The sequence below is a fragment of the Leptodactylus fuscus genome, chromosome 11, assembly GCF_031893055.1.
Source record: "Leptodactylus fuscus isolate aLepFus1 chromosome 11, aLepFus1.hap2, whole genome shotgun sequence".
NCBI lineage: Eukaryota > Metazoa > Chordata > Amphibia > Anura > Leptodactylidae > Leptodactylus > Leptodactylus fuscus.
In genome coordinates, this window is record NC_134275.1 from 26,417,889 (window position 1) to 26,489,977 (window position 72,089).

General features: G+C 44.9%; 2 protein-coding genes and 1 pseudogene across 2 annotated transcripts; 2 read left to right on the plus strand and 1 right to left on the minus strand.

Moving 5' to 3' along the window:
• Positions 1-14,932: 14,932 nt before the first annotated feature.
• On the plus strand, positions 14,933-15,982 carry SLC25A53 (solute carrier family 25 member 53). Its single transcript, XM_075258912.1, has one exon. The coding sequence runs from the start codon at positions 15,002-15,004 to the stop codon at positions 15,848-15,850; it is 849 nt and encodes a 282-aa protein (XP_075115013.1). The 5' UTR covers positions 14,933-15,001; the 3' UTR covers positions 15,851-15,982.
• A 5,536-nt stretch (positions 15,983-21,518) lies between these two features.
• On the plus strand, positions 21,519-21,592 carry LOC142185760 (U2 spliceosomal RNA; annotated as a pseudogene).
• Positions 21,593-47,206: 25,614 nt separating this feature from the next.
• RPL35 (ribosomal protein L35) lies at positions 47,207-54,335 on the minus strand. Its single transcript, XM_075259951.1, has 4 exons — positions 54,270-54,335; positions 50,475-50,611; positions 50,174-50,255; positions 47,207-47,390 (listed from the first exon to the last, which is right to left on the minus strand). The coding sequence occupies exons 1-4, from the start codon at positions 54,270-54,272 to the stop codon at positions 47,241-47,243; spliced, it is 372 nt and encodes a 123-aa protein (XP_075116052.1). The 5' UTR covers positions 54,273-54,335; the 3' UTR covers positions 47,207-47,240.
• Between the last annotated feature and the right edge of the window lie 17,754 nt (positions 54,336-72,089).

Consider the following 72,089-nt stretch of genomic DNA (forward strand, 5'->3'; position numbering starts at 1 on the left):
ATGTGTATGAGGGGGGTGCAGGGAGAATTATATTTCCCTGTCGTCCCTACCAGCGGCAAAACTGGGGTATTTTCTGCCCCTGTGTGCTGGTAGGACAGGCGGATTTTTATTTAGCCAGTATTAATTTCACATGGCTAGGATCCCTTAAAAGGACACAGCTTCCTCCCCCAAAACATGTTTTTTTTTCTGTCCTGTGTGGACCAGGACAGGTGAAGAAGACAATTGTGTCTTCCTATGGGATCAGGTCTGAACAGTTACCTGGCCCGGTGTTTGTTTCCACAGCTTCCTTGTGACATGCTTCCAGCAAAGATTATTAAGATCGTTTTCTAAAGGCTCCCAGCAGACCTACGGCAACTTACCTCGCTTTAGAGTCATGTCGGCCATTTTTGGAGCTGCCGGTTCTCCTCCCTCAGGAGCCGGCCATGCTTGTTCTCAGGCAGAACCTCATTGAGCTTCCCTGTTTCCGGCTGGTCACATTTGTGGTTGCGCACTTCTGGTGCGGCCCGCACTTCCTGCGAGGCCCTGCGACCGCAAAATGAAGTCCTCCCCGCTGCTGGTTAGGCTGCAGGGAGTAGAAGGATCAGGGGGACGGACGCTTAGTGTGTTCCTGGGAAGCCTTGAAAGTTGGGCTCCTATAATAAGGGATCTGTGGAGTCCTAAAAACTGACTGACGCTTAGCCACGCCCCTTCCTCCAAGGCACCTTAAAGGGGCATTAGTTTGTCTCCTCCTTGCCTTCCAGAATCTCTGGCAGGTTGCCTAAGTCGCCTAGTCTGGCTGCTACTGGCTCCAAGCAAGTGAATTTGCTGAACGTTATCTGCAAGCTCTTTCTAAATAGTTTAAGGTAAGACTTACTGGCCTTTTCTAACCTTCAAAGTTTTGTCTCCTTCACCCATCTTTTCTCTATAGGCCTAAAATGTCTTCTTCCACTACACCACCGTGTGACCGTGGTAGGAGGAAGAGGACTACCAAAAGAAGGCATCTGCCTTGTGTGGCTTGTGACATCCCGCTCCCTTTTCCTGGTAACTCTATGTCCGGTTTTTGTTTTCATTAAGGCTAGGCTACGATTATTCTCGTATTCCACCTCTGAAGTAGTGACATGGGTCAAGGAGTACATGGTGAGTAACCATGTTTGCGGCGCGGAACCTTGATTTCCACTGAAACTGTTATTACATTCCCTGCCATCCCTGGAGAGGCTCTAGGTGGATGATGAGGGGGCCTCTTTGTCAGGGGACTAAGCCATCCGTGGTGAAACGTGCGTTGGGCGTTCCGGTCTTTGGTAGGCATATTCATTATTATTTTTGCAATATATTGTGTTCAAAGTCTTTCATTTGTTAATTTTTGAGTCATGCCTTACTTGTAATGTCTTTTCAGCCTTGCACTGACTTCATTATTTAGCTACCATGCTTTCACTTGTGTGGCTACATGTGTGTATTCCCTTATGCACCTACACTGAGTTTTATCTCTATTAAGGGGTATTGCTAATATATATATATATATATATATATATATATATATATATATATATATATATATATATATATATATATATAAAATTTTGTGCATATATTTTTCAGCTAGCTGACACATTATTATAATATTATTGTTTTTGTTACACTTTGTTACACTTTTGCATGTTTATATTTTACTGTTTATTGTTGCCTGCCACTCACCGTATTTTGTGGTGTGTTGGTCCTCCTATATCTAACCAGTATCTTTGATAATTATATGAACTACAATTTAGTTTTTTTTAAAATATTTGATTACTAATAAATACAATATTTTTATGGTGATCGTGTCTTTTGACAATTTTTCCTTATTTTTACGTGGGCAGAAAAGAACCTGTCCCACTTATCCACTTATCACATCAAGGGCTCCCTGAACATAGTAGCGGATCAGTTGAGTCTTGGTATTACCGTATCAGGAGAATGGTCTCTCAATCAAGACGTATTTCAACTGATCGTCCAGAGATGTGGTCTCCCGGTGGTCGATCTTATGGCAACCCGACTCAACGCCAAGGTAAGGACCTTCTGCTCTCTGTACCAGGAGGACAATCCCTTGGCAGTGGATGTCCTGTCCATCCCTTGGAGGTTCAGGCTGATATACATCTTTCCTCCAATTCCCATCATACCGAGTGTATTGATGAAAATAAGACAGGACCAAGTCTTGGGAATTGCCATAATCCCGTTTTGCCCAGCTCATGTGGATGAGTCAAGGCGTGCATTGGAGGCTTCCCCCCCTTCCCAGATCTGGTGACCCAAGGACAGCTGAGATGCCAGGATCTGAGCAGACTCAACCTGACAGCCTGGAGGTTGACCATTCCCTATATGGTGGTCTCTCCCTAAGGAGTGACAATATCCCCCGAACCCATTCCCTATTAAGGAATAGAGAACTTTCCCGGAACGTCCTGAAGACCCTTGCTAGCGCCAGAGCTGAATCTACAAACCGGAGCTAACGTAGGATCAGTAACATTTTTAATGCCTGGTGTCTTGAACATGAAGTGGACTCCTCCGATTCCCCAGTGAGGGTGATCCTGGACTTTCTTCAGGATGGTCTAGACAAAGGACTGGCTGCCTCTACCCTAAAGGTACATGTTGCCGCTTTGTCCGCCTATCTGGGAAGGCGTTTGTCTCAGGATCCTTTGGTGAGTACCTTTATTAAAGGGGCAACTAGGCTGAGACCAGCAGTTACTGCTCCCATCCACCAATGGGACCTTACTTCGGTTCTTTCGGCATTGTGCATCGCTCCCTTCGAACCTCTGGAAGAGGTGGATCTAAAATTTTTGACTTACAAAGTCGCATTTCTCCTCGCAATAACATCTGCAAAGAGAGTGAGCGAGCTCCAGGCACTTTCTTCAGAACCACCCTACACCTCGTTCTTCGAGGACCAGGTGCAACTCCGGTTCCTCCCGGGGTTTAAGCCCAAATTGCCTTCAAGTACAAACATAAATCAGCTCATTTGTTTGCCTGTCTTTTACCCATCTCCCTCCTCTCCAGAAGAGAAGTTTCACACCTTAGATGTGGTCAGTTGCCTTCAAATTTATTTGCAGCGCACTCACCCCTTCAGAAGGTCTGAAAACCTTCTGATCAACTACCTTGGTAGCCGGAAAGGCCTCAAGGCATCAAAAGCGTCTATAGCACGCTGGGTAAGAAAAGCCATAAAAGCTTCATTTACAGCCCTAGGGTTACTGCCTCCTGCCCTTCTCAGGGCTCATTCAACCAGGGCTGTGGCTACTTCCTGGGCAGAGAATAGGGTGCTATCTCTGTACCAGATTTGCGCAGCTGCTTCCTGGTCCTCGGAGACCACGTTCATAAGCCACTACCATCTGAGCTCTCGCCCTACCGAATCTACTGCCTTTGGGCGAGCTGTCTTAAGCTCGGTCTGCAGTCAACTCCCGCCCTGAAGGGATTACTTGGTATCTCCCCAGTTGTGCCGCTGGTAGGGACAACAGGGAACAAGTGATTATGAAGATAATCTTGTTTCCCTTAGTCCTAACAGTGGCACAAGACTTCCCACCCTATTTTATTTTTTTTTTTTAAAAGGGGAAAACCACAAAATGTGTTATATGCTTATGCTTGATGTTGTTATATTACCTGATATTACTCTGGTATGTACATGTTTTGGGGGAGGAAGCTGTGTCCTTTTAAGGGATCCTAGCCATGTGAAATTAATACTGGCTAATTAAAAATCCATCTGTCCTACCAGCACACAGGGGCAGAAAATACCCCAGTTGTGCCGCTGTTAGGACTAAGGGAAACAAGATTATCTTCATAATCACTTGTTCCACCCCTAAATATATTCTCAGGGGTAAATAGGGTGATCACCATAAACAGCCTAAAAACATGATTTGTAATCTGCAAATTTTACAATCTGAAGGTGGTGAACCAAGGTTTGTAGGTTCAGAATCTGTTGTCCTACGTTTTTACTCCTGAGCAAATTGATGTTTCTTCTTTGACCTTTTCTCAGGAGCTGAGCAGCTGGCATAGCTGCTGGTTCTCTGCTGTTCTCTAGCCTATACATTTTCCAATATGCTACAATTAATTAGCATAACATTAGTAGCCATCATCAGATCCCCTAGAGAGTCTAAAAATAAGATTTGCTGCCCACAACCTGGAGTAACCTTATTAGAGTGCAGCCAGCAGCTTGTGAGCTCATCCTGCTCTGTGTGACCGGCGCCATCCCACACAAAGAATGCCACATACTATATAGTACTGTGTGGGGACCACTGAGGAGCATATAATACTGGGGGGGGGGGGGGCACTGTGGAGCATATAACATTGTGTAAGGATCACTGTCGAACATATAATACTGTGTGGGGTCCCACTGTGGAGCATATAATTCTGTGTGTAGGCCAATGGGGAGTGTATTATACTGTGTGTGGGCCCCCTCTGGGGACCTTATTATACTATGTGAGGGCCCACAGAGCATATAATACTGTGTGTGGGCTCCCCCCCCCCCCACTGTGGAGCATATAATACTGTGTGAGGGGCCACTGTGGAGCATATAACATTGTGTCTGGCCACTGTGGAACATATACTGTGTTAGGTCCCACTGTGGAACATATAATTCTGTGTGGAGGCCACTGGGGAGTGTATTATACTGTGTGTGGGCGCACTGTGGAGCATATAATACTGTGTGTGGGCCCACTGTTTAGCATATTATACTATGTGTTTTAATTTTTAAGACAAAAGATGTTAATGTATGAGTTGTTTTCTTTCCAAAATAAAACCTCAGTATTAAAGGGGTTTTCCCAAATCGCCCTCACACCACGGAATACAAAAGCAGATGTGAACAGGGCATTAAATGCTACAGGAACAAGAGTCAGCTTGCAATAAACTCAATTTTAGGTCTGTGTTTACATATAGAGGTAACAGACTCCCTGTCTCAGCCCTTATCAGCAAAATTCAATTAGCCGACCTGATAACTGGAAGAGGGGGAGATAAACAGCTCCCGAGCACTCAGCTCCCCCTCCCTTGCTGAAAGTGATAAATTCATAGTCGTGTTTATGACTAATTGAACAATAATCTCGGGTAACTGTCGTCGTCCTAATTAATAAGGCTGAGGGCCGGTGGTCAAGAAATCACACCACTCTGTGTTGGTATTCATTCTTTTCTTAGCTAAAATGTATACTGACGCACTTTTTATTGAGAACACAGAGTTAAAGAGGACCTTTCATCAGATTGGGCACAGGCAGTTCTATATACTGTTGGAAAGCTGACAGTGCGCTGAATTCAGCGCACTGTCAGCTTTCTCGATCTGTGCCCCGGGTAAAGCGCTATCGGTCTTGGTACCGTAGAGCTTTAGTGTCAGAAGGGCGTTTCTGACAGTTAGCCAGGGAAGCCCTTCTGCCCAGCAGCGCCTATTGCGCTGTACAGTGTGAGCGGGGAGGAACGCCCCCTCTCTCTGCTCACACAGCTCGTCCATAGACGAGTATTATCAGGAGAGGGGGGGGGGGGCGTTCCTCCCTGCTCCACAGTACAGCGCGATAGGCACTGCTGGGCAGAAGGGCGTCCCTGGCTAACTGTCAGAAACGCTCCTTCTGACTGTAAAGCACTACGGTACCAGGACCGATAGCGCTTTACCCTGGGCACAGATCAGGAAAGCCAACAGTGCGCTGAATTCAGCGCACTGTCAGCTTTCCAGCAGTATATAGAACTGCCTGTGCCCAAATCGATGAAAGGTCCTCTTTAGATAGTATCAGAGAAAAGAAGTGATACAACAACAATGTAAGTTTTCATATTCATTCCTGATTGGTATGGTACATCTCAATCGAACAGAAAAAAGTTTATGCAGTGCCATACATATATAGCCATCTGGTCCCGCTTCTCCGTGGTGACCTTGGGGCGCTGTCTTTTGGCAGCAAGCCAAGCATTTGTTTTTCTTGCACCCATTTTGGATACAGGCGCCATCTTATCATTTAACATTATAGCAGTTTCAAGCAAAAGCAACTATATCTAGCATTCAGCTTTAAAGGATAGCAATGTTTTGTCATACATTACATAATTATAACCTTCACAAAAGCAGTGAGCTACCGCACTTGTACAAGGCGGAGAGATAAAATTATCCCCAGGTCCATTATGGAGAAGCTCTGTAAACAATGAAGTGAATAATCTCAGGTAGTAGCTAAACAAAGCAGTTTTGCTGAAGCAACACATTTAGGAAAAGTCTTGAATCCACATAAGCTAGCAGTATAGATAGGATCCTTGAGATGGGATAACCACCTTAAGGTTAAATTGCCGTGTTGGCACTTTGCAATAAATTAGTGGGTTTTGGGTTGCAGTTTGGGTACTCGGTCTCCTAAACTTTCATCAGCACTGCTTAGGGTGTCTAAAAATAAAAGTAAAAAATACATTTAAAAAAGTTTAGTAAAAAATGTAATTACAAAATTACAAAATTTAAAATCACTCCCCTTACACAGACAGAAATAAAAATAAGCAAAGTAACACATTATGCATCCTCACGTCTCAATAATGCTTCAGCAGGAAAAAATAATCTAAACAGTTTTGCCTCTAAAAATTTTTTAATAAAAAGTGACCAAAATGTCAAAGTGGTATGGATAAAAAGCACATCTTGAATGCAAAAAAAAATAAAAATAAAAACAGAAACACCTAATACCCCCATATACAGAAATATAAAATATGGTGACTTTTTAAAGTGTTAGGATGAAGCCCCAAGTTGCAGAATTGTTGCTTTTTTTTGTTGCAGATTTTGCTGTGGTTTTTTGAGCCAAAGCTAAGAATGGCCACAAAAGAAATGAGGAAAATATATGAAGAACTTCTATTTCTACCTTTTGCTTAAACCTTCCGTCTTTGGCTCAAGAAATCTGCGACAAAAACATATGCAGGTACGCAAAATTAGGCTTCAGCCTTAAAACAAAATAGGGCAGGGTTCACATCTGCGCCCCAGTATCCGCTTTCAGGTTTCTGTCTTCTGCCCAAGAAACTGGACAGGAGACGGAAACCGGCAGTCACTTTTCAAACCCAATTATTTGAATGGGTTTGTAAAGTGTCCGCCCGTGAGCGCCTGTGAGTGTTTTGTGGTCTCCATGGCGAAACCGTTTTTTTTTTAACTGGACACAAAGTCGGACATGCAGGACTTTGTGTCCGGTTAAAAAAAAAACCATTTTGCCGCGAAGACCACAAATTGCTCACGGGCAGTCACGGCCTGCCGGGTTTCCGTCTCCTTTTGGCAGAAGACAGAAACCTGAAAGCGGGGCGCAGATGTGAACCCACCCATACTGGTAAAATGTCAATTTGGCCGCACAGTGAACTCCATAAAAACAAAAACCATAAGAAAGTAGCGCAAATACAGTTTTCCCTACAAATCTGAATTTTTGTTTTGTTGGAATGGTATTACGAAGTACAATTTGTCCTGCAAAACCTAAACACTTATACAGCTCTGTAAACAAAAAATAAAAATAAAAAAAGGTTATGGCTCTTGGAAGGCGGAGTAAAAACTGAACATTGAGAAATGAAAAATAGTTGCACGGGAAGAAGTTAATATACATTTCCTGATTTTAGATACACCCTACATGTTACTCTAATTTTTTGCCTGCAAATACAACTGAGTTCAAAAGTGAAAGAACATTATGCACATTTGGTCATTTACACTACAGTGAGCGGCTACTAAAAGGAACATTATACATTGAGGGCCTATTAACGTGGACATTATACCGTTGGGGCGTATTAAAGGGGCATTATACTGTGGGGGCCACAATAATGGGGGATTATGCTGTTGAAGTTACAAGGTGACCGCATGGGAGTGCAGGGGTAAAAAGGGACATTTTGCTGTGTCTGAACACGCTACAATTGCGCTCTAAGGGCGGGACCATGTGGGATAAACGTCCCTGCAAAGTGGATGGGATTCTTGTGAATCTAGAGAGTTTTCTTCTGTGGATTTTCTGCTTCAATTATACCAAAACGCCACGTAACGGGTCGCAGCAATAAAGTGCTGTGGGCAAAAGCCTCACAGCTTTACACAGAAGATGAAACAGGAAACCACTGCAGACTTTCAATGATACCTGTAGGGAAACTGGCGGCTTCTCTGTAGGTATAATTCACATGCAGCGATTTACAAAACCGCATCGGTTTTGGAAATTGCTGCATTTCGGCTGCATACATTTTTCTGCAATGTGTGCATGGGATTTGCTTGAACTTTGCAGTGACTGTAAAACGCTGTGGTTTGCGGGGCTTCAGGCTAATGCTCTATCTTGGATGTAGGGTAACTGTGGTCTGCAAACACCTCCTCAGCCCATGAAGCTTCTACATGAGGAGAATATGTGCATTACAAGCAGGTCATGTTTGCTGCCTATGGCAGCCCCTTACAGCTGCTACACGAGCAGAATGGGCACATTAAAGCAATTGAAACCAATTATGGGACATACACCGGCAGCTCGTGAGCTCATCCTGCTCATCTGTGTGACCGGGAGCCACACCACACAACAAAGGATGCCACAAAGGAAGTGAGGCTGAGCGTCTCCGCCAATCACAATGCGGCTGAGGGCGTGTCCTCCAATACCGTGGTCCAGCTCTCCGAGAGCACAGGCGGCTGCTCCGTTACATTGCAGATCAGATAAGCGGATGGGAGAGGCTGACACCGGCTCCGCGCTGTATGTCGTTCAGGTCAGGCAGGGCTCTCATGGCCATTCATGTATTTCCTCGTCTAGAGAGTGACATATGCAATGACCATGCCATTTAAAGGGGGAGACGAGCTGAGTCAGGTATGTACATGCTGTTCATGTAGTCTTATTGGTACACTGTCATTTCCTACGTGCTGGACTCTGTTTTCTGTTCAGATTACAGATACTCTCAAGTACAAGGCTGCAACATTCTGTAGTAAATCAGTCACTTGGAGTGTCCTGAAATAAAAGGACCCCTGCTTCTAAGACTTCTACCCTGGAGTTGTGTACAAATCTACAAGATCAGCATCAAGGATAGACATGTGAGCGGCCCCTGGCCAATTTGTCCTGTCACTGATGCTAGCTAGTCTCTGTTTGTTTCCTTTGTTAGGCTAAGGCCCCACGTAGCGGCCACAGCGAAAAAGCGCTGACGGAAAACGTGGCAAGAAAGGTTTTTCCCAGCTGCACTTTTCACAGAAAGTCCAAAGAGGTTTCCTTTGTGGACTTTCTTCTTCAATTATACTAATAGGAAACCACCGATGCCTCCGTAGGTATAATTGACATGTTGTGATTTCCAAATATGCAACATTTTTGGAAATCGCAGCATTTCCACTGTGCGTATTCTTCTCCCCTGGTCATTGCTTTGTTTATGTTGCAGTGCATAGGATGAAATCTGCTCAGACCTTGGCAATTATATATCCAAAAAAAAACTGCACCAGTTGGTGTTTTTCTATATGGTATGCATTCCCTAGCATTATACACATAGGTAATTTCAAACAGAGAAATTTTTCCTTCAAATTCCTCGCCAAAATCTGGCACTGTGGAACCCGTGTCAGAAAGCTGAGGTCAAGCTGAAGCTTTCCACAGGGGGTTTTCACACTCATTAGCCCATATGTACATTGCTTAATTCAGCATGAGCAGGGTGTTTCATTATTCAGCGTTGAATAGAAACTTCCGTGTCTGCCCCTATTGAAAGCAATGGGAGGCAGATTTCAGATTTCAGCGGAATTTGAGGCAAAATCTGCATTAAAATTTAGCTCCAAATTCCTCCACGTGAACCTACCCTTAGGTGAACTTACCTGTAAAGTGCCAGTCTTCACTACAATCTTCAGCTAGCCATTTATTTGGTAAATGGTATTTTGTTCACAGACACATGTAGCAAATTTTATTACTTCAGTTTTTATGTCCTTAACTGTATTTTATATCTTCAGCTTGAACTAGATTTTTGGCTTTACTCACACCAGCCTCATCATTCTTGCTCCCGGTCTACACAAACTAGGGATAATCTATACCTATAGTTTTCTAGTTATTCTGTTGGTGTAGGTCCTGTGACATTCAACATATTGCATTTCAGTTTCATTATGAGAATGTTTTGGCTTACCCACGATCAAAAATACTTTACATCCTGTGTGCCTGTCAACCTGTTGTAACACTTCATAAGGTGATTCACAAGTAGCAGAACAAAACAGAGGTAGGAGTAGCCTTTAGAAAGGTCATGACTTATATAAAAGTACACAGCTAAATATACTCAGACAGGGTCGGACTGAGGTGTCTAGGGCCCACCAGTGGAATTGTTTCTAGGGACCCACCATCAGGACCCCTCAGGCCAGCGATACCGAGACAGGGCGGCTAAAGGTAATAAATAACATGTCCGGAGCCATGCAGCTCACCTGCCATACGATGTGCAACAGCGCACTACCTAAACCTACTGTTACACTCTGTATGGAAAGTGATCAGCATGGCTCCTAGAAATGTTACCATTACCTGTAGCCACGCTGTCCTGGAAGAGCTGATCTGCAGAGGTCCTCACTGTTGTATCATCACAGATGTAATATTGACAGCCTATCCTAAGGACATACCATCAATATTACAAAGATGGATAAATCCTTTAAAGATTTGTCCAGGAATTGGATCAACCCATGTGCTGGGAGGGAGTTGTGAAATAAAAAATAAATAAATAGAAAGCGCATTCACCTGTCCCCATTACTCTGTTGTCTGCTGCCAGTGTCCATTTAGTCTCGTGCTGGCGCCTCCTTGCTAGGAGTCCTGCACCTCATATGATCACTGAGACTATTTATGTACAGGATTTCCAGAAATGAGGCTATGAGACCAAACAGACACAGGCAGGAGGATAACGGGGTGCTGGGGACAAAGGCTCAATGAAAAAGACTGCGTCTCACTATTTTGCCTAATCCTTAAAGAGGATCTTTCACCATTTGGGGTACATGCGGATTAATACACCGCTTGAAAGCCGACAGTGCGCTAAATTCAGCTTTCCCGTTCTATGCCCCCGGTGAAGAGCGATCGGTACCATTACCGTAGCTCTTCACTGTCAGAAGGGCATGTCTGACAGTCAGGAATGCCCCTTCCTCACTGTAGCGTCTATAGCGCTGTACTGTACTGCGCTGTACTTTTCACGTTGGTGATATCACTATATATATATATATATATATATATATATCTGTAATTTTAATTATTTTCAATAAAGTTTTGAGGTTTTTAACCTCACCATTTTTGCCAATAGAACCTACAGATGTAGAGATGCCAGAAGAAGGAAAGGATATTATATACAGGACTATAGAGATACAAGGAGGACAGGATGTTATATACAGGACTATAGAGATACAAGGAGGACAGGATGTTATACAGTCCTATGAAAAAGTTTGGGCACCCCTATTAATCTTAATCATTTTTAGTTCTAAATATTTTGGTATTTGCAACAGCCATTTCAGTTTGATATATCTAATAACTGATGGACACAGTAATATTTCAGGATTGAAATGAGGTTTATTGTACTAACAGAAAATGTGCAATATGCATTAAACCAAAATTTGACCGGTGCAAAAGTATGGGCACCTCAACAGAAAAGTGACATTAATATTTAGTAGATCCTCCTTTTGCAAAGATAACAGCCTCTAGTCGCTTCCTGTAGCTTTTAATCAGTTCCTGGATCCTGGATAAAGGTATTTTGGACAAACAATTCAAGTTCAGTTAAGTTAGATGGTCGCCGAGCATGGACAGCCCACTTCAAATCATCCCACAGATGTTCAATGATATTCAGGTCTGGGGACTGGGATGGCCATTCCAGAACATTGTAATTGTTCCTCTGCATGAATGCCTGAGGATTTGGAGCGGTGTTTTGGATCATTGTCTTGCTGAAATATCCATCCCCGGCGTAACTTCAACTTCTTCACTGATTCTTGAACATTATTCTCAAGAATCTGCTGATACTGAGTGGAATCCATGCGACTCTCAACTTTAACAAGATTCCCGATGCCGGCATTGGCCACACAGCCCCAAAGCATGATGGAACCTCCACCAAATTTTACAGTGGGTAGCATGTGTTTTTCTTGGAATGCTGTTTCTTTTTGGACGCCATTCATAACGCCTTTTTTTATAACCAAACAACTCAATTTTTGTTTCCAAAATGAAGCTGCCTTGTCCAAATGTGCTTTTTCATACCTCAGGCAACACTATTTGTGGCGTACGTGCAGAAACGGCTTCTTTCTCATCACTCTCCCATACAGCTTCTATTTGTGCAAAGTGCGCTGTATAGTTGACCGATGCACAGTGACACCATCTGCAGCAAGATGATGCTGCAGCTCTTTGAAGGTGGTCTGTGGATTGTCCTTGACTGTTCTCACCATTCTTCTTCTCTGCCTTTCTGATATTTTTCTTGGCCTGCCACTTCTGGGCTTAACAAGAACTGTCCCTGTGGTCTTCCATTTCCTTACTATGTTCCTCACAGTGGAAACTGACAGGTTAAATCTCTGAGACAACGTTTTGTATCCTTCCCCTGAACAACTATGTTGAACAATCTTTGTTTTCAGATCATTTGAGAGCGGGCTGTCCATGTTCGGCGACCATCAAACTTAACTGAACTTGAATTGTTTTGTAGAAAGAAATGGTCCAAAATACCTTCATCCAGGATCCAGGAACTGATTAAAAGCTACAGGAAGCGACTAGAGGCTGTTATCTTTGCAAAAGGAGGATGTACTAAATATTAATGTCACTTTTCTGTTGAGGTGCCCATATTTTTGCACCGGTCAAATTTTGGTTTAATGCATATTGCGCATTTTCTGTTAGTACAATAAACCTCATTTCAATCCTGAAATATTACTGTGTCCATCAGTTATTAGATATATCAAACTGAAATGGCTGTTGCAAACACCAAAATATTTAGAACTAAAAATGATTAAGATTAATAGGGGTGCCCAAACTTTTTCATAGGACTGTATACAGGACTATGGAGATAATAGAAGGGGGAGGGTACATTATACAGGAATACAGAGATACCAGGCCAGTATATACAGGGCTGGTACCAGGAGGAGAAGGGGATATTATATACAGGACTACAGAAATTCAAGGAAGAGGTGAGGGCATTGTATACATGAGTACATTGAATACATAGACAACACAGGAGTAGAGGACATTACCGTATTTTCGGACTATAAGGCGCACATAAAATCCTACGATTTCCTCAGAAATCGAAAGTGCGCCTTATAGTCCGGTGCGCCTTATATATGGATAGAAGCTGCGGCACGCGAGGAGTTAAGTGGCGGCCGCCGGCAAAGTCTGCGTGCCGCTTCCATACATTGCAATGGGAGCGTGCTATTCGAATAGTATTCGCTCATCTCTAACTTCAATTGTAGCTTCTTACAATTGAAGTTAGAGATGAGCGAATACTATTCGAATAGCGCGCTCCCATTGCAATGTATGGAAGCGGCACGCAGACTTTGCCGGCGGCCGCCGCTTAACTCCTCGCGTGCCGAGCGCTTCCATTCATTTCAATGGAAGCGTGCCATTGAAATGAATAGAAGCGACTGGCACGCGGGGGGTTAAGTGGCCGCCGGCAAAGTCTGCGTGCCACCGCTTTCAATCACATATAAGGCGCATCGGACAGCGCTACGCCTTATAGTCCGGTGCGCCTTATATATGAACCTAGACAGGACTATAAGGCGCTCATGGGTAACACGCCTTATAGTCCAGTGCGCCTTATAGTCCGCAAAATACGGTATATACAGGACTATGGAGATAACTGGAGGAGGGGGGATTATACAGGACTATAGAGATGCCAGGAGAGGGGAGCAGTATATTCAGAACTATAGAGATAGCAGAATGAGGAGTAAGCATTGTATTCAGGAGTATAGAGATACCAGGAGGAGGAACAGGAATTATATTCAGGACTATAAAAGTACCAGGAAGAGGGGGGCAGTATATTCAGGATTATAGATATACCAGAAGGAGTAAGGTCCATTATATTTAGGACTATGGAGTTGCAAGGAGGTGCAGATGCACATCTTGAACAATTAGTTCATTTAGCAGGGAAGGGTTAATAATCCCTTGCCCCAAATCCACCTGTAGGTGGAGAAAGAGCACAGTGTTCGTATAGTAAGGGCTAGTTCACATGGAAACAGAGGGGGCGGATTATGGCGCGGAATCCATGTCATAATCCGCACCCTCACAATGGTGGTCTATTGAGACCGTTAGCGTTCTTTTTTCTGCTAGCGGAAGCGAGCTTCCCTTTCTTCAGGTGGATTCCGCGGGCCCATTCATTTGGGCCTAATCCGTGATGGGATGCTGTGCACTGCACCAGCATCCCGTCACGGCTGCCGCGACAGAATATGCACAAGCGGATTTGCGTGTGAAATAAGCCTTAGTGTGCCACAATTTGGTGTAGTATGGCTCTATTGTATCATGTATTGTGATGTACTTGCACAATGTTGTATGCTTATGTTGCTTTAAAGGGATCATATCATACAAACCCTTTTTTTTCTGAGTAACACATCGGAATAGCCTTAAGAGAAGCTATTCTTCTCTTACATTTCATTGTCTTCTCCGCGCCGCCGTTCCATAGGAATCCCGGTTCTTGAAGTTTGACCCACCACGCGCCGGAAGAAGAAGATGAAGAGGCCGTTGCAGAAGAAGATGGAGGCGGCGCTGGAGAGAGTTCTCTCACAGCATTGGGCACGCCTCCAGTGCTGTTTGAGTGCTGAGGCCCGCCCCTAGTGCTGCGAGAAAACTCATTTGCATACTGACAAAAAACGGGATTTCGAGTGAATGGTGGCGTGGAGAAGACAACGAAAGGTAGGAGAAGAATAGCCTTTCTTAAGGCTATTCTGACATGTTAGTCATAAAAAAAAATGCGTTTGAATGATAGGATCCCTTTAAATGTATTTTACATGCTGGAAATTCCTCTTGAAAGTTTACATATTCTCACAGCAAGTATCTCTTATATTTATTTTATATGATTGTTACTCCTCCTCCTCTTATATTTATTTTACCTGTGCTTTTTGCAGCTTCCATAGGACAGAGGATGCACTACATTACATTCTAATGCTGAAGATCTTCTGGGAAAATATTCCAACTTTTTAAACGGAAATAAGATGGAAAGTAAAGATGCTCCAAGATGGGGCAGCTGGAATAGTAGTTACTTTGTTGGAGCTGCCTCAAGTTTTGTGTCCACTGTTTTGACCTTTCCCATTTATAAGACAATTTTTCGACAGCAGCTTCATACATTAACCATCCGAGCTGCCACAAGTCAGTTGAATAATGAAGGTCTTAAACATCTCTATCGCGGTCTGGCACCACCTCTCATGGCAAAAACTGTTCAAGGGACTTTGCTTTTTGGAACTCAAGGAAGCCTCCAACATTTTCTCTCTAAGGGAGGTACTACAGGAGCAAAATCTTGTGCTTTGTCTGGTTGTTTATCTGGCGCAATAGAAGCCGTCTTATTAGTACCATTTGAGAGAATTCAGAACATTTTGCAGGATGGTCGTAATAATGTAAATTTTCCAAATACACGTTCAATTGTGCAAGAGTTCCGAACCTACAATAACAGAGAATGGCTAACATGTGGAATGTACAGAGGATTCACTGTAATACTTGTCAGGAACATGATTGGTAGTGCCATCTTTCTTTCTTGCAAAGAGCCATTGAGAGACTTATTGACTTATCCAGGTCTCCCTGTGTGGGCCCCTTCTTTTGGCTCTGGAGCAGTCAATGGTGCTTTTACCTCACTGGCACTTTATCCATTGAGTGTTATAATAGCAAACATGCAGGCAGAAGTGGGAAATAATCTACCTCATGTAAAGAAAGTAGCCCTACGTGTATGGGAGAAATGTGGAGGAAGAATCTCACTGCTATATCGAGGAGCATCTCTCATTATCTTAAGATCTTGCATTACTTGGGGGTTTACAAATTCCATTCATGATACTTTGAGCAGAAAACTATAAAACAGGATTTATTGAACATGCATGTATTAAAGGGAACCTGACAGCTCTTGTTATGCTTATAAACTGCCACGATGCCTTATTACATGACCTGATCATTTTTCTGAAGATGCCCCTGTATATTTAAAGCATAGCTAATCTTTCAGACAACTTTTGATTTTCTGGCAGTATTTAGGTTATTATTAAATGGTATCATATATTAATATATTTTGCCTCCTTTCTATGAGATCCCGCATTTCTTTATTCTTTTCTTTGCTTCTGTATTTAGAGATGTTCCTGCCTCTCAATGAGTAAGGCCTCATGCACACGACTGTATGCACTGTCAGTGTGCTAGCCATGTTTTGCACACTGACCCATTTATTTCTGTGGCCCCATACACACGACTCTGTATTTTCACATTCCCGTATATGGGGCTGTAAGCAAAAATGAAGGCAGGTCCTATTCCTGTCCGCTTTGTGGACTATGCTTTCTGACCTCAATGAATAGGGCCATGGATGCACAGGCAGCACACGGATGTCATCCATGTGCCATTCAATCACAGCCTGGTGGTGACACGTACAGAATCTATATACACTAGACATATCACTAGTTGAAAACACAGTCCAATCCAAATCCCAACTGTGTTTTCAGCCAGTGATATCTCTGGAAATAATATAGGTAGCACTGCAACGGTTTATTACGTTTTATATCTCTCAAGATATGACTGTTTAAAATGACCTTCCTCCACCCTAATTTTCTGTACGTTTTACACAGAGATAACCCATTCACAGTTACTCAGTTAAAGGCAGAAACAGCTCTCAATACAGAAACGAGGGAGAATAGTAAAGAGATGTAAGATTTCACAGAAAGGAGGCGAAATCCGTAGTAGATATTGCCGAAAATCAGCATAGAGAAAAGTCCTGAACAGAGGATTTTTCTCTCCGCCAGTTTTAGTTATGAAATAGTAGACACTTAGCGGACCCATTATAGTCAATGGGGTCTGCTGCTGTTCATGTGTAACTGCTCTCTGTCATTTGAGTCCCTGTGTTGCATCTAGCGTAAATAAAGTATGTTACAAAATGTATTCTTGACACAAATACTGCCAGAAAAGTTATCTGAAAGTTTAGTCAGTTATGCTTTAATCAGATGTAGCCAAAATGCGGAAATAGCCAAAATTATCATAGAATAGTCATCTGGGCAGTGCTTTTGTCAGGAGCAGCTGTAGAGTCAGCCATCCATTCCCACCCTACTAGTTTTAAAGGGGCTCTATCGCTGGGAAAAGTCATTTTTATCTAAACACATGCTTGCATAGGCTTTAGAAAGTCTATTCCACGCCTACCTTTTGTATGTAGATTGCCTCAGTGGTCTCTGAATAAGTCAGTTTCTATTGATATGCTAATGAGCTTCCAGCCAGCTCAGGAAGTTCCCAGCAGCCTCCTCTCTCCTATTATCTTCTATGTGTGAGAAGCAAACAGGAAGCTGACTCATCAGCAGCAGCAGTCTCCCATAGAAAACAATAGGAGAGGTGTGCACGATCTATCGTGCACCAGTCTAATTAGCATATGAATTTATTGATTTTATGGACTTATTCAGAAACCACTGAGGCAATCTACATACTAAAGGTAGGTGTGAAATAGACTTTCTAAAGGCTGTGCAAAGGTGTGATTAGTTAAAAATGACTTTTCCTAGTGATAGAGCCCCTTTAATGAGGCCTTATTAGAGCGATGTCAATCAAACCAGAAGGGGTGGAGTTGGAGGGGTGGAGTTCCTGGTCTCAATACCTCCCAAGTATTAATTCTGTGGTAGTTTTTATTTAGCATCCATTTTATAAAAAAGAAGACAGTCTACATCAGCACCAGGATAATGGTGGGTGCTCAGCCCAGAGCCTCTGGTAACAGCTCCACGTAAGTATCCATGGATGCATTTTATAAAGTGATTTCTGCAATTTGGCTAGACTGGATTTACCACACTGAGGACATGTTTAGAAACATTATTAGCATATGTAATAGTATATGGCGGCAGGTGAGAAGCAAGAAAGTTCTGATAGATTCCCTTTAAGGCTAAGGCCCCATGTAGCAAGCTGCAGCCAAAAGACGCTGTAGAAAAAAACGTGGCAGAAACGCGTCATGTTTTTTTCTGCAGCGCTTTTCAAGGACATTCCGAAGAGATTTCCTCTGCATATTTTCTGCTTCTATTACACCTATACGGAAAACGCCAGCATTTCCACAGGCATAATATATAATATAATTACTATAATATATATATATATTTACAAAAAAAGCAGATTTCCACTGCAGATTTTATTTCTGCAATGTGTGAATGGGATTAGCCAGAATTCCATCCACTTTGTACGTACTGTAAATTTCAGCGGTTTTTGCCACTGTGTTTCCGCTGCGGCCAAATTGTGGCGATTGGGCCCCGACCTAAAGGGATTTTCCCATGAATGCAACCATGTTTAGATTTGTAGACTATTAAAAGTTTAATATTTTTGTAAATGACAAATTTGCAGGGTTTTATAGATTTTCTCTAACCATTTTAGTGCTGATATATTGTTATTATTATTTATTATTATTATTATTATTTTATTTACTAATTATTAGAAAATCTTTAAAACTCTGAAAAATGTAAAAATATTTATATCTGTAAAATTGTTTAACTTTTAATTGTCTATAAATTTACATCTGGTTATATTTCTAGGAAAATTTCATTAACAAATTATACAAGTGTTCTAATATACTTCCCCTAGTTAAAGTGGCCTATTTATCTAGTTTTGACAATATATTATATCTGGCAGCAAAATAATTGTGATGTATTAATTGCTTTTAGGTCTGTTTCACAAGTCTAAGTTTGAGCCAAAAAATTCAGTCAGCATTTGGGCCCTATTTACCAGCTCAAACCCAATTTATAAGAAGAAAACTCACGAGCGGAACCACGTCTGAATTACAGCCTACACCGCCCGTTATAAATTGTGTCCAAATGGAAAAGTCAGGTGCTGGGTGTACCATATACTTTCATTATTCTTGGCTATCGCCAACCAGATGGTGCTCTCTGCCTCAAAAATACAGGAATATAAATATGCAAAAAGAATAAGCAGGGCAATCACCAAGGAACTTCATTAAAAATCATAGTCCTTTATTTCATCCTTCTTAAAACAGATTGCACAGAAAAGAGGAAAAGCAACACTTCCAAGCTACGTCCATTTTGTGCACACAGCACTTCGTCAGGTTTTTTCAAGGTCCATACACTGTGCTGGAGGAAAAAAAACATTTCCTAATTCCTGAAGTGGATTGTTTACTCTCCAAAATCTTCACCAAAAAACTCTGGGTGCATTGATCCTTATTTATTATGCTTACTTATATAGCGCCATCATATTCTGCAGCGCTATACAGATCTTGTCAGTCACTGTCCCATATAGGGCTCACAATCTACAGTCCCTATCAGTATGTCTTTGGTGTGTGGGAGGAAACCAGAGAAAACCCACGCAAACACAGGGAGAACATACAAACTGCAGATGTTGCCCTTGGCAGGATTTGAACCTAGGACTCTAGCGCTGAAAGGCTACAGTGCTAGCCACTTTTCCACAGTTTCCACTTTTTGGAGGCAGTTGATGAGTCTTCTGGGACGTAGCGCTTTGGTTTCTGTAGAGCAAAACACTGACTCTAACTCCTCTATTTACTCAAGGTTCCAATTTCTGCTCTGATACCAAATCCTTCATAAATGGCTGACAGCCATGGTCAGACAGACGCTGTAAAGATCCTGTAGTTTACAAAAAAAGCTAATGATTGACTCCATATAAAAGTAAATATGCAACAAACAATGCATCTAATTCATTATACAATATTTATGAATTCAATTTTAAATAATTTTATTTTGAAGCCTGAGTTGGTAACTAGAGATGAGCGAGTACTGTTCGGATCAGCCGATCCGAACAGCACTCTCGCATAGAAAATGGACGTAGCCAGCACACGGGGGGTTAAGCGGCTGGCCGTCATCAAAGCGGAAGTACCAGGTGCATCCATTCATTTCTATGGAGCGTGCTGTTCGGAGCGGCTGATCCGAACAGTACTCGCTCATCTCTATTGGTAACTTTTTCTGACTCCAATTTCACCCAAAACTATCCCCGACACACCTCTGACTCCACAGAGTCTCATGGGGGACCATGTACTCTCCTGTTAAGCCTCATGCTGACATGGCCATTTTTGTTCAAAAAGTGATGTGGGTGCAAAATTAACCATGCACTAAAAATTGTATGCTTTTAATGCAAATTTCTGGTGTAAAGACTTTAATAAATTTTCATTGTGTGTCTATGATGAAGCAGCAATACTATTGTATGCAATACCCGTTCTTTTTATCTATGCCCCTGGAAAAAATGTCTTTATTATGTATCTAGTTCTAAGTAAATTTTGAAAATAAACAAATGGGAGAAAATATATTTCTGTTCTCTAGATCATTTATTGTAGTGATTAACCTCCTCTCCCCACCGGTGTCCGCTTACCTGCAGCTCTCTGTTCTTCTTGGTCCGGTCCAGTCTTCAGAGCGCTCCCCAAGTAGGGTGCGGGCCTGATTACGTGGCCATATCACCTGGCGTGTGGGAAGGAGGGGCGGAGCGGCATTAGCAGGCAGGGAGAGGACCTGCTCTCTGCGAAGCATGAGGGGCGGCCGCTGGAGCAGTGCTGCGTCGTCAGGGCCGCCCCAATCCACCGAGACGGTGACGCTAAGCCAGTCCAGGACAATGCTATTTTTTCTCACTAACACGTAGAAATAGCCTTAAGAAAGGCTATTCTTCTCCTACCTTTAGATGTCTTCGGTAGAAATCCCAGTTTTCTTCGGTATGCAAATACCGGGGGCGTCCCTAATGCTGCGAGAAATCTCCAGCGCCGCCTCCATCTTTGTCTGGAACGGCCTCTCTCCGCGTCTTCTCCCAGCGCTGGGTTCAAACTTCTACCCATGTGCACATGCCCACAGCCATTTTTTTGTAGCCCCCTCCCCACACAGTATTAAATGCTGAACAGTAGTTCCCCCTCCCCACACAATAAGATAGCAAAGTAAGTCTCTAATTATTCATCTATTCTTAAACGAATCCAAATGGAATAATTGTATTAATTAAAATATAATTTCTCTGTTATTGGATACAGTTATTCCTTATTTACAGAATTCACAGAAGGAGGGTCGACCAATCCACCAAAGTAATATTATGATAAAACTTCACTTTTATTAGGTTACTATTAAAAACATGAAAAAAAGTGTAAAACCATGTCCCACACCCTAAACCAACTTTAACAAAAATGGTTGTTGTGAGGAAGGGAGGTACTACTGTGGATCCTGACCCTACAGCATACTTCTTACTACCTCCCTATTACAACATAGGATGTGCGCCTAACTCAGCAGACTTAATTAAGGATAGAACCACTATACCAGGGGCTCAGTGGATTACTCCCCCACCTCTCCGAGGTTACTGGCCTAACACTACGCCAACAGAGAGGGGAGGTACCACTGGCCAGGCTCTTGTCCAAATTGTCAGCGAGTGAGCGTCACATCAATAACTATTTACATTGCCCTCACGCGTTTCTTCTCTAGAAGAAGAGATTCATCAGGGGTCTATTAACAAATCTCCCACAACTGGGCAGCACTAAAAACACTGCTATGTAGCAAAGTCAGCGGTGGGTGAACTGACCGCCGGCAGGACCGCCGCTGATCATCTCGGCCTTTTGGCTAAGATCAAGTGTAGTATCTGTTCTTACAGAAGCAGTCAGTAATCGAATCTGCCGGAGGGCTAGGACCGGGGCCCAATGGCAGGAGTGGACAGAACGCTGTGGAAGTAGGAATGGAGAACCATTTGAGGCGTGTTGCTGGGAGACTGTGGATACTGGCAACACGACCACCAGGTGCTTTGATGCCTGGGGATCATGGCTGGGGGTCGGGGAGCCGCTCGAAGGCCTCTAGTGTTGTGCCCTGGGAGTTTGAGTGGCCCCTGGGGTGCCTTAAACCACTGGGGGTGGGAGCCCACTGGTTTTCAGCACATTGCCTGGCACTATACACGCTTTTGTAGCACTACTCCTTAATGCCTGGTGTACCAGAGCTGGGGAATTTTTTATAGATCCGGCGGGTGGACCGGGCCTTGATGGCACTCCATTCACATATTTAAACGTTGTTCACTTCTTTTTTTGTCACTCTTGTCACCTTTTTTCTGTGTGCGATGAAGGGATGCTGTACCCTTTTGAGACCTTCCCGATGGTCTGTATGGGAGGTGAGGTCTGTAATGGGCTTCCCTCCCTGTGTTTTGTGACCTTTCCCCGCTTCGGCTGAGGCAGGCATGGGTCTGAGACCAGGAGTATCCCAGGTGGTGGCAGCCCAGGGAGAAAATGGGTGAAAGATCGGTTCCTAGTACCCTAGGGTGGTGGCAGCCCCAAGGGGAAAGGAACTTTGTCCTGGACTTGCTGTTTCGGCAGTAGGTCCTTTAGTGACTCCGAGTCACTCAGTGCCTTTTGGCCCAGTGGCAAGGAGCAAGTCGGGAACCCTTTTCCTTTTTGGGATAGGGTACCTAAGCAGTAAGCATCCTGGGCATGTTTTTTTTTAGTGGCACCCCACTTTTTTTGTGCACTGGGTGTGTTGTTGGCACAGTTTGGAGGCCTTAAAAAAAATTTTTGATTTGTTTCCTGCCATTTTTATGATTTTATTGAAAATCATTCAGCAAAAATCTTTAGTGCAGTCTTATATAGGATGATCCTTTGGGAAAGATTTTGAAAATTTGAAGTTCCCGTTTTTATTTTGGGCTAATGTTTGATTGACAAATAGAGTGTCCGATCAATACTGAGACTTCTCCCTAAATCTAAACCCTTCATGCTGATTGGATGGATTTTTGCATATGTAATTAAATGTGATGCCATTTTTATGGGTTTTTTCCAGTTATGTAGTAGATTTTTTAGTGCAGTCTCATACAGTATGAAATTTCTTATCCTTTTGGACAGGTTTTGAAAACTTCACTATATCTCTCCCTAAGCTTAAGTTTCCCTTTTTATTTTTTGTAAATTCTGATGTTTCATTGACAAGTAGAATGTCCAATCAATGCTGAGCATTTACACAAAAACTAAACCCTTTATAGTGATTGGTGAGATTTTTGTATATAAAATCAGATGTGTTTTCTGATATCTGTGTGGGGGTTTTGGCAGTTATTCAGCAGATATTTTTAGTTCAGTCTCATATAGGAGGAAATTTCTGATCCTTTGGGAATGATTTAGAAAATTTAAAAAAATCTTAAGTTTTTCCCTTTTTGGGTTGCTTTTTTTTTTTTTTTTTTTTTTTTTTACTAATGTTTGATTGACAAGTAGAGTGTCGAATCAATCCTGAGCATTTATGGGGGTTTTTTTACAGTCAATTATCAGAAAATTTTAGGGAAGTCTTATATAGGATGAAATTTATTATCCTTTGGATAAGATTTAGAAAATTTGACAATATCTCTCCCTAAGCTTAAGTTTCCTTTTTTTTTAATAATAATAATAATAATAAAAAAAAAAGGTCTGATGTTTGATTAACAAATAGAGTGTCCAATCAATGCTGTGCTTTTCACCTTAAATCTAAACCCTTCGTGCTGAATGGCTGTGTTTTTGCATATGTAATTGGCAGGAAAAACATTACATATGCAAAAATCCAGCCAATCAGCATCAAGGGTTTAGATTTAAGGTGAAAGCTCAGCATCCACTCTATTTGTCAAACAATCAGTTCATTTACCAAAAAAAAAAAGAAAATTTAAGCTCAAGGAGAGATATTGTCAAATTTTCAAAAATCTTTTCCAAAGAATAAGAAATTTCATCCTATATGCGATTTATCTAAAATTTTCTGCAAAATGACTGTAAAAAACACATAAAAATGACAGGATACACATGTAATTGCAATTGCATATGTAAAAATCCTGCCAGTAGTCATTATGGCTTTAGGTTCAGGGAGAATGCTCAGCATTGATTGAACACTCTATTTGTCAATCAAACATCTGTCCAAATTTAAAAAAAAAAAAAAAAAAAAAAAAAACAGGGAAAATTAAGCTTAGGGAGAGATATTGTCAAATCTCCAAAATCTTTCCAAATGGGTAAGAAATTTCATCCTATATGAGACTGCACTAAAATATCTGCTACATGACTGCAAAAAAACCTAGAAAAATGGCAGGAAAGAAATCTAATTACATAATCAAAAATCCAGCCAATCAGTATGAAGGGTTCACATTTAGGGTGAAAACTCTGCATTGATTGGACAATTGATTTGTCAAACATTAGTCCATTAAAAAAAAAAAAAAAAAAAGGGAAACTTAAGCTTAGGGAGAGATATTGTCAACTTTTCAAAAATCTTACACAAAGGATAATAAATTTCATTCTATATATGAGACTGCACTAAAGATTTCTGCTGAATGATTGCGAATTAGAATGCCGCAAGGGTCAGTATTAGATCCTCTCTTGTTTAATATCTTTATTTATGACCTGGTAGTGGGTTTACAAAGCAGGGTGTCCATATTTGCAGATGATACTAAACTTTGTAGGGTAATCAATAATGAGGAGGATCGTAGAATATTACAGGGGGATCTAAGGAAACTGGAAGCATGGGTGGAGACTTGGCAAATGAAGTTTAATGTTGACAAATGTAAGGTAGGGTTGAGCGATCGTGTTCGGAAAAGATCGGATTCCGATCGGCGATCGAGAAAATTTCACGATCACCATCGGAATTCCGAACACGATCTTTTTATGTGGGATCGAGATCGGTGATTTTTCCCACAATGCATTGCTTAGCCTTCACACTGAGTATACAATGTATATTCAGTGTGAAGGCTGCGCTGCAGTTCCATAGGAATGAATGGAAGCAGCCGACACACAGCCTTAACCCCCTGCGCGCCGGCTGCCTCCATTCATTCGAATGGAAGGCTAAACTAAATCTCTAACAGCTACTTACCTCTAGAGATGCTCCAGTGCCCTCCTTCTTCTTGCCTCGCTGCCCCGCCTCCCAGGTTAGTGTTTAAAGCGCTAGGTAGGCGGGGCTTGTGGCTTAGTGTGGGCGGGCACAGGGCGGGGAGACGTGACGTCTCCCCTCCCAGTACCCGCCCACACTCTCCTAACCTGGCAGGGAGGGGGCAGCGAAGAGAGAAGAGCAGCATGGAGCAGCAGCAAGGCGAAGAATGAAGGCACCAGGCACCGGACCAGCCATCTCTGGAGGTAAGTGGACACCAGGGGGTAGGATTGCTTTTAAAATCCGATCTCCGATTAAAAAAAAATCCCATTGACTTGCATTGGGATCGAGATCGGGTTCGAATGAAAAATGATCGGAAATCGGATTTTAAAATCGATCCTGAAAAGTCAAGATTGGCTCAACCCTAATGTAAGGTAATGCACTTTGGTCGACGTAATAAAATGTATGACTATGTACTTAATAGTAAATTACTGGGTAAGACTGCCAATGAAAAAGACTTAGGGATTTTGGTGGACAGCAGGCTTACCTTTAGTGACCAGTGCCAGGCCACTGCTGCCAAGGCAAATAAAATTATGAGATGCATCAAAAGAGATATAGATTGTCATGACAAGAACATAGATATGCCTACATACAAATCACTGGTACGGCCACACTTAGAATATTGTGCGCAATTTTGGGCCTCGATATTCAAGAAAGACATAAGTGAACTTGAAAAAGTGCAAAGACGGGCAACCAAAATGATTAGGGGAATGGGTGGACTGGAGTACAACGAGAGATTAACAAAAGACGTCTACGTGAAGATCTAATAACAATGTACAAATACATGAAGGGACAATACAAAGAGCTTTCTAAGGATATTTTTAGTCCTAGGCCAGTGACAGTAACAAGAGGACACCCTCTACGTCTGGAGGAGAGAAGGTTTCACCAGAAACATAGAAGGGGATTCTTCACAGTAAGAACAGCGAGGCTCTGCAACTCTCTGCCCCAGGAAGTGGTGATGGTGGATTCATTAAACAAGTTCAAAGAGGGCCTGGATGTCTTTCTTGAAGAGAAAAATATAACAGGTTATGGTCTCTAGATTTTAAGGACACGTTGATCCTGGGTTTTTATACTGACTGCCAGATTTGGAGTCAGGAAGGAATTTTTTCCCCTGAAATGGGGCAATTGGCATGAGCCTCATGGGGTTTTTGCCTTCCCCTGGATCAACACTGTAGGGATTGTAGGGTTATAGGTTGGACTTGATGGACTCATGTCTTTACCCAACCTCATCTACTATGTAACTATGTAAAATCATATAAATGATGGTCTCATGAAGGACTGATGTTTGATTGACAAATAGTGTCCAATCAATGCTGAGCGAAAACCTTAAATCCAAACCCTTCATGCTAAATGGCTGGATTTTTGCATATGTAAAAGATGTCTCCTGTCATTTTTACGTTATTTCGCAGTCATGTCGCAGTTAATTTTTATGCAGTCTCATAAAGGATGAAATTTCTTATCCTTTTGGAAAGATTTTGAAGATTTGACAATATCTCTCCCTAAGCTTAACTTTCTCTTTTTTTATTTTTATTTTTTTTAAATTTGGACTGATGTTTGATTGACAAATAGGGTGTTCAAACAATGCTGAGCATTCTCGCTGAACCTAAACCTATTGGCTGGATTTTTGCATATGCCATTCCATGTGTTTCCTGCCATTTTTATTGGGGGTTTTTACAGTCATTTAGCAGAAAATTTTAGTGCAGTCTCAGATAGGATGAAATTTCTTATCCTTTGGGAAAGATTTAGAAAATTTGACAATATCTCTCCCTAAACTTAAGCTTCCTTTTTTTTTTTTTTTTTTATTTTGCTATAGACTGATGTTTGACAAATAGAGTGTCCAATCAATGCTGAGCTTTCACCCTAAATCTAAACTCTTCATGCTGATTGGCTGGATTTTTGCATATGTAATTAAATGTGTTTCTTGTCATTTTTATGTTATTTCGCAGTCATGAAGCAGATATTTTTAGTGCAGTCTCATAAAGGATGACATTTCTTATCCTTTTGGAAAGATTTTGAAGATTTCACAATATCTCTGCCTAAGCTTCAGATTCCGTTTTTTAGTTATTTATTTTTTAATTTGGATTGATGTTTGATTGACAAATAGAGTGTTCAATCAATGCTGAGCATTCTCCTTGTACCTAAACCCATAATGCCTACTGGCTGGATTTTTGCATATGTAATTACATGTGTTTCCTGCCATTTTTATGTGTTTTTTACAGTCATTTAGCAGAAAATTTTAGGGCATTCCCATATAGGATGAAATTTCTTATCATTTGGGAAAGATTTTGACAATATCTCTCCCTAAGCTTAAGTTTCCCTTTTTTTTTCTTTATTTTATGGACTGATGTTTGATTGACAAATAGAGTGTCCAATCAATGCTGAGCTTGCACCTTAAATCTAAACCCTTCATGCTGATTTGGCTGGATTTTTGCAAATGCAATTAGAAGTGTTTCCTGCCATTTTTATGTTTTTTTGCAGTAATGTAGCAGATATTTTTAGTGCAGTCTCATATAGGATGAAATTTCTTATCCTTTTGGAAAGATTTTGAAGCTTAATTTTCCCTTTTTAATTTTTTAAAAAATTTGGACTGATGTTTAATTGACAAATACAGTGTTCAATCAATGCTGAGCATTCTCCCTGAACCTAAACCTATAATTAGAGATAAGCAAACAGTGAAATATTCGATACTCGATTCAATATTCAATATTTGACTATTCAAACGTTCATCACAAGGCTGTCAGACCCAACTCCAAATCCTGCAGCACAAGCAGTCAGCCTAAGATTGTCTCTTCTTCAAGTAAGACACAAGATTCAAGACTTAGCTGCCCCCTCCGGAATGGTGATTCTCCATTTCCTCCTCCTCCTCCCTTTCGCCCCATCCGCGCTGCAGCAATGGGACGCACTGAACTTCCCCGCTAGCCTCCTGTGTGACAATGAGATCATCTGCCACTTCGTCCTCCTCCTCTTCCTCCGTCATTATACGGTGTGAAGCGGACAGGAGTGTGCACTGACTATCCTGCTGGGATGGTTCTGCCACTATACCCGACTACTCAGCGTACAATGTGTTATCCCTGATGTCGATGAGGGATTCTCACATCACACACAGGAGTGGGATTGTTACACTCACTAGTGCGTCGTCACAGCGGACCCTCTTGGTGGACTCCTCAAAGACACGTAAGATCTTACATAAGTCTGCCATCCATGGCCACTCATGGTGCAGAAACTGCGGGAGCTGACTTTGAGGAAACCTTCGGTTTAGGAGATGGTACTCCATCAAGGGCCACATTGATGGCCACATTAAGTAGGGTGCGGGGTACAACACTAACTTGGCCCAAGCACCAGGAACAGGTGTTACAATGGCTAGCCGATAATGCTTCCAGCACATTCTCCATCAGCCAGTCAGCCTCTACCTCAACTCCTCTTGGCCTGGTTAGTGTTGTACCCTGCATCCTACTTAATGTGGCCATCAAGCCGGGGACTGTGGGGAAGCGCAATGTTTGCTGCAGCAGAGGAATAGGCACGGGATGCGCTGTAGCTTGACTGCAACCTTGCTCCCCAGCTGCATTTCCATGCCCCCATCCTCGTCCCTTTGCGCTAGCATTACGCATTTTGAGATGTATATAAATGCAAATTTTATGGTGTATACACCGAGGAAATCTGGATTGAGCGTATATGGCCTGACGGATTTGCTGTGTATACCACTTAGGTTTTTTGGGGGGTATAAACCGAGGAAAGCTGGATTGAGTGTACTCCTCTCCCTGCTGAAAAGAGCTGTTGTTGTTTTTCAGATTTCCTGCCTAGCAGAAGCTAATCCCTCTCTAGCCCTCAGCAGATGTCTGTCCCTATCTCTCCAAGCCGCAAATGAGATGAACATGGTGGCCACTATTCTTATAAATGGAAGGTCACCTGATTTCTGCAGCCAATGGCTTTTTCCTATTTTTTTTCAATGCCTACATTGTCGTAGTTCCTGCCCCACCTCCCCTGCACAGTTATTGGTGCAAAAAAAGCGTCAGGGAAGGTGGGAGGGGATACAAATTTTTACTGCGTTTGCTGCGTGGTATTTGATTTTAATTGAATATATCGAATACCTATTTGATCGACCGCTGTTTGCTCATCTCTACCCATAATGCCTATTGGCTGTATTCTTGCATATGCAATTAGATGTGTTTCCTCCTATTTTTATGGGGGGATTTTTACAGTCATTTAGCAGAAAAATTTAGGGCATTCTCATAGTGGATGAAATCTCTTATCCTTTGGGAAAGGTTTTTTTTAAATTGACAATATCTCTCCCTAAGCTTAAATTTCCCTTTTTTTTTTTTTTTTTTTTAATGGACTAATGTTTGACAAATAAAGTGTCCAATCAATGCTGATTTTTCACCCTAAATCTAAACCTTCATGCTGATTGGCTGGATTTTTATTCATATTCAATTAGATGTGCTTACTGCCATATTTCTAGGTTTTTTTGCAGTCATGTAGCAGATATTTTTAGTGCGGTCTCATATGGGATGAAATTTCTTATCCTTTTAGAAAGATTTGGAGATCAATACTGAGCATTTTCTCTGAACCTAAAACCATAATGCCTATTTGCCGAATTTTTGCATATGCCATTACATGTATTTCCTGTCATTTTTATGTCTTTTATTACAGTCAGGGCCGCCATCAGGAATTTTGGGGCCCCATACAGCCTAAGTGTCTGCCCCCCCCCCCGCCATTTTAAAACTACTTTAATTTGCGACATACCCATTATGTATTACATTTCCCTTTATTTAGCAGCTTTACAAGGCTTAATCAGATTCTATTAGCAGGTATAATCTGCTACGTGTGACAGCCCCTATAGAGAGCCAACACCATCTATAAGAGCCCTCTTACTAAATCCTCAGGGCTTATTCACATTGCATTTTTGGCCTCCCTTGCCGGGATACATTGGTAACCAGTCAGAATCAGCTGTCAACTTATCCCTGCACGAAGAACTGGCCATTAAAAAAAAGGGGGACCTGCAGTTCTCTGAGCAGGGATAAGTGGGGAGCTGATTGTGACTGGTTACCAACGTATCCCGGCAAGGGAGGCCAAAAACGCAATGTGAACACTCCTTTAAAGTGTATCCAATCATAAGAAAAGGTATTTAAGGTGGCCAATTGCAAGTTGATCTCCTATTTGAATCTCCTCTGAAGAGTGGCATCATGGGCTACTCAAAACAACTCTCAAATGATCTGAAAACAAAGATTGTTCAACATAGTTGTTCAGGGGAAGGATACAAAAAGTTGTCTCAGAGATTTAACCTGTCAGTTTCCACTGTGAGGAACATAGTAAGGAAATGGAAGACCACAAGGACAGTTCTTGTTAAGCCCAGAAGTGGCAGGCCAAGAAAAATATCAGAAAGGCAGAGAAGAAGAATGGTGAGAACAGTCAAGGACAATCCACAGACCACCTCCAAAGAGCTGCAGCATCATCTTGCTGCAGATGGTGTCACTGTGCATCGGTCAACTATACAGCGCACTTTGCACAAATAGAAGCTGTATGGGAGAGTGATGAGAAAGAAGCCGTTTCTGCACGTACGCCACAAATAGAGTTGCCTGAGGTATGAAAAAGCACATTTGGACAAGGCAGCTTCATTTTGGAAACAAAAATTGAGTTGTTTGGTTATAAAAAAAGGCGTTATGCATGGCGTCCAAAAAGAAACAGCATTCCAAGAAAAACACATGCTACCCACTGTAAAATTTGGTGGAGGTTCCATCATGCTTTGGGGCTGTGTGGCCAATGCCGGCATCGGGAATCTTGTTAAAGTTGAGGGTCGCATGGATTCCACTCAGTATCAGCAGATTCTTGAGAATAATGTTCAAGAATCAGTGACGAAGTTGAAGTTACGCCGGGGATGGATATTTCAGCAAGACAATGATCCAAAACACCGCTCCAAATCCTCAGGCATTCATGCAGAGGAACAATTACAATGTTCTGGAATGGCCATCCCAGTCCCCAGACCTGAATATCATTGAACATCTGTGGGATGATTTGAAGCGGGCTGTCCATGCTCGGCGACCATCTAACTTAACTGAACTTGAATTGTTTGTCCAAAATACCTTTATCCAGGATCCAGGAACTGATTAAAAGCTACAGGAAGCGACTAGAGGCTGTTATCTTTGCAAAAGGAGGATCTACTAAATATTAATGTCACTTTTCTGTTGAGGTGCCCATACTTTTGCACCGGTCAAATTTTGGTTTAATGCATATTGCGCATTTTCTGTTAGTACAATAAACCTCATTTCAATCCTGAAATATTACTGTGTCCATCAGTTATTAGATATATCAAACTGAAATGGCTGTTGCAAACACCAAAATATTTAGAACTAAAAATGATTAAGATTAATAGGGGTGCCCAAACTTTTTCATAGGACTGTACCTTTGGAGGTCTTGTGTGCTTTGTAGTTCTCCAGCTAAACACTTATATATTATATATCCCCCCTACGCCCAAACAGCAGCACAAGATGGGGTATTCCTGCCCCTGTGTACTGTTAGGACAGGTGGAACTTTTAATAAACTAACTAGTTACCCTCCCATAAAAGGTCCAGGAGACCTCCCCCTCCCTGTGTTTTTTTCTGTCCTGTTACCAGGACAGGTGGAGGGAGAGGTCTCCTCCTCTCCCACACATTCCTTTCTTTTTTGTGGAGGAAATCTCCCTTTTCCTAGCCCCCCCCTCCCCCCATCTTGTGCTGCTGCTGTCGGGTCTTACCTGGGGTTTGGGGCTTTCTTTGTTTTCCAGACGGCGCCTCCTCCCTTCCCTGGTCTGGCGCGGCCCCCGGGGGGGGGGGGGGAGGTGGTGAGAGGCAGCATCTCTGTTCTCGGCGCTGCGGCGCCACACGCTCCCGGCTTCCCCGCTGCCTGAGGAGGTTTTTTCCGGCGGCCGGGGGAGGAACTGTATGTGCAGTTCCTTGTTTCGCCGCGGGCACTACTAGCGGTGCTCCGCGGACTTCCGCTCTTCCCGCGCATGCGCGGGAATCCGGTTCGCGCATGCGCAGACCGTCCTCCCCGCTCGGCCGGACTTTGGGAGCGCTTGAGCAGCATTCCCACCCCGCTTTTGGGCTAAATTTAAGGGGATAGTGTTCCCCCTTCTCTCCTTCCTCCTGGCCAGCTTAGGCTAGGAGTAGAATGGAAAAAAGGGGGAAAAGGAATTATACTCAGCCCTCCTGCAGTAGTCCTACTTAGATTTTTCTTTTTATCTCCATTTGGCTTTTAAATTCTTGCGACACCTTGCCCGGATGAGGAGCTCCCTCGGCATGGAGTGAAATAACCAACATAGAATACAAAGGATCATCCAGCAACGAGATAAGAAAGTCCAATATAAGTCTTCTTTATTTCTTGTTATCGCAATGTAAATAAAACAGCACGCAATGCACAGGAAAAGCCTGCGTCAGACATGTCTGTCTGACGCAGGCTTTTCCTGTGCATTGCGTGCTGTTTTATTTACATTGCGATAACAAGAAATAAAGAAGACTTATATTGGACTTTCTTATCTCGTTGCTGGATGATCCTTTGTATTCTATGTTAGGAGTAGAATGGTCCCCCTATCCTGGCTCTGGCCGAGGGGATGGAAGGGGCGGAGCTAAGCTCCGCCCCGCCCCCGTTTTTTCCCTATTTAATCCTGGTCTGCCCAGAGTAGGTTGCCTGTCTGCTTAGCTTGCAGGTTCCTACTCTCCCTGGGCAACCAGAAGGTAGAAGAAATTTTCCTGACACTACAGGTGCTCTGAATTCCTTCAAAGGTGATGTATGCCCCCTGGTGGGCCCTGAGGGTAGAGGCTGCAAAGGTAAGGAAAATAATGAGTAATATGTTTTTCCTTAGATGTCATCCTCCTCTTCAGTGGCAGATAACCCTAAAAGGAAGGATTCCAGTAAGCGTCGCCACCTTGCCTGCGCCAAATGCGAAGTCCCCGTACCTGATGGCTACGCTTATCAATGTTGTCGCGGGTGTCGGGGTCCCCCCTCAGAAGACACTTCGGTCCGTGACGTGGTCGGTTGGGTAAGGGAATTCGTCGAGGAGTCGATGAAAGAGATGAAACTCTCAATCTCTCAATTGTCCAAGAGACCACGCCTGGATTCGCCTCCTTCTCTCCCACCGATGGAGGGTCTCCAGATCTTGGACGAGGTATCCTCGGAAGAGGACAACCTGGACCCATCTAAGCCGGTATTCTCGGTGGATAGGATGCCCAAACTGCTAAGAGTGGTTCGGGCTAAGGAGTTGGAGGAGGCGGCTGAGGAGGCTCCATCTACCTCTCTCAGAGCCTTCAGGGCGGACCCAGACTTGGTAAGAAGGCTGGAGGCTGAATGGCGGTTCCCTGAACGCCCATTCATTGCGTCTAGACGCTTTAGGTCTCTTTTTCCCCTATCCGAGGCACAATCCAGCTCCTGGGGCCCTCCGCCCAAGGTTGACATAGCCGTCTCCAAACTGTCAAAGCGCACGGTAGTACCAGCGGAGGATGGCTCTAACCTCCAAGATGTGATGGATCGCAGGGCGGAGGGGTCCCTGAGGCGTATATACGCCTCTTCCTCGGCACAGGCCTCAGTGGGCATTGCGGCTAGCGAGGTAGTCGCTAAACTACGGTCAGACATCTCTAAGCTGGAGAGAGATATTGACTCCGGGGTCCATCGGGACGACTTGCTGTCGGCCATGACAAATATTTCCCTCATGTCTGACTATCTCTCGGAGGCGGCCTTCTACCAGGTCAAGCTGGCCGCAAGATCCATGGCATTGTCCACCGCCGCAAGGCGCCCCCTTTGGCTTAAGCCCTGGAGGGCAGATAATGCCTCCAAGTTTAATCTATGCGCCTTACCATTCGAGCCCGGCAGGCTATTTGGCAGCGAACTCGACCGGATAATGGAGGGTCTGGCCGATTCAATTGGTAAGAACCTGCCCCAGTCCACAGGATGCAGGCAACGATCCTTTCGGGGCTACGCCCCCTCCAGAGGCATGTCTAGAGGCCAGTTCCGTAGGCGCCCCTCGGGCCCAAGAGGCGGTCGAGGTTCCTCCCGTGGTGGTGAGAAGAGATCCACCTTCTGATGGTCACGATCCCCTTGCCTGCAGGGCCAAGGTGGGGGGTCATCTCTCCTTACATTTAACCGCCTGGCACCATCATATCCAGGATTCTTGGGTTCTCCAACTTATACGGGAAGGCTACAAGATAAGCTTCCTTTCCCTTCCTCCAGACAGATGCAGGAGGACCCGCCCTCTTCAGGGCACCAGACAACTTCATCTGCAAAGATCTGTGTTGGAGTATATCGACAAGGCTGCATTGGAACCCGTCCCTCTAAACGAACAAGGGCAAGGCGTTTACTCACCTGTGTTTCTAGTGCCAAAATCGACCGGAGGGTGGCGCATGATTATCGACCTAAGGTATGTAAATCAATTTATCCGCAAGGTCCGGTTCCGGATGGAGACCATAAGGTCGGTTCTCCCTTTCCTGCAGCCAGGAGATCTATTCGTCACCTTGGATTTGAGGGACGCATACCTCCATATTCCTATCTATCCTCCACACAGAAAATATTTACGGATTGCCACATATCTAAATGGAAGATTACATCACTTCCAGTTTACAGCTCTCCCGTTCGGTATAAATTCAGCCCCCCACACCTTTACAAAGGTAGTGGCCCCGGTCATAGCCGCCCTGCGCCTCCAGGGGATATTTATTGTCCCATATCTAGACGATTGGCTAATAAAAGCTCAGTCAAGGGAGCTCCTCGCCACGCAGTTGAGCATCACAGTGGCATTTATAAGCGAACTGGGCTGGCTAGTAAACTGGCAAAAGTCAGTAGTGGTTCCATCTACCCGGATTCAATTCCTAGGGTTCAACCTGGATTCTCTCAGTATGATGATCTCCCTGCCCTCTCCTCGAAAGGAGAAGATTGGTCGAGCGGTTCACTACCTATCCCGAACCAGGAAGGTTACAATCAGGACAGCGATGAAGGTCCTAGGTCTCATGTCCGTGACCATCGAGGCAGTTCCCTGGGCTCTATGGCATATGCGCCCGTTACAACTCGAGATCCTGAGAGTATGGAACCACAGTCCCATGGGACTTCAGAAGCCTATCCAGCTTTCCATCAGTGCCCGTCGATCACTACAATGGTGGTCCCAACTCAAAGACGGGAGGTCCACGGTCCAGACCTCCTGGACCCTGTTGACCACAGATGCCTCCCTAACAGGCTGGGGAGCGCATCTGGGGGAGACCCTAATACGGGGAACATGGAACCCGCAGGAGAGAACTCGCTCCTCCAATTGGCGAGAACTTACGGCAGTTTTTCTGGCACTACGGACTCTGACTCCCCATCTCCAAAGGAAGGCTGTCAGAGTAAGAACAGACAATTCTACAGCCGTCCAATATATCAACAAACAAGGGGGCACCAGGTCCCCCTCCTTGATGCGGGTGACCGACCTGATATTTTCATGGGCGGAGAAGAATTTGTCCCGGCTGTCAGCGGTACATATCAAAGGCCACCTCAACGTCCTGGCAGATCAACTAAGCAGGGGACTAGTGACAACAGCCGAATGGTCCCTGTCCCCGGAAATTTTCCAACAGCTTACCAGGATATGGGGTCTCCCCGAGGTGGATCTGATGGCCACCCAACACAACGCCAAGGTGGGACGGTTTTGCTCCCTGTACCGGGACGGCAATCCCTTGGCGATCGATGCCCTGTCAATACCCTGGAGCTTCAAACTAGTATACGTTTTTCCTCCCATTCCAATGATTCCCAGGGTGTTGGCAATACTCAGGCAGGACCAGACATCGGCCATTGTCATCATGCCGTTCTGGCCGAAAAGGGCATGGTTTACCCACCTCATGTTAATGAGTCGAGGGACCTACTGGAGGCTTCCGTGTGTCCAAAACCTGGTAACTCTAAACAGTCAGCTCTGCCAGGATCTGGACAGGTTCAACCTCACTGCCTGGAGGTTGACCGCACGGTACGTGGAGACAGAGGATTGTCCCAGGCCGTTTTAAGAACACTGGCCCACTCTAGAGCGGACTCAACCAATCGTAGTTACCAGAGGATCGCCCAAGTATTTAACGATTGGGGAGCCAGGAGGCAGTGCGATACAACATCCATCGAATCAGTCCTGGAGTTTTTACAAGAAGGGTTGGACAAGGGATTGTCCCCAGCCACCTTGAGAGTACATGTCTCGGCGTTATCCGCTCTATTGGGGACTAGACTGTCTCAGAATCCTCTTATAAGGCAATTCCAGAAAGGGGCCTCCAGGCTCCGACCCCCGGTTCGGCCCCCGGCTCCCCAATGGGACTTAGCTGCGGTCCTGCAAGGGCTATGTGGCCCTCCATTTGAACCTTTAGCTGAAGTGGACTTCAAGTACCTCTCTTGGAAGGTGACCTTTTTGCTGGCAATCACATCTGCCAAGCGAGTGGGTGAGCTCCAGGCCTTGGCGGCATCAGAGCCATACACAGTCTTTTTTCCAGACAGAGTCCAGCTTAGGTTTGTTCAAGGTTTTCTGCCCAAGGTTCCGTCAGTGGAAAATATAAACCAGACTATAACCTTGCCCACCTTTTTCCCCTCTCCTTCCTCGGAGTGGGAGGAGAAGATGCACAGTCTGGATCTTGTGCGAACATTGCAAATATACCTGGACCGAACAGGCCCATTCCGTAAGTCAGAAAACCTGCTCATCAATTTTTTTTGGTCACAACAGAGGGGTTAAGGCGTCCAAACCTACTCTGTCAAGGTGGATCAGAGAAGCCATCTCAGTGGCCTTGCAGACACAAGGGCTGCAGGTTCCGGAATTTTTGCGAGCCCACGCTACCAGGTCGGTGGCTGCATCATGGGCAGAGAGGCAGTCCCTCTCAGTAGACCAAATCTGTGCGGCTGCATCTTGGTCTTCCCACTTGACGTTCGCCAGACACTATAGGTTAGACTGGCATGTTTCCAAGGCAAAATCTTTTGGTTATTCTATCCTGACCTCTGCTTGTCAGGATCGCCCTCCCTAGAAGGGGTATTACTTGTTAAATCCCCATCTTGTGCTGCTGTTTGGGCGTAGGGGGAATGGAAGATTATGTAGATAATCTGTTTTCCCTTAGCCCAAACAGCAGCACAAAGCTCCCTCCCTTGCTTGTTAAAGGATAAATTATTATAGTCGGTATGATACTTGGAGACTAACACAGGGAGGGGGAGGTCTCCTGGACCTTTTATGGGAGGGTAACTAGTTAGTTTATTAAAAGTTCCACCTGTCCTAACAGTACACAGGGGCAGGAATACCCCATCTTGTGCTGCTGTTTGGGCTAAGGGAAAACAGATTATCTACATAATCTTCCATTATTGCCCCAGTTCCCTCTCCGCAGTGCCGCACACCCGATGCCCCAACAATCCCCCTTCCCCCCCCCCCCCCGTCCACCTTCTAACATCTTTCCACTGCCCCCTGTACCCTTACCTTCCAACTTTTGAAGAACCAAAAGAGGGAATAAATGTCCGCCCATCCATTTCTGCCCCCAGTTTCATGTCCCCTCCATCTCTGTCCTGTTTCATGTCCCCCATCTCTACCCCCAGATTCATGCCCTCCATCTCTGCCCCCCAGATTCATGTCCCTCCATCTCTGCCCCCATATTCATGTCCCCTCCATCTCTGCCCCCAGATTCATGTCCCCTCCATCTCTGCCCCCATATTCATGTCCCCTCCATCTCTGCCCCCAGATTCATGTCCCCTCCATCTCTGCCCCCAGATTCATGTCCCCTCCATCTCTGCCCCCATATTCATGTCCCCTCCATCTCTGCCCCCAGATTCATGTCCCCTCCATCTCTGCCCCCATATTCATGTCCCCTCCATCTCTGCCCCCAGATTCATGTCCCCTCCATCTCTGCCCCCAGATTCATGTCCCCTCCATCTCTGCCCCCATATTCATGTCCCCTCCATCTCTGCTCCCATATTCATGTCCCTCCATCTCTGCCCCCATTGTCATGCCGTCCTCTCCATCTCTGCCCCCATATTCATGTCCCCTCCATCTCTGCCCCATATTCATGTCCCTCCATCTCTGCCCCCATTGTCATGCCGTCCTCTCCATCTCTGCCCCCATATTCATGTCCCTCCATCTCTGCCCCCATTGTCATGCCGTCCTCTCCATCTCTGCCCCCATTGTCATGCCGTCCTCTCCATCTCTGCCCCCAGTGTCATGCCGTCCTCTCTCTGCCCCCAGTTTCACGTTCCACATTACACTGACTGACTTACCTTCTCCTTCGTTCCCTCGCAGCTCTCTGCGTGCCTCTCTCTCACTGGCGCACAGTTATAGATGCGATGTGATGTCATCACATCGCGTCTACAAGCCAGTAGCGGAGGCGGCGAAGCGAGGAGCTGACACAGGTCAGCTCCTCGCTTCAGCCGCATATGTGACAGCGAGAGAGGCGCACAGCGGCGAAGCGAGGAGCTGACCTGTGTCAGTCATCAGTTGAAATAGGACATACACAATTACTGCTACGGGCGCCAGGGGGCCGGCACACGGTAGCGGGCCAAAACCGGGCCCCCCCCATTTTTCAATTTGGCCGGGCCCCTGACGCCAGTACCAGTAGTCAGGGCCGCCGATAGGCCAGTACTACTGGTACTGGCGTCAGGGGCCCGGCCAAATTGAAAAATGGGGGGGGCCCGGTTTTGGCCCGCTACCGTGTGCCGGCCCCCTGGCGCCCGTAGCAGTAATTGTGTATGTCCTATTTCAACTCAGATCTGCATCCAGAGGACGCAGATCTGAGTTGAAGACATACGCGGCTGAAGCAAGGAGCTGACACAGGTCAGCTCCTCGCTTCGCCGCTGCGTGTGCCTCTCTCGCTGACATATATGCGGCTGAAGCGAGGAGCTGACCTGTGTCAGCTCCTCGCTTCGCCGCCGCCGCTGCTACTGGCTTCTAGACGCGATGTGATCACATCGCGTCTAAAAGCCAGTAGCCGGCGGCAGCAGCGAAGCGAGGAGCTGACACAGGTCAGCTCCTCGCTTCAGCCATCGCGTCTACAAGCCAGTAGCTGTGCGCCTCTCTCGCTGTCACATATGCGGCTGAAGCGAGGAGCTGACCTGTGTCAGCTCCTCGCTTCGCCGCCTCCGCTACTGGCTTGTAGACGCGATGTGATGACATCACATCGCGTCTATAACTGTGCGCCAGTGAGAGAGAGGCGCGCAGAGAGCTGCGAGGGAACGAAGGAGAAGGTAAGTCAGTCAGTGTAATGTGGAACGTGAAACTGGGGGCAGAGAGAGGACGGCATGACACTGGGGGCAGAGATGGAGAGGACGGCATGACAATGGGGGCAGAGATGGAGAGGACGGCATGACAATGGGGGCAGAGATGGAGGGACATGAATATGGGGGCAGAAATGGAGAGGACGGCATGACAATGGGGGCAGAGATGGAGGGACATGAATATGGGGCAGAGATGGAGGGGACATGAATATGGGGGCAGAGATGGAGAGGACGGCATGACAATGGGGGCAGAGATGGAGGGACATGAATATGGGAGCAGAAATGGAGGGGACATGAATATGGGGGCAGAGATGGAGGGGACATGAATCTGGGGGCAGAGATGGAGGGGACATGAATCTGGGGGCAGAGATGGAGGGGACATGAATATGGGGGCAGAGATGGAGGGGACATGAATATGGGGGCAGAGATGGAGGGGACATGAATATGGGGGGCAGAGATGGAGGGCATGAATCTGGGGGTAGAGATGGGGGACATGAAACAGGACAGAGATGGAGGGGACATGAAACTGAGGGCAGAGATGGAGGGGGGGACATGAAACTGGTGGCAGAAATGGATGGGCGGACATGAATATGGGGGCAGAGATTGGGTGGGAGACATGAAACTGGGGGCAGATGAAGGGTGTATATGAAGCTGGGGGAGAGATAGAAGGGGGACATATAATGTACGGGTGACTGTAGGAGGATTATACTGTGTGCGGGCACATGAAAAATTAATGAGAATGAGTGGAGTCAACATAACAGTGGGTGGGGCTAAATTTGCCGCGGCGCGCAAAGCGCGCTGCACATTTTGTCCCTCTTTTGGTTCTTCAAAAGTTGGGAGGTATGGGTACAGGGGGCAGTGGAAAGATGTTAGAAGGTGGACGGGGGGGGGGGGGAGGGGGATTGTTGGGGCATCGGGTGTGCGGCACTGCGGAGAGGGAACTGGGGCAATAATATATAATATATAAGTGTTTAGCTGGAGAACTACAAAGCACACAAGACCTCCAAAAGTATGTGTGCTTTGTATTAATAATGATGTAGGCTATGCTACTAGCATAGCAGCCTGTTTGGGGGTGGGACTTTCACTTTAAAGGAGTGTTCACATTGCGTTTTTGGCCTCCCTTGCCGGGATACGTTGGTAACCAGTCACAATCAGCTCCCCACTTATCCCTGCACAGAGAACTGCAGGCCCCCCTTTTTTTTAATGGCCAGTTCTTCGTGCAGGGATAAGTTGACAGCTGATTCTGACTGGTTACCAACGTATCCCGGCAAGGGAGGCCAAAAACGCAATGTGAATAAGCCCTGAGGATTTATTAAGAGAACTCTTATAGATGGTGTTGGCTCTCTATAGGGGCTGTCACACGTAGCAGGTTATACCTGCAAATAGAATCTGATTAAGCCTTGTAAAGCTGCTAAATAAAGGGAAATGTAATACATAATGGGTATGTCGCAAATTAAAGTAGTTTTAAAATGGCGGCGGGGGGGGGGGGGGGGAAGGGCAGACACTTAGGCTGTATGGGGCCCCAAAATTCCTGATGGCGGCCCTGCCAGTAGTACTGGCCTATCGGCGGCCCTGATTACAGTCATTTAGCAGAAAATTTTAGGGCAGGCTCATCTAGGATAAAATTTCTTATCCTTTGGGAAAGGTTTTGAAAATTTGACAATCTCGTTCCCTAAGCCTAAGTTTTCCTTTTTTTTTTTCTTTTTTTTTAAATGGACTGATATTTGACAAATAGAGTATCCAATCAATGCTGAGCTTTCACCCTAAATCTAAACCCTTCATGCTGATTGGCTGGATTTTTCCATATGTATTTGTTTCCTGCCATTTTTGTTTTTTTGCAGTCATGTAGTACATATTTTTAGTGCAGTCTCAAACAGGATGAAATTTCTTAACCTTTTTGAAAGATTTTGAAGATTTGACAATATTTTTCCCTAAGCTTCAGTTTCCTTTTTTTTTTTTTTTTGTTAAATTTGGACTGATGACACTGGGGGCAGAGATGGAGAGGACGGCATGACAATGGGGGCAGAGATGGAGAGGACGGCATGACAATGGGGGCAGAGATGGAGGGACATGAATATGGGGCAGAGATGGAGAGGACGGCATGACAATGGGGGCAGAGATGGAGGGACATGAATATGGGAGCAGAAATGGAGGGGACATGAATATGGGGGCAGAGATGGAGGGGACATGAATCTGGGGGCAGAGATGGAGGGGACATGAATATGGGGGCAGAGATGGAGGGGACATGAATATGGGGGGCAGAGATGGAGGGCATGAATCTGGGGGTAGAGATGGGGGACATGAAACAGGACAGAGATGGAGGGGACATGAAACTGAGGGCAGAGATGGAGGGGGGGACATGAAACTGGTGGCAGAAATGGATGGGCGGACATGAATATGGGGGCAGAGATTGGGTGGGAGACATGAAACTGGGGGCAGATGAAGGGTGTATATGAAGCTGGGGGAGAGATAGAAGGGGGACATATAATGTACGGGTGACTGTAGGAGGATTATACTGTGTGCGGGCACATGAAAAATTAATGAGAATGGGTGGAGTCAACATAACAGTGGGTGTGGCTAAATTTGCCGCGGCGCGCAAAGCGCGCTGCACATTTTGTCCCTCTTTTGGTTCTTCAAAAGTTGGGAGGTATGGGTACAGGGGGCAGTGGAAAGATGTTAGAAGGTGGACGGGGGGGGGGGAGGGGGATTGTTGGGGCATCGGGTGTGCGGCACTGCGGAGAGGGAACTGGGGCAATAATATATAATATATAAGTGTTTAGCTGGAGAACTACAAAGCACACAAGACCTCCAAAGGTATGTGTGCTTTGTATTAATAATGATGTAGGCTATGCTACTAGCATAGCAGCCTGTTTGGGGGTGGGACTTTCACTTTAAAGGAGTGTTCACATTGCGTTTTTGGCCTCCCTTGCCGGGATACGTTGGTAACCAGTCACAATCAGCTCCCCACTTATCCCTGCACAGAGAACTGCAGGCCCCCCTTTTTTTTAATGGCCAGTTCTTCGTGCAGGGATAAGTTGACAGCTGATTCTGACTGGTTACCAACGTATCCCGGCAAGGGAGGCCAAAAACGCAATGTGAATAAGCCCTGAGGATTTATTAAGAGAACTCTTATAGATGGTGTTGGCTCTCTATAGGGGCTGTCACACGTAGCAGATTATACCTGCAAATAGAATCTGATTAAGCCTTGTAAAGCTGCTAAATAAAGGGAAATGTAATACATAATGGGTATGTCGCAAATTAAAGTAGTTTTAAAATGGCGGCGGGGGGGGGGGGAAGGGCAGACACTTAGGCTGTATGGGGCCCCAAAATTCCTGATGGCGGCCCTGCCAGTAGTACTGGCCTATCGGCGGCCCTGATTACAGTCATTTAGCAGAAAATTTTAGGGCAGGCTCATCTAGGATAAAATTTCTTATCCTTTGGGAAAGGTTTTGAAAATTTGACAATCTCGTTCCCTAAGCCTAAGTTTTCCTTTTTTTTTTTCTTTTTTTTTAAATGGACTGATATTTGACAAATAGAGTATCCAATCAATGCTGAGCTTTCACCCTAAATCTAAACCCTTCATGCTGATTGGCTGGATTTTTGCATATGTATTTGTTTCCTGCCATTTTTGTTTTTTTGCAGTCATGTAGTACATATTTTTAGTGCAGTCTCAAACAGGATGAAATTTCTTAACCTTTTTGAAAGATTTTGAAGATTTGACAATATTTTTCCCTAAGCTTCAGTTTCCTTTTTTTTTTTTTTTTTGTTAAATTTGGACTGATGTTTGATTGACAAATAGAGTGTTTAATCAATGCCGAGCATTCTCCCTGAACCTCAACCCATAATGCCTATTTGGATGGATTTTTGCATATGTAATTACATGTGTTTCCTGCCATTTTTATTGGGGGGGTTTTTAGTGTCATTTAGCAGAAAACTTTAGGGCATTCTAACATAGGATGAAATTTCTTATCCTTTGGGAAATATTTAGAAAATTTGACAATATCTCTCCTTAAGCTTAATTTTCCCTTTTTTTTTTTTTTAATGGACTAATGTTTAATTGACAAATAGAGTGTCCAATTAATGCTGAGCTTAAATCTAAACCCTTCATGCTGATTGGCTGGATTTTTGCAAATGTAATAAGTAGAGATGAATGAATAGTATTCGTTCGAATAGGTATTCGATCGAATATTAAGGGATAAGGTATTCGAGATATTTGATTACAATTGAATACCACGCGGTAAACACAGTAAAAATTCAAATCCCCTCCCACCTTCCCTGGCGCTTTTTTTACACCAATAACTGTGCAGGGGAGGTGGGACAGGAAGTAGGAAAACATAGGCATCGAAAAAAAATAGGAAAAAGTCATTGGCTGGCTAAATCGGGTGACTTCTGAGAGATTCGGTTTAGATGCGCCTTGGATTTAGACAGAGAGAGACATTCTGCTCAGGGTTAGAGAGGATTTAGCTTCTGTTAAGCAGGAAATATCACACCAACAGTTCTTATAAGTGTATATACACCTCCAGTATCCTGCTAAAATTTCACAAAAGCCCTTTTTAGGGCTCAAATTCCCTACCACTTTTTATATTGGTATACAGTATATACCTGTCCTGTCCGTGTATACTTGCAAAAAATACGCCTTGTCCCATACGGGTGTGAAGCAAGAGGTATACTTTCCATCTGGTATATACTGTACTTCACATATACTCAATATATATACCGTCCGTGTATACTTGTAAAAAAAAAAAAAAAACGCTTGTATACATCTCAAAATGCGTAAGGCTAGCGCAATGGGACGATGACGGGGGCGTGGAAATCCAAAAGAGGGCCCAGGACGCAGTCAAGCTACTGCGGATCCAATGCCTACTGGTGAGGGGCAGCCAACATTGCGCTCATCCACAATCCCTGGCTTGATGGCAACGTCAAGCAGGGTACAACGCTGACGAGGCCTGAGCACCAGGAACAGGTGTTAAAATGGCTAGCGGATATTGCTTTCCACCATAGTCACTACCTCCAGGCGTGTTCCTACTCAAGAGTCTGCCTTTCTTGGAGATTTATTAGTAGGGACCTTGACAAAGCTACAAAGCGAAACGCGCGTCGGGGCACGTTCACTGGCGGTATATGTTTATGTTAAGTCCATTTCTATATTGGGTCATGGCTATCAATTGAACTATTCATTGCATATGTGTTGCTGGCTGTAAATACTGGTTATTTACCTGTTTATGCATACATTACAGCAACACTGGCCTGTCATTTATCATTTCTATATGTCAGTTGACCCCTTACATATATTCTATCACTCACTATTGTTACCACCAGCTTTATCATTGAAGCATTAAACCCCGTCTTATATGTTTATATGTGTAATTCATTTTGTATGTGTATTTAATAAAGATTATTTTATTTATGGTGCTTCTGTCTTTTGACAGTTGTGATCTGCTCCTATAAGGCTCAACTCGCCTCCAGGGCCTAAAACTCTGCTGGTACAAGGCTCAACTCGCCTCCAGGGCCTAAAACTCTGCTGGTACAAGGCTCAACTCGCCTCCAGGGCCTAAAACTCTGCTGGTACAAGGCTCAACTCGCCTCCAGGGCCTAAAACTCTGCTGGTACAAGGCTCAACTCGCCTCCAGGGCCTAAAACTCTGCTGGTACAAGGCTCAACTCGCCTCCAGGGCCTAAAACTCTGCTGGTACAAGGCTCAACTCGCCTCCAGGGCCTAAAACTCTGCTGGTACAAGGCTCAACTCTCCTCCAGGGCCTAAAACTCTGCTGGTACAAGGCTCAACTCGCCTCCAGGGCCTAAAACTCTGCTGGTACAAGGCTCAACTCGCCTCCAGGGCCTAAAACTCTGCTGGTACAAGGCTCAACTCGCCTCCAGGGCCTAAAACTCTGCTGGTACAAGGCTCAACTCGCCTCCAGGGCCTAAAACTCTGCTGGTACAAGGCTCAACTCGCCTCCAGGGCCTAAAACTCTGCTGGTACAAGGCTCAACTCACCCCAAGGGCCAAAAACCCTGCTCCTACAAGGTTCAACTCACTTCAAGGGCCTAAAACTCTGCTGGCCCTATACCAGATTACAAATTCTAGGGTGGGATTACTGCCAAAAGGACCTTATGTCCAAAAGCTGAAACACTTACCGAACCCAAATCTAACCTGTAGCGTTTAGCAAAGGTCCGTGAACTAGCCCAAGTGGGAAGCTTCCCATCTCTGAGCCCAAGAGGAGGAAGTTGCCCTAGTTGAGTGAGCTTTGATGTTCCCTGGCTCTGGTAGATTCCTTAAAAGGAAAGCCTGCGGGATTGTCACCTTAATCCACCTTACGATGGTAGTTTTGAAAGCATTATGACCCTTATTTTCTGCCCCCAAATTTCAATTAATAAATTGACATCCTTCCTCCAAAAGGAGGTAGTTTTCAAGTAGGCGACCACTGCCCTTCTGACGTCCATAGTCTGCCCCTCCTCTTTTGGAGAGGAGGGATTTGAGCGAAAGGAGGGAGGACTATAACCTGCACTCTGAGGAATTCTGACACTGCTTTCGGCATAAAATTTGGATCTAGCCTTAAAGAATCCTGTCACTCTTAATTCTAAGATAAGGTTCCCTAATAGAGGGGCCTGAATCTCCCCTAAGTGCCTAGCAGTGGAGAAAGCGATCCAAAAAAGTTACCTCTTCAATGTTCGTTTTGAACTGATAAGGACTCGTTCACACCTTCGCCCAGTCTTCGTTCATGCAGGTTTCCGGTTCCTGCACAAAACTGAGCAGTTGACGGAAACCTGCAGGACTCTCATACCCATTCATTTAAATGGGTTTGAAAGATGTCCGGCCGTGAGCGCCAGTGAGCGTTTTAGGCTCTCCGCCGCAAAAGGTTTTTTTTTTTTTTTTTTAAATCGGACACAGAGTTGGACATGCAGTACTCTGTGTTCGGTTTAAAAAGAAACGGTTTCGCGGCAGAGAGCATAAAACGTTCACTGGCGCTCACGGCCGGACCCGGTCTAACAGCTTTCAGTCTTCTGCATGCAGAAGAGGGACCGCTGAGAACGGACTATGGGCGCTAGTGTGAACCTAGCGTCACCCTTTGCTCAGAATCCAGGAAGGACAGAATGAGAACCTTCTCTCCCTAGAAAAGACCTGGACACTGTCTCAGGTGCAGAATAGGCAAAATATATATATGCACCTTTATCAGAACAGGCAAAATGTGTAATAACATACACTATTGTCAGAACAGGCCGCCTGTATAATAACTTAGACCTTTATCAGAATAGGTGGACTGTGTAATAACATACACTCTTATCACAACGGGCCGCCTGTGTAATAACCTACACTGTTATCAGAACAGGTTGATCTATTATAAACCGCAGAAGACTGTGGCCATTGCACTGTTGTCAGAAAAGGGTTTTATTTTTCAACCACTAGATATCTAACCTGATATAAGTATAACCCTGTAATGAATATTAAGTCTGTAAGATCTCATTCCGAAATGGCACACCTTATATACCACCTTCAGTATATATTGTTCCAAAAGGAGCCATATCTATCGACCAGCGATGGTGTTATGCATGCGTATCAGTATATATAACCCCTCAATGGAGTTAACCCACACAGTAAAAGCGTTATGCATGATTATATATATATATATATATATATATATATATATATATATAATATATATATATATAAATAACACACACACCAGTATATATACATCAATAAGCAATGGCATTATCCGTATATATCATAAAGCAATGGTATTATCAGTATATACCATTAACAATGGTGTTCTGCCTGCTATATATCTTAGTCTATATCATTTTGTACTGACATAATGCACCCATTATATATCATTCGCCCATGGCATTATGCATGCTATATACATATATCTATATCCATCACTATACACCATTCAATAAAGGCATTATGCATGCTATACCTATATACCATTCAGAATTGGTACAATGCATCCCCCATATACCATAACACCATTGTTGAATGTCTATTATATATATTCACATACATCGATCAATATCTACCATATATGTAGGGACAGGAAGCACTTGTGAATGGTGGTGGGAGTTCTTGTCCCTACAGAGGGTCAGAGGTCAACCTCCTTGTGTAGCTGTCATGGTGGACGCAAAGGAAATATAGTTGCCATAGAGAATGAAGAACCTCCTTGGCTGATAAAAGATTTAGTACAAGAATAAAAGACACCAGATAATACCCAAAAGAGTTTATTCAGTACATGAGACTTATGCCTTAACAGCAAACTTGCGCACAGCGTACAGACGCTCTTTTCTCTGCTGTTTCTTTGTCCTCAGAGACTCTTCATGCTTGTTCAGCCTGCGCCTCAGGGCCCTGGTCTTCTTTGGCCTCAGATCCAAAGGCTTGTACTTCTTGCCCTGTGTAGACAGTATAAGGTTAGGGATGACAATCCTGGCACTACTATCCATTAAAATACTGGTACCCACCAGTGACCTGATATGTTACAAATACATTAAACCCAAAGTCATGTTATCTTCTTACATAGATAATACTGTATGCCAGAAAGTAACACTTGATTTTTAGCTTCTTTTTGAAATAGGCAACTTGTCTAATAAGATAACATCACCCCTCTATCATGTACCGTCCAGGCAACAAACCCAACTATTCATAGTAGGAATTCAGCTGCCTGGTTGATTTTAATATAGCAAGAACGTATTCACACTGCAGCCACTTACACGACCCAGTGCTGGGTGATTGTCTTGCCGAATTAAAAGTACCAAGCTCATACAATTACACCAAGACAGTGCAGCGTCCACTTACTGTCTCCCCCTTCCCCACCAGGAATCAAACTCTTAATTCCCATCTGTAGGAGAGGTTTCCCTTGGTCACATTCAGACTTTAGAACCTCATTACTACGAGTCAACATGGCTAACCTCTGTGCTGTCCATGCAAAGTTCCAAGTTTTTAAGGCTAAGACCCTATTGTAGCAGGACACAGCAAAAAAGCGCTGCTGTTATAACCAGGGCAGCATTGCAGACTGGTTTTTCCCAAAGCACATTTCACAGAAAGGGAACCTCTGTGGACTTTCTGCTTCCATTATAGGGAAACCGCTGGTGTTTTAGTACGTATAATTGACATGCTGTGATTTCCAAAACCATGACTGTTTTGAAAAATCACAGGGTGTCCGCTGTGCATAATTTTCTACAATGTGTGGATGGGACTCAAAGAGACTGGTAAGACACTGAAGATTTTTCCATGCAGTTTCCACTGCGGCCAAACCATGCAACGTGGAGCCACTGCCTAAAATGGATTCTCCGTACAATTTTATATTTTGAAACTTTGCATGTTAAACCTCCATTACAGAAGCCAAGACCCCATGTAGAGCAAGTCTCAGATATAGCCATCTACTGTGTGGAGTAGTTAGAAGCAGTCCTTGCAAATTTGGGCATCACCAACAGCGCTAACATTGTTTGGTTTACGCTACTTTTACATGACTTGGTCTTGGCTGTGAAACCTGGTCCAAGTGTATAACAGATGTACCAGCAAAGAAACCGGCCTCTAGCATTACAGTTATCTATGATGCTAGGAGTTCCCCTTGGGAATATTGTCCTGTAGACATTATAGTGTTAGCAGGGAGACAGGGATTCCTAGCATCCTACATAACTAATTTGAGGGCTGTTTCCCTGTAGGCTGTTCAGGTTGGCATAGACTCAGACCACGTTTCATAGCCAACCTAGTCATGCAAAAGCAGCCTTATACAAATGCTACACAACTGCGTCCAGCGGATAACCTGCACATGGGCATATTCCAGTTACCCCCTATCCTTCGGGGGTCCCAGGGATCCCAAAAGATCTAAAAAAAAAAAAACAGGGCTTATTCAATTGAATGGGGACTGGTAAATAGAATGGATTGGCACACGCTGCAAAACATGACACCCTGGTTGTAACTGGGGTACAAGTGTGGGGGCCAAGTTACCCCCTAACCTTTGGAATACCCCTTTAGATGTCCCTATTTTGCCAATGCAACTATTAGCAAGTACAGTATACATGAAGTGTCTAAAACACACACGTGTGGGGAACAGCATGAAGCACAGATTTAGCAAACAATTTAGGCACATTTATTATGGCCAAGAGCGTTAATGTGGACTACAAGCTGCTTTAGCTCTGGCCACCAACTAAGAACCAAAGAGCTCAACAGTTCTTTGAGTTCTTAACGTCAAGTTAGAAGACTCTTGGTTGTCCAGACATGTTGTATATCAACTACATCATTGACACTCGCAGAGTTCTCCATGTCACGTGCAGCAATTTCACAAACTGCAGAAAGAACAGCATCAGACTTATCAGGCAGAATTCACACATTCAGTTTTGAGTTTTTTCATAGAGATTTCCATTAAAAGTGGTTTTCCTGGCTTTATCCATCGCAGATCTATATTTAAGCTAGATAAGTCATCAACTGAAGGACCATGAAAGGTGCCTAATAAATTTAAGTTATCACTCAGGGCTCGTTCACATCTGTGCCCCCGTCTCCGTTTTGCAGGTTTCCGTTTCCTGCCCGAAACTGGACAGGAGACGGAAGCCTGAGGGCATTTTTCAAACCCATTCATATGAATGGGTTTGAAAAGCATACGGCCGTGAGCACCGGTGAGCGTTTTGTGCTCTCCGTGGTGAAACACGATTTCGCCGCGGAGAGCACAAAACGCTCACGGCAGGACACTGTCAAGTTTCCGTCGGAAAACGGAAACCTGATAACAGAGATGGGGCACTGGTGTGAACCCAGCGTTAGCGATCTCTACAAACAGCTGATCACGGGGGCACTAGATGTTGTGCCTGACATTTATGATCTATCCCAAGTACAGGTAATGAATATTTTACCTCTGTAAAACTCCTCAAGTCAGTAATGGATACAAAAAATAAAATAAAGAAACCCAAGCACATGCAGCCAAAGCAACCGCAGCCATATGAATGGAGCATACTGTAGGTCACAGAAATGTATTTCTCCATATTTCTACCTTTCCTTCCATTTATATGCACTTGTGTTTGATTTAAAACTACGTGAGTAATAGATGGTTATTTCAAAGAGAATCCCCTATCAGTCACAGTGCTCATTTCAGTCTGGCACCTCAACCAGAGCAAGGTTGGCTTGTAAAAAAAAAACCAAAGAGTACTCATTTGTGTTCGGGGGATTTGCATACAGTACTCACTTTGTAAAACTTCCTCAAGTTCTCCTTCTGTGTCTGGTTGATCACAGTCAGGACTCTGGCGATGGACTTGCGGACAACACGGCTAAAAGAAGGGATAAAATGGGTTAATGCCTATAGAATGGAGAGAGCAACATGCACACCAGGCCTCCTAATCAGACAAGTAGGGTTAGGGCATCAAGGGGGCTTCAACCAGAACTGCACTTAAAGGTCATACCATAAAAATCTCAGAAGGGAATACCCCTTTAAAGGCCAGTCCAATGTTACTAGTGGTTATTTCCCTGGCATTGGTATGAATACTCACATCTTTGAGAGCTTGGAAGCTGCGCCTCCTGTCACTTTGGCTACTCTCAGCTGTGACAGCTCAACTTTGAGGTCATCCAGCTGCTTCAGCAGCTCTTCCTTCTTCTTACCACGCAGGTCTCGGGCCTTGATCTTTGCCTAGTAAGAGTTAGAAATTGTAGATTAATTGTTTTAATATTTATCAAACTCTATAGAAAAATCCAATAGCCAACAAAGAGACTTCACTATAACAAAACCATTAAGAGAAAACCCATGAGAAAGATGGTCCGCTTTACTATAAGTAGCAAAAACAGTGTACAACTATTGTGGTAGTGCAGAATTGAAGGGGGCATGTAAAAGGGACCACCTGCAGCAGCAGGTAGTGCTGAGACTGGTTGAATTCCTTTATTGGGGATGATGTTATAGAGCCCCCCTATATCATCTATATTTAGATTATATTCACATTAGATAATATCACATCACACTGCACTATTTTATCAAGTGAAATAATAATGGACCATATTTTAGTCAGTGGCATCTTTGGCACTGCCGGGTGTCCTAGATCTGAGGAACCAGGGCTAACACATGCACGCCACAAACACAACTCTATACAGACAAGTAATAAAAGCTACCTCCCTGTTTGCTTCACAGCCCAGATTGCCCAATACAAAGACCCATAACTTCCATGGTGTATGCGGTACACGTGGATGAAAAGTCCACAGTATCAGAGGCAGTAAGGTGGACAGTATTACAAGTCTCATCCTCATAGTACAGGGTATGGGGGCACTACAGGGTACCCTATTTCTATTTACAAAAGAGTCATCGGTTCAGGTGGTGGCGTCCGACCTGCGGCAAGACTACAACTCCCATCATGCCCTGACAAGTGAGCGAGATGGAAATTGTACTAAATCTGCATGGAGTTTGTAGGTCTCCCCTGTCCTCGTATTGGTTTCTTCTTATACTCATATAGATTGTGAACCCTATTTGGAACAGTCAGCGATGATAATATCTATAAAGTGCTATGGAACATGTTGGCACTATCAGTGGCGTAACTAGGAATGGCGGGGCCCCGTGGCAAACTTTTGACATGCCCCCCACCCCCAACTGACACCGAAGACCTCGACTGACCCCCTCCTCCGCACTGTATTATGTCCCTTAGTGGCCCCTGCACACCGTATTATGTCCCTTAGTGGCCCTGCACACAGTATTATGCCCCATAGTGGCCCCTGCACACAGTATTATGTCCCTTAGTGGCCCCTGCACACAGTATTATGTCCCTTAGTGGCCCTGCACACAGTATTATGTCCCTTAGTGGCCCTGCACACAGTATTATGTCCCTTAGTGGCCCCTGCACACAGTATTATGTCCCTTAGTTTTAGGCAGAGTGTTTGCCTACATAGGCAGTACGGAGACTTACAAGTCATTCCTGCTCCGCTAGGGATAGTACAGACAGAAACACTGTAAAATTGATCTTATGGGGAGGACTTTATGACTGCAGCATGTGAACGCTTTCTGTGAATGCTCACAAAGCAGTGGCCAAATGTGACACCAATAATCACACTTTACTGTAATTGTGCAATCAATAAGTGTACATGCAACCATAACATGGCAGGGTGAAATGAATAACAGACTCTGCTACACAGAGACCCCAAACATCACTACAAGGGCCTGTAAACTGCAGGAGGAAGATCTAGTAAAGGTGAAATAAAGCTATATATAATACCTGCACGACCGACCTGGGTGAACACTAGACTGATCCTCTCTTACTACAACCCCCATCAGACATGCAGCCTCCAATGATTTGGCACCCTCATGATTTTGCAAGGTAAAGCTAACCAGAACTCTCCTCTACAGTGCCATGTAGTATAATATGGTGAAGCCATCAAAGGAAGGGCTGGGGCAAGTCAAGACCACCATTATGAGAAATGCCCAATCTGGCTTATACAATTGAGGGCCCCACTCACCATACTAGGGCACCTTTCTACAGGAGATAACCACTTTACATGGGGAATATAGCAAAGTGTAAGTGATTCAAGCTATAGTACCCTATCATCAGCCATTAATAACTAGGAAGACTTTTTATGGCATCAATGAGATTACAGCAAGTCCAGAAAAGTAACATACACTAACTCTGCTTAAAGCACCTGCTGGCTCTCAGTGTGTACTGTGCCTTTAAGAGGACATACAGCTCGCTGCTCAGTCACAAGGAAGAGCCTGACATACCATACAGCCAGGACACTGCCATTACACAGGTTATATATGTATATACACACCATATAGCCAGGACATCCCCATTATTATGCAGGTTATATATGTATACACACCATACAGTCAGGACACCCCCATTACACAGGTTACATATGTATTATATACCATACAGCCAGGACACCGCCATTATACAGGTTATGTATATATACACCATACAGCCAGGACACCGCCGTTATATAAGTTATATACGTATATACCATATAGCCAGAACACCGCCATTATACAGGTTACATATGTATATATACCATATAGCCAGGACACCACAATCATACAGGTTACATATGTATATATACCATATAGCCAGGACACCGCCATTATACATGTATATATATCATACAGCCAGGACATCCCCAGTATACAGGTTACATATGTATATATACACCATACAGCCAGGGCACTGCCATCAAACAGTTTATATATGTATATATACCATACAGCCAGGACACCGCCATTATACAGGTTACATATGTATATATACCATATAGCCAGGACACCACAATCATACAGGTTACATATGTATATATACACCATATAGCCAGGACACCGCCATTATACATGTATATATATCATACAGCCAGGACATCCCCAGTATACAGGTTACATATGTATATATACACCATACAGCCAGGGCACTGCCATCAAACAGTTTATATATGTATATATACACCATACAGCCAGGACACCGCCATTATACAGGTTACATATGTATATATACCATACAGCCAGGACATCCACATTATACAGGTTACATATGTATATATACCATACAGCCAGGACATCCCCATTACACAGGTTACATATGTATATATACCATACAGCCAGGACACCGCCATTATACAGGTTACATATGTATATATACACCATACAGCCAGGACATCCCCATAATACAGGTTACATATGTATATATACCATACAGCCAGGACATCCCCATTATACAGGTTACATATGTATATATACCATACAGCCAGGACATCCACATTATACAGGTTACATATGTATATATACCATACAGCCAGGACATCCCCATTACACAGGTTACATATGTATATATACCATACAGCCAGGACATCCACATTATACAGGTTACATATGTATATATACCATACAGCCAGGACATCCCCATTACACAGGTTACATATGTATATATACCATACAGCCAGGACATCCACATTATACAGGTTACATATGTATATATACCATACAGCCAGGACATCCACATTATACAGGTTACATATGTATATATACCATACAGCCAGGACATCCACATTATACAGGTTACATATGTATATATACCATACAGCCAGGACATCCACATTTACACAGATTCTACCGCACTAACAACACGGCCGGCCATACCACTACACTGCCGGGAGGGGAGAAGCTCACAAACAGACATTTATCCAGTCAGCCTGTTCCCGCACGGACACCATACAGCCCCGCACACATTCCCTACGCTCTCCACTGTACACTAGGAAAATATAAACCGTGACTAGATAGCCCAGAACGGAGGATGTCGCCGGATTATACCGGACGAGCAGTCACAACTCACCATCGTCGCTGCTGGCTGCCAGAGGAAAGGGAGGGGTCAGGAAGCACAAGAGTTCTTCCGGGTGATGGACGACTCCACTGTGTTACATTGTAGGGGGAGACCTGACGTGTAATGGTACAGTCCGCCCAGTTAGGACGCTGTTCTTTGCGTTTATCGTCGTTTGCGCTTTATTTTTTTTTAATCAGTTATAAAAATTTACCACAGACATGTTTTATTCCCAACACAATTACTAACATGTTTAGTATAATAGTTTCTCTACAAGCATCGACACTCCAGATGCTGTGATACTACAGTTCCCAGCATGCTCCATTCACTTCTATGGGAGTTCTAACGAAGACAAAGCTAATAGGCATGCTGGGACTTGTAGTTCCACAAAACACCTGCGCACTCAATGTTGCTCACCTTTGGTATAGAGCTATACAGATAGAAAGCTTATACATGTAATAAATTATAAATAGTGTAATAAAAATCTAATAATATAATGTCACCATTTATTTCTATTCACAAAAGAGTCATTGGTTCAGGTGGTGGCGTCCGACCTGCGGCAAGACTACAACTCCCATCATGCCCTGACAAGTGAGCGAGATGGAAATTGTACTAAATCTGCATGGAGTTTGTAGGTCTCCCCTGTCCTCGTATTGGTTTCTTCTTATACTCATATAGATTGTGAACCCTATTTGGAACAGTCAGCGATGATAATATCTATAAAGTGCTATGGAACATGTTGGCACTATCAGTGGCGTAACTAGGAATGGCGGGGCCCCGTGGCAAACTTTTGACATGCCCCCCACCCCCAACTGACACCGAAGACCTCGACTGACCCCCTCCTCCGCACTGTATTATGTCCCTTAGTGGCCCCTGCACACCGTATTATGTCCCTTAGTGGCCCTGCACACAGTATTATGTCCCTTAGTGGCCCCTGCACACAGTATTATGTCCCTTAGTGGCCCCTGCACACAGTATTATGTCCCTTACTGGCCCCTGCACACAGTATTATGTCCCTTAGTGGCCCCGCACACAGTATTATGTCCCTTAGTGGCCCCGCACACAGTATTATGTCCCTTAGTGGCCCCTGCACACAGTATTATGTCCCTTAGTGGCCCCTGCACACAGTATTATGTCCCTTAGTGGCCCCTGCACACAGTATTATGTCCCTTAGTGGCCCCTGCACACAGTATTATGTCCCTTAGTGGCCCTGCACACAGTATTATGTCCCTTAGTGGCCCCTGCACACAGTATTATGTCCCTTAGTGGCCCCTGCACACAGTATTATCCCCCATAGTGTCCCCTGCACACAGTATTATGTCCCTTAGTGGCCCCTGCACACAGTATTATCCCCCATAGTGTCCCCTGCACACAGTATTATGTCCCTTAGTGGCCCCTGCACACAGTATTATGTCCCTTAGTGGCCCCTGCACACAGTATTATCCCCCATAGTGTCCCCTGCACACAGTATTATAGCCCATAGTGGACACCCATAAACAATTATTATACTCTGGGGTCTTTTCAGACCCCAGAGTATAATAATCGGAGACCCGGGGGAATAAAAACATAAAAAATTACTGTTTCTTACCTGTCCCCGGCTCCTACGCTGTCTTCTCCGCTGCCGTCCTTCTTCTATGACGTCGGACGTCACATGACCCAGGAAGCAGGCCGGGTTTATGTGACGTCAGACAACTAGGAAGGAGGCCTGGCAGGATTTGGAGGGGTAAGTAACAGTGTTTGTTACGTTCCCTTACCTCTCCCGGTCCGCTGATCATTATACTCGGGGGTCTGCAAAGACCCCTGAGTATAATGATAGTATTTGTGAGGCCCGCGGTGTCACTTGCCGATCCAGGCCCAGACAGGATCGGCAAGTAAATAGGGCCCGCAACGGCCTATTAAAAAAAAAAAATGCAGCGGTAGCGGCTGTCACTGGGCCCCCTAATGGCCTGGGCCCTGTGGCAGCTGCCTCCGCAGTAGTTACGCCACTGGGCACTATATAAGTAGTGATTAGCGAATAGTATTCGGTCGAGTAGGTATTCAATTGAATACTATGGTATTCGAAATACTTGTACTCGGTCGAATACAACGCGGTAAACGCAGTAAAAATTCGATTCACCTCCCACCTTCCCTGGTGCTTTTTTTTACACCAATAACTGTGCAGGGAAGGTGGGACAGGAACTACGACAATGCTCCTACTCGATTGAATAATACTCGTTCATTCATAGATTATAAACCCTTGCAGGCAGGGCCCTCTACCCCCCTGTGCCAGTCGGTCACTGTTAGTATTATATCTATCTGTATATTTTGTGTACTGTATGTAAACCCCCAAATGTACAGCACCATGTAATTAATGGTGCCATATAAATAAACAATAATAATGATATTTATGTATGAGTAACTAAAAGAAATAATTAAAAGTAATGAAAGCAACTGGAAGGACACATCACATGATCGTGTTCAGCTCATGGCTAAGTGACCTGCTGTGTAGCCCTGTAGAGGAAGCTCTAGCAAAGTATACTTTTACCTGAGACAGCCCATCGCCCTAACCCCAGCGTATTTATGCACAGCTCATAGTCAGTAATGTCTAACACTAGGTTCACACCTGCACTTGGGTCCACTTGGCGAACCGAAAAACAGAAACCCAATCTGCTTCAAAAGCAGTTACCCACAGACCCTATAGACTATAATGGGGTCTGCCGGGTTTCCACCTAAAAAATGCAGAGAGAAAAGTCCTGCTTACTTTTCTCTCTGCATTTTTCAAGCAGAATGAGGGACAGAATCACCCCAACGGAAAGTGAGCGCTAGTGTGAACACAGCCTTAGTCTGTTTACATGTTTTGTAGTGATCTCTATATGATAGCTGAGGTCAATCCCTGGCCTTTGTAGTTATGTGCATGTACGGCAAGCCATTCAAACATGGAAGGAAACAAATCTGGATTGTACCAGCAGAGCAGTTACACTAAACGTGCAACTTTCCTGCTTTTTACCAAACATTTTAAAATTTTCTCAAACCCCTTTCTAGGCTGGGGACCCACGTGGCCAAAATATGTGCAGCAGACATGCAGTATATCAATTATGCCTACAGAAATGCTTGCAGGACTTTTCTCTCTGCATTTTTCAAACAGAATGGGAGACGGACTCCCCAAACAGAAAGCGTGCGCTAGTGTGAACCTATCCTTAGATAATATAGTATTTTTCAGGACTATACACAGAAAGGTTGTTTGACATTTAGGGAACATTAACTTGATCACGTGTCAACAGTAGAGATGAGCGAACACTGTTCGGATCAGCCGTTCCGAACAGCACGCTCCCATAGAAATGAACGAAAGCACCTGGCACGGCGACCGGCCGCCGGCAAAGTGTACGTGCCAGGTGCTTCCATTCATTTCTATGGGAGCGTGCTGTTCGGAACGGCTGATCCGAACAGTGTTCGCTCATCTCTAGTCAACAGTGAAACTTAGTGTTGTTGGCCAGATTTACTGGCCTGCACCCCACAGTACAGGACAGTATGTCACTTGGAGGCTCCTAGCATCATAGACATAGATAACTATAGTACTAGGATTCCCTCTGCCAGAAAAAGGTGCAGGCTGGTAAATCCAGCCAACACATGGACCAAGTTTCATGGCTGAAGCTTTATGAAAGCACACCAGCAGTCAGGGATTATCAGGGATCCTAGGAGCTCCGAGAGTGTTCTACATTATGTTTTATAGATAGGTTCCTTGAAGCCCTAAGAGTATTCTACACTATGTTTTATAGATAGGTTCTTAGGAACTCTGACAAGGATCTACACTATGTTTTATAGATGTGTACCTAGAAGCCCTTACAGTATTCTACACTATGTTTTACAGATAGGTTCCTAGAGGCCCTAAGAGTATTATACACTGTTTTATAGATAAGTTCCTAGGAGCCAGGGTCAGACTGGCCTGCCGGGGAACCGGTGAATCCCCCCAAGCCCCGACTGTTAAGTCCTCATTGTACTAATGAAGATACATTGGTCAGGGGCCCCCAGTCGAGCACCTGACCCATGCATCTGCATTTGCCTCAACACACACGGGCCCCCATTAGCTGATGTTGAAGCTGCACATAGTGTCCTCCCAATATATAGGGAAAGTATATATCGGAGGACACGTGTGCAGCTTCAGCATGGCTGCTCGTAATCCTCTCACTAACCTGCTGCAGCTATGGCTCTTTTCCTGTGAGGACCTGCTGTGCTGCCCAGACTTCCTCCCAATCACAGTGAGTCGTCTCTCACAGCGGAGCGTGTGGAGAAGACTGGAAGCAGTCTGCTGTGAAGGGTCACTGCTGCAAAATGTGAGTATATTCTTTTGGCAATATCTGTATACTTAATATGTATGTATGTGTACAAAAGTATATATCTTGTATATTGTGTGAGTACTGTATGTTTGTATACAGGTATGTATATACAGTATACTATAATGTGTAGGATTGTATGTACAGTGATACCTCGGTTCTCGAACATAATTCGTTCCGGGAGGTCGGTCGAGAACCAAATTGTTCGAGAACCGAAACAAAAAAACCCATAGGAAATAACGGAAACTGGATTAATTCGTTCCAAGCCCCAGAAAATGCCTATTTACTGGCCTAATTTGTATATAATATGTAGAAAAACATGAGTCTCAACAAGAAATAAGAAATAAAAGTGTATTTATTAAAACAAAAAAAATAAAATGTACTGTACAGTACAGTAAATTGTGTTTCATTTACTGTACCTGTACCAACCTTTATGGCAGGAGGGAATGAAAGTGGAGGGAGGCGGGAAGGGGGATGGTTATTGTTCTGATGGGAAGTCCTCTTCAATAAAAACAGAGGGTAACTGCTCTTTGGGTGTTTCTGTTCTCTGTCTCTTTTGCTGAGGAGAATCAGAATCTTGCTCTGCAGTTGCTTGTCTGATTTCTTTACGGAAGAATTTGTCAATGGTTTGCTGTTTTTTTCTCCTTTGCAAAATTTTGCGGAAAGTGGACATAACATTGTCATTAAAAATGTTAACTGCTCTATTTGCTACCACTTTATCAGGGTGATGTTGTTCAACAAAATTGGCGATTTCTGCCCATTTAGCACACATTTCATGAATAAGGCCACTAGAAATATCCTCCACTCTCTCCTCTTCTTCAGAAGAAATTTCTTCAACCATATCCTTCTGCTGCTGTTGTTGTAGGTGCATCAGATCCTCGGTGGTTAACTCAGCAGCGTGACCTTCCACTAGTTCGTTGATGTCATCTTGCTGAATGTCAAGGCCCATGGTCTTTCCTATGGCCACAACATCATCAACCACAGCAACATCTTCATCAACGACAGGAGCTGACTCAGGTTCTAAAGCCTCACTGTCCCTTTCGGGCCAAAGTTTTCGCCATGCAGCATACAATGTGCGATGAGTGACATTACTCCAAGCAGTGTCAATCAAGTTTACACAATTCAGGATGTTGAAGTGTTCTTTCCAAAATTCCCTCAGAGTTAACTGTGTGTCATTTGTCACTTCAAAGCACTTCTGGAAGAGGGCCTTTGTGTACAATTTCTTAAAATTGGATATGACCTGTTGGTCCATGGGTTGCAGAATAGGGGTTGTATTGGGGGGTAAGAATTTTACTTTTATGAAGCTATAGTCATCAACTAGATCTTCTTCTAAAGCTGGGGGGTGAGCAGGAGCATTGTCCATCACTAATAGACATTTTAATGGCAAATTTTTTCCTGTCAGGTATTCCTTCACTCGAGGTGCAAAAACTTCACGCACCCACTCTGTAAAGAATTGTCGGGTAACCCAAGCTTTGGTGTTAGACCGCCACATCACAGCCAATTTACTCTTCATGACATTGTGTCTTTTGAATGGCTTGTCAGAATGATAGACAAGCAAGGGTTTTACCTTGCAATCACCACTTGCATTTGCACAAAACAAAAGAGTAAGCCTATCTTTCATAGGCTTGTGCCCTGGTAGTGCTTTTTCCTCTTTGGTTATGTAGGTGTTGGCTGGCATTTTTTTCCAGAATAATCCGGTCTCATCGCAGTTGAAGACCTGCTCAGGAACAAACCCTTCTGCCTTGACATAGTCACTAAATTCTTTTATGAAGCTATTAGCAGCCTCCTGGTTTGCACTAGCTGCCTCCCCATGCCTAGTGACGCGATGTATGCCACTTCTATGTCTGAAATTCTCAAACCAACCTCTGCTGGCTTTAAACGTGAAAGCACCTTCACCACTTGTACCAGGTGTTTCTGTGTTCAGGTCACTAAATATTTGGAGTGCTTTCTCACAAATAACGACTTCATTGATGCTGTCACCTGCTAACTCTTTTTCTTTAATGAAAATAAGGAGCAGCTTCTCCATTTCCTCCATTATCTGAGGCCTTTGCTTAGTTAACAGTGTAACACCTTTGGCAACACTGGCAGCCTTTATAACAGCTTTATTCTTAAGGAAGGTAGAGATGGTTGATTTTGGCATGCCATACTCTGCAGACAGATCCGACACACGTGTGCCCTGTTCATATTTGCCAATGATTTCTTTCTTGAGTTCAATCGTTGTTCTCACAGCTTTCCGCTTACCTTTGTCTGCATTACCACTTCTGGCTTTCTTTGGACCCATGTCTAAGGGTTAAATTCAGTGTACAGTACAGTAATTTGCAGTACAGTGCAGTACTCTCTCTCTCTCACTGACTCACAATGATGACGCAGGCAAGGCGCTGGGCCGAATGAACGCCATTCGGCTCAACTCGGCTAATCTCGGACGTTCGGCTGTTCGAGTTCCAAATATTTGTTCGGATTCCAAGACAAAATTTTCTCGAATTTCCTGTTCGAATACCGATTTGGTCGAAAGTCAAGGCGTTCGAGAACCGAGGTATCACTGTATATATGTGAGTATATATAGTATTCATACATTCATATAAGTATATATATATATGACATATTTGGTATATGATATGAACGTATATAAATTTATATGTGTGTGGTGATGTACAGGGGATTCAGAAGCTCTGGTTTCTTTCCCAAAAGCAGTCTTTATTGCAGCAGACAAGCTTAAAGGTACAGGTAGTGCTCAGCATGTCAAAACAAACAAATGAAAATAACGAAGGTTTATGAAGATAATCTTGTTTCCCTTAGTCCTAACAGCGGCACAATATGGGGTATTTCTGTCCCTGGGTGCTGGTAGGACAGGCGGATTTTTAATTAGCCAATTAATTAATCATGGCTTGCCCTATAAGAGGGCCCAAGAACCTCCCCCCTGCGTGTATATACAAGAGTAATCTAATTATACATAGGTAACATAGTATACTTATAACAATGGCAAAATTCTTCCGGGCGGGAAGTCTTGTGCCGCTGTTAGGACTAAGGGAAACAAGATTATCTTCATAATCCTTCGTTCCCTGTCGTCCTACAGCGGCACAATATGGGGAGTTAGCAAGTAATCCCCTAGGGTGGGTCCTCACCACCAACTGCACTTAAACCGTGACCGAAAGCAGTAGCTTCTGAAGCTCGAGTGTCCAGGCAGTAGTGGAACACAAGGGTTGCCTCTGAGGACCAATATGCAGCAGCAAATTTGACTTAGAGACAAGGCTTTTGTCTCTGCCCAGGAGGTGGAAACCAACCTCGTGGAATGCGCCCTTGAATAAGAGAACTTAATTGTCTCCCTGACCCAGCGTGAAATTGTGGCTTTGGAAGCCTTAAGTCCTTTGTGTCTCCCCAGGAGGTTGATGAGGAGGTTTTCCTGACTTTCTGAAGGAACACGTATGCTGGAGGTAGATCCTCAGGCATCTCATGAGGTCCAGTGTATGGAACTTTTCTTCGTCAGCAGAGGAAGGAGATGGAAAAAAGCTGGTAAGGTGATCAGCTGGTTTATATTTATGGTGGAAGGAATTTTGGGTCTGAAGCCCGGAAGGAACCTAAGCGGAACCTGATCCGGAAGAAGGAGGTATATGGCTTCTCCGAAGACAGAGCTTGTAACTCACTGACCCTTTTGGCTAATGCTATAGCCACAAGAATTGCTGTTTTGTAGGTCAGGAACTTTAGTTCGACCTCTTTCAGCAGCTCAAAAAGGCTTTGTGAGTAGTGCCGAAAGGACCGTATTAAGGTCCCACTGGTGGACAAGTGTGGTAACCACAGGTCTCAGCCTAGTTGCCCCTTTCATAAAGGTGCTTACTAAAGGATCTTGAGACAAACGCCTCCCCAGATAGGCGGACAGAGCGGCTACATGTACCTTTAGGGTGGCAGCAGCGAGCCCTCTGTCTAGTCCGTTTTGAAGAAAATCCAGGATCGCCCTTACTGGGGGAATCGGAGGAGTCCATTTCATGTTCAGACACCAGGCATTGAAGATTTTACCAATTCTTCTATAGATGGTATTAGTAGGCCCAGCTCTGGTGCTTGTGAGAGTCTTCAGAACGGCTTGAGACAGTCCTTTATAGGGACTGGTCAATCTCCAGGCTGTCAGATTGAGTCTCCTCAGATCCTGGCATCTCAGCTCTCCTTATGTTACCAGGTCTGAGAGAGGGGGGAAGCCTCCAGTATATGCTTTGACTCATCCACATGAGCTGGGCAAACCAAACCCTTTTTGGCCAGAACGGGATTATGGCAATTCCCAAGGCTTGGTCCTGTCTTATTTTATCAATACCCCATGGTATGATTGGAATTGGAGGGAGATGTATATCAGCCTGAACCTCCATTCGATGGACAGGGCATCCACTGCCAAGGGATTGTCCTTCTGGTACAGAGAGCAGAAGGTCCCCACCTTGGCGTTGAGTTGGGTTGCCATAAGATCGACCTCCGGGAGACCCCATCTCTGGACGATCAGTTGAAATACGTCTGAACTGAGTGACCATTCACCAGATACAGTGATACCCCGACTCAACTGATCCGCTACTATGTTCAGGGAGCCCTTGATGTGAACAGCGGATAACTGGGTCAAATTCTTTCTTGCCCAGGAAAAATATAAGCTTTGCCTCTCTCAGCAGGGCTGGAGATCTGGTGCCATCTTGTTTGTTGATATAGACTACAGTGGTCATGTTGTCTGAACAAACCTTCACAGCTTTGCAAAGTGAAGAATAGCCAGATAGACTGCTCTGGGCTCTTTGATTGGACGTTCCCAACTCTGGTCTCCTCCAACGACCTTGCACAGTCTTGTCTTCCAGATGGGCTCCCCATCCCAAATGGGATGCATCTATTGTCAACAGGGTCCACACTGTCGGGACTGAGGACCTTCCGTCTTTTGGGTGTATCACCATCTGAGGGAAAGATGGGTACTGGGAGAAAAGCAGATCTTCTTGTGCAATCCCTGAGGAGAGCCATTCCAGGTTCTCAACACTTCAGTCTGAAGGGGACGCAAATGCCATAAAGCCCAAGGGACCACCCTGGCCGAGGATGACATCAGGCCGAGGACTCTCATTGCGGTGCAGATGGTAACTCGCCGGGTCCGAAATAGGAAGCGGGCGGCAGCCTCTATACTCAACCTCCTTGGGCTGGAAGGAAGATCTGCATCAACTCTGGATCCACAATAAAACCCAGGAACTTCTTCCGGGTAGCTGGCACGATCTCTGATTTCTCCCAATTGACTAACCAACCTAACTTCTGTAGGAGGTTGATAGCTATCTGGAGGTGTTGGAGGATTGCAGAGACTGAGCTTTTATGAGCCCGTTGTTCAAGTAGGGAACGATGAATAGGTCTTGTAGTCTGAGGGCGGTGGCGACCGGAGCGACCACCTTGATGAATACGAATGGGGCTGAGAAAATGCCAACCGGCAGTGCGGTGACTTGATAATGCTCTCTGTGGTGGGCCATATAAATGGCGATTCTGGTCATGCTTCCTGTGAGGACTAAAAATAGGGACTTGGAGATACGCGTCCTTGAGATCTAGAGTGATCATTACTTCTCCCTGCTGTAGATAAAATGTTACAGTGTCTACCGACTCCAACTGGCTGGTCGGAAGGTAGATGATCGAACTCTAAAGAATAATTGCGTTCTACCACCAGTAGGACCCAAAGATCTTCTATGTGGGTTCTCCATATCACAGAAAAAAATGGAAAAGACGTCCTCCAACATGAATGATGGCCACAGAGAGCGGTGCCCCATAACAATTCAGGCTTCTTTTGGGGTCATCCCCGGATTACCACTACCCGCGCCTCTAGGACGGTATCTAGACCGCCGTTGTTGCTGGCATCTAAGGCCAGATGTTGACCTTTGAACCCTAGGAGGGGGAGATCTCCTTCCTCTGGAGGCTTGCTGCAGGGATTTCCCTTTGCCCTCAACTAGACCTTCCATGAGGTCATCCAGCCCTCAGCTGAATACCTTCCCAGGCTCAAAGGGAAGGGAGCAGAGCACGAATTTTGAGGTGAGATCAGCTCTCCAAAGATTTAACCATAGAGGCCTCATGCGGCCGTAGACATAGCCATGGAACTGGAGGCGAGCCTTAGCTGTTGTCTGGATGAGATGTAGTCCACTGCTCTGTGGAGGCTTCCGTTCAAGTTGAGAAAGACGGGTCCGCAGATAATCGGACACAGCAGTTGAGACTATGGCTACTGAGGCCTGAGCTGACCTGGCGGAATACACCTTCTTTAGGTTGGAGTCCGCTTTGCGATCCCGGAGGTCCTGAAAATTTGAGCCATCTTCTAAGGTCTATCTTCGGGGGAGGCCCCCACTTGTCCCATTGTGATGGGTCCTGGGGAACAGGGACCTGACTCTCATAGAGGAATGTCCCTTCTCAGGTTGTTTCCATTGCTGAAGCATGATGCTGGCCAGAGATGCATCTGCATGGAAGGTAATTTACCCCCCAGAGGTAGACGTGGAGGCTTCCCCGTCAGCATCCTTAGTCCACTGTAGACCGGATGGACTTCAGTAGCCTGGTCTGGTCCTAATAGGAGATAGGTCTGCTGGAATGAGTCGTCGTCGTCTTCCTGGAGCCTCATAGAGGGGAGCGACAGGAAAGCCTTCCAGGGCATGGCTTCTTTGCGAGCTGAGACAAGGAAGTACGGATGTCTACTAGAAGTAAGGAAATGCTTTCACTTTATTCCGGATCCGTACTCACCAAACCACCTCCTTGAGGAGGGTCTATAATCTCTACCAGCAATATGCTTCTGCTCATGATGCTCCTACAGGAGCAGAGGTAGCAGGTACTCAAGGCAGGTAGCCCTCACTAGGAGGCCAGTAGCCGAATCAGGCAGATGCTGCAGATGGCTGCCCAAGTAGGCAGCAGTGCGATGAGCCAGGTAGTCAAGCCGACACAGTAGGCGTTAGTAAGGCAGCCCACAGGCAGATGGCGCAGATGGCAGCAGACAGGTCTAACCTTCGGGTAGAGTACAAACAGTATAGAACTCTAGACCCAGTGCACTCAACATAAAAGTCTGTTTCCTTACAGACAGAAACTAAAAAAAAAAACTTTTTTTTTTTATTTTTTAAACGGCTTTGTTCACTCACAAAAGTAGTCTTGGTGCACCTTCAGCTTACCTCACCAGAGCTGTGGAAACTCACTGGAAAACTCACTGCCATCTCATAGGCTGCTGTTCCCATCAGCTGCGTTTTATGGCATCGGGCGAAACCCGGCCAGCTAGGTGCGCACAAGCCATAGCAATCGCACAGGCCATCGCAATAGACATTCCCAATTCCATGCTTGACTGTAACACAGACAGACATATAAAGGCCATCTCAATAAACATAAGTGCTCAGACTATGCACTAAGCATAAAGGGAACGCTGGAAGCTCCCACAATTTCTATGCCTGTGACTGTAACACAGACAGGTACATACAGGCCATTGCAATAAACATAAGTGCTCAGACTATGCACTAAGCATAAAGGGAACAATGGAAGCTCCCACACAATTTCCATGCCTGTGAATGTAACACAGACAGGCACGTACAGGTGCATAACAGAGTGCCCATAGCAAAAGTATCAGTGCTTTTAGTTTGCACTAAACACAGAGGAAAGCTGGAGCTAGGACTCAGCTTACCTTACTGGGCAGTGAATGAGCTGTGCACAGCTGAGCCATCAGAACACCCTGCAGAGCAGATAAGACAAAATCTAAATCTTTCTCTCAGGAGGAAAGAAAAAGGGAAAGAGAAAAATGGGGGAGAAGAAGGGTTAACAGACACCTTCTTCCTACCCCTACAGGAGGCCACAGGCCTCCTCACCACCTGTCTGGTCACACAGGACAGAAAAAACACACAGGGGGAGGTTCTTGGGCCCTCTTATAGGGCAAGCCATGATTAATTAATTGTCTAATTAAAAATCTGCCTGTCCTACCAGCACACAGGGGCAGAAATACCCCATACTGTGCCGCTGTAGGACGACAGGGAAACACCTACGCCTCTCCGGCAGCTTACTAAACGAGTTACCGTATTTTTCGGACTATAAGACGCACTTTTTTCCCCCAAAATTTCGGAGGAAAATGAGGGTGCGTCTTATAGTCTGAATGTGGGTGGAGGAGTGGGTTTGCAGCATGGCCGCGCTACTGCCTCCGCTGGTTTTCTTCAGCGGCAGTAGCGCGGCAATCCGCAGGCCCCGGCAGCTAAGACAGTCCCCGGCATCTGCTGTAATAGACCGGATGCCGGGGAGCGTCTTAGCTGCCGGGGCCTGCAGATTGCCGCGCTACTGCCGCTGAAGAAAACCAGCGGTGGCAGTAGCGCGGCCATGCTGCAAACCCACTCCTCCACCGCAGGTCCCGACAGTCAGTTAGCCCCCCCCCCCGGCCTCATACCTTTAGTGATGCAGGCCGGCTCCTGCACGGCGAGGTCGCAGGAGCCGACCTGTTCTGATGACAGCCGGGAGCCTAATGAAGGCTCCCAGGCCTGTCATAGATATATATTACTATCGCGGCTGGTCTATGACCCTCCGCGATAGTAATGTATAGACGGCATGTATTGCCGTCTATGGGACTTGCAATCAAATGATTGCAGGTTCAAGCCCCCTAGGCGGGGGATATGAAAATAGTAAAAAAAATAAATAAAAAACACTTAAAAAAATATAATAAAAAATAAAATAAATAAAAGTTCACCTCCTTTCCCTAGAATACATATAAAAGTATAACATTACTGTGAAACATATACATTAGGTATCCCTGTGTCTGAAAATGCCCGGTCTACACCTGGCCCCACAAAAAAAACGCCCTATACATCCCCGTACAGCTGCAGGGTCACCTGTCAATGTGGCCTTGCAGCTGTTCCAAAACTACAACTCCCATATTAAATATTTTACCATTTTTTTGCCTGAAATTTTTTTTTCCCTATTTTTCTCCTCTAAAACCTGCGTCTTATAGTCCAGTGCGTCTTATAGTCCGAAAAATACGGTATTCCCTCACTAACCAGGGGGTCAGCCTACTGCTGACCTCCTAACAAACAGGGTTCACAAGTAAACAAGGTGTTCACATACCCAGCCCTTTAACAGCGTCCTTTTTGGCACAGCTTTCCCAAACTGGTTGAGTGTGTGTTTCAGTCTCTCTCATCTCACTAACCAGCCCACCTGTGCTACTTACAAAGCCCTGCTGGTCGGTTCCCAAGCCTGGAGTGGATTGCCCTGCAGGACTGACTCTAAATTTACTCCAGCCTGGCACCTACAAGCTAAACGCCTGTGCATACTGCAACAGTCTTGGGGAAAAATAGCGGTTCTCCTACACTATACCTCTCTCCACTTCATAGTGTATATATGCTATAGTAATGTATATATGGTATATGTATAAGGTCTGCGTTTTGTAATCCGTTCGTAGAGTCCACATGGGGGTCCCTCCGAATGAACTACGAAAGCATTAGCAAATGGTGTGCAGTGAAAGCACATGGACCCCATAGATTATAATGGAGTCCGTGTGCTTTCCGCACGGTCTCTGTACGGAACATGCGGACAGGAAAGTAGATCGTGAGGTACTTTTCTGTCCGCATGTTCCGTGTGGACACCGCACGGAAAGCACATGGACTCCATTATAATCTATGGGGTCCGTGTGCTTTCACTGCACACCGCTTGCTAATGCGTTCAGTAGTCTGTTGGGGGGTCACCATGCGGACTCCCCAAATGGATTACCGAACGCAGATGTGAACCAGGCCTGAGTGTGTAGGTATATAGTGTGTGCAATCCCATCCACACATTGCAGAAAAATACACGCAGTGGACACACTGCAATTTCCAAAACTGTTGTGGTTTTGGAAATTGCAGCATGTCACTTATACCTACATAAACACTGGCGGTTTCCCTATAGGTATAAAGGAAGCAGAAAGTCCTCAGGGGAAACCTCTGCAGAGTTTCTGCAATAAGTGCTGTGGGAAAAACTGATGCGTTGCCACCGGGGTTTTTCCACAGCATTTTTTTGTTGCGGGATGCTACATGGGGCCTTAGCCTTATAGTGTAGTAGACAATATTTTTTAACGTAGATTGTGAGCCCCATATAGGGCTCACAATGTACATGTTTTTCCCCTATCAGTATGTCTTTTTGGAATATGGGAGGAAATCCACGCAAACATGGGGAAAACATACAAACTCCTTGCAGATGTTGTTCCTGGCAGGATTCGAAGCCAGGACTCCAGCGCTGCAAGGCTGCAGTGCTAACCACTGAGCCAATGTGTTGCCCCTAGTACACAGTATATTGAGATGATCAGGATGAGGCCCAACAACGAAACGCAGCTCAAAAACCCTGTGGAATAAATAGCGGCGAATCTCAATGTATTTTTTCCACAGCGTTTTTTTATCGCGCTTTTGATGCATTTTCCCGATACTTTCTCCTGATTGCGCAGCTGAAAGTAACCAGCCATGTTTTTAGAAGCACACACATTTTAGAGTTTGCAGCATCTTCCACATCTTTTTTTTCCTGCAGTGTGCGGATGAGGTAAATTTGATTAAATTTCATTCACTTTGCTGATTTTGTAAAACACACATATATATATATATTTTTTTATAGTAGCTAAAGACATTGTGTTTCTGCAATGTGAGGTTTGAGGTATTTATGACTTATTCTGAGCATAGGCCATGCAAAAGATTAACCCTGCACAACCCCTTTAATATGCCCCACAAAGTGTAACATCCCCCTTCCACACAGCCCCATCACTGCTCCCACACAATATAATGGCCCCATCACTGTATCCCATACATTATGGGGGACCAGTGAAGAGACCACTGTATTGGGGGAGACCAGTGAAGTGGCCATAAAAAATTTGGCCCAGACATCCCCTTAAAAGAGGTTGTCTATAAACTGGAGTGATCACTGTGGTGGCCGCCATTATAAATAAAAAAAAAAAAAAAGTATACTCACCTGTCCCCAGCACCCCGTTGTCCCCCGCCTGTGTCTGTTCCGTCTCATGGTCTCATTTCTGGAAATTCTAGCTAGTAGCGGAAAAAAGAAGCGAGCTGCCCTATCTTGCCGCGGATTCCGCGGCTGAGTCAGTCTCAGCATCCGTGGCGTGAGGCTCCGGCCCATTCATTTGGGCCTAATCCGGAGCGGAATGCCACGACGGGATGCCTGGCATCTGCAACGGAATGTTCACACGCGGAGTTCATGTATCTCCGTGTGAACTAGCCCTAAAGGATTTATTCATCTTTCTAATATTGATGGTCTGTCCTTAGGATAAGCCATCAATATTACATCTGTGATGATATAACAGCCAGGACCTCTGCAGATCAGCCTTTTTACAGGACCGAGCAGCTACAGGTAATAGTAGCATTTATAGGACCCATGCTGTTCACTTGCCATACAAGGTGTAGCAGTACATTTAGGTAGTGCAGATGGTATAGTGGGTGAGCAGCATGGCTCCCGACATGTTATTACCTTCAGTCGTCGTGTCTTGGTACCACCACTGATCTGCAGGGTCCTGTTGGTGGGCCCCTAGAAACAATTCCACTGGTGGGCCCTAGAAACCCCAGTCCGACCCTGCTAGGAGCCCTGCCAGTGTCATACACTAAGAGTGTTCTACACGGTGTGTTTGATAGATGGGTTCCTAGGAACCCTTACAGGGTTCTACACTATGTTTTATAGATGTGTTCCTACGAGCCCTGACAGTGTTATACACTATGTTTTATAGATAAATTCCTAGGAGTGTTCTATACTGTGTTTTATATATAGGTTCCTAGGAGCCCTTACAGTGTCATACACTATGGTTTTTTTTGATAGGTTCCTAGGAGCCAAGACAGTGTTCTATACTATGTTTTATAGATAGGTTCCTAGGAGCCCTGAGAGTATTGTACACTATGTTTTATAGATAGGGTCCTAGAAGCCGTGATAGTATACTAGACTGTGTTTTAAACCAATTTAAGGTGTGATTCGTACCAAACTTGTTTGACCTGAAACAAATATTGGACCCGAGCTACTCGAACTTGAAACAAAACCAATCCTGAATGGTTCGCCCATCTCTACTAAATATACTCTTAGCTTTGGCCCACAAAACACAGCAAAATCTGCAACATAACTTTTCTTCAACATGTTGCTTGAACTGCAAGGTTTAAAGTAAAAACTGTGGCATTGTACAGTTCCTGCAAAACGGAAGGGATTCTGGTTAATCCATACCTCCCAACTTTTGAAGAACTGAAAGAGGGACAAAATGTGCGGTGCGCGTAGCGCGCCGTGCCAAATTTAGCCCCGCCCACTTTTGTGTTGACTCCACCCACTCGTTAATTTTTCATGTGCCCGCACACAGTATAATCCTCCTACAGTCACCCGTAAATTATATGTCCCCCCTCTATCTCTCCCCCAGTTTCATATACACCCTTCATCTGCCCCCAGTTTCATGTCCCCCTTCCATCTCTGCCCCAGATTCATGTCCCCACATCTCTGCCCCCAGTTTCATGTCCCCTCCATCTCTGCCCCCAGATTCATGTCCCTCCATCTCTGCCCCCAGATTCATGTCCCCCCTCCATCTCTGCTCCCAGATTCATGTCCCCCATCTCTGCCCCCAGATTCATGTCTCCCCATCTCTGCCCCCAGATTCATGTCCCCCCTCCATCTCTGCCCCCAGATTCATGTCCCCCCATCTCTGCCCCCAGATTCATGTCCCCCCATCTTTGCCCCCAGATTCATGTCCCCCTCCATCTCTGCCCCCAGATTCATGTCCCCACATCTCTGCCCCCAGTGTCATGCCGTCCTCTCCATCTCTGCCCCCAGTGTCATGCCGTCCCCTCCTTCATCTGCCCCCAGTGTCATGCCGTACTCTCCATCTCTGCCCCCAGTGTCATGCCGTCCTCTCCATCTCTGCCCCCAGTGTCATGCCGTCCTCTCCTTCATCTGCCCCCAGATTCACGTTCCACCTCCACATTAAACTTACCTTCTCCTCCGCTCCCTCGCCGCTCTCTGCGCGCCTCTCTCGTTGACACATGCGGCTGAAGGAAGGAGCTGACACAGGTCAGCTCCTCGCTTCGCCGCTGCGTGTCTCTCTCGCTGACACATATGCGGCTGAAGCGAGGAGCTGACCTGTGTCAGCTCCTCGCTTCGCTGCTGCCGCCGGCTCCACTACAAGCCAGGAGCCAGCGGCAGCGATGAAGCGAGGAGCTGACACAGGTCAGCTCCTCGCTTCAGCCGCATATGTGTCAGCGAGAGAGACACGCAGCGGCGAAGCGAGGAGCTGACCTGTGTCAGCTCCTTCCTTCAGCCGCATGTGTCAGAGAGAGAGGCGCGCAGCGGCGAAGCGAGGAGCTGACCTGTGTCAGCTCCTTCCTTCAGCCGCATGTGTCAGCGAGAGAGGCGCGCAGTAGCGAAGCGAGGAGCTGACCTGTGTCAGCTCCTTGCTTCAGCCGCATATGTGTTCAACTCTGGACGCAGATCTGAGTTGAAATCGGGACATGCCTCCCTCCAACCGGGACCGTGGGACATGTCACCCAAATCGTGACTGTCCCGCGGAAATCGGGACGGTTGGGAGGTATGGTTAATCCCATCCACACATTTC

What these genes read in the sequence shown, in the direction of transcription:
- SLC25A53 (XM_075258912.1), top strand. Translation starts at nt 15,002, where the DNA reads ATGGAAAGTAAAGATGCTCCAAGATGGGGCAGCTGGAATAGTAGTTAC.
- RPL35 (XM_075259951.1), bottom strand. An exon ending in GCTTCCAAGCTCTCAAAGAT is followed by an intron (nt 50,256 to 50,474) that starts GTGAGTATTCAT and finishes CCCTTCTTTTAG; the next exon opens with CCGTGTTGTCCGCAAGTCCA. An exon ending in ACTTGAGGAAGTTTTACAAA is followed by an intron (nt 47,391 to 50,173) that starts GTGAGTACTGTA and finishes CTGTCTACACAG; the next exon opens with GGCAAGAAGTACAAGCCTTT.